At 56.6% G+C, this 60948-nt stretch overlaps 3 protein-coding genes and 1 long non-coding RNA gene across 5 annotated transcripts; 2 read left to right on the top strand and 2 right to left on the bottom strand.

Annotated features, from left to right (window-relative positions):
- Positions 1–11541: 11541 nt before the first annotated feature.
- STK16 (serine/threonine kinase 16) lies at positions 11542–17352 on the top strand. Of its 2 annotated transcripts, none has more exons than XM_074966973.1 (7): positions 11542–11649; positions 13869–14088; positions 14996–15129; positions 15412–15532; positions 15889–15984; positions 16093–16214; positions 16322–17352. In XM_074966973.1, the coding sequence occupies exons 1-7, from the start codon at positions 11564–11566 to the stop codon at positions 16458–16460; spliced, it is 918 nt and encodes a 305-aa protein (XP_074823074.1). In that variant the 5' UTR covers positions 11542–11563; the 3' UTR covers positions 16461–17352. The 2 variants fall into 2 exon arrangements, with proteins under 2 accessions (XP_074823074.1, XP_074823075.1); XM_074966974.1 differs by lacking the exon at positions 11542–11649 and adding an exon at positions 13608–13726 and having other exon boundaries at positions 16322–17348.
- A 1111-nt stretch (positions 17353–18463) lies between these two features.
- LOC141995692 (tubulin alpha-4A chain) lies at positions 18464–24369 on the bottom strand. Its single transcript, XM_074966972.1, has 4 exons — positions 24263–24369; positions 20703–20925; positions 19814–19962; positions 18464–19456 (listed from the first exon to the last, which is right to left on the bottom strand). The coding sequence occupies exons 1-4, from the start codon at positions 24263–24265 to the stop codon at positions 18482–18484; spliced, it is 1350 nt and encodes a 449-aa protein (XP_074823073.1). The 5' UTR covers positions 24266–24369; the 3' UTR covers positions 18464–18481.
- Positions 24370–30452: 6083 nt separating this feature from the next.
- LOC141995691 (tubulin alpha-1D chain-like) lies at positions 30453–49228 on the top strand. Its single transcript, XM_074966971.1, has 5 exons — positions 30453–30570; positions 43574–43653; positions 44648–44870; positions 45289–45437; positions 47997–49228. The coding sequence occupies exons 1-5, from the start codon at positions 30468–30470 to the stop codon at positions 48978–48980; spliced, it is 1539 nt and encodes a 512-aa protein (XP_074823072.1). The 5' UTR covers positions 30453–30467; the 3' UTR covers positions 48981–49228.
- LOC141995694 (uncharacterized) lies at positions 38555–43260 on the bottom strand. Its single transcript, XR_012641391.1, has 3 exons — positions 43182–43260; positions 39998–40123; positions 38555–38812 (listed from the first exon to the last, which is right to left on the bottom strand). It is a non-coding gene; the product is annotated as an uncharacterized LOC141995694 (long non-coding RNA).
- Positions 49229–60948: the final 11720 nt, after the last annotated feature.

Raw genomic sequence — 60948 nt, 5'->3', positions numbered from 1 at the left:
GTTAACCTTGAAGCCAGGGCCTCGATTTCTAAAAGCATAGATGGGACAATTCTGGATGCAAAATGCATGTGTCCTTCCATACCCAATTTACATGGGCAGTTATTGCAATTACGTGTGCAAATAGCCAAAGAAACAAGAGCATAGAACAAATCTATTTCACTAACACGTCCTATTAAAACAACTTCCTTCCTGACCATAATTATCATGTGATAAAATCCAATCACGTGCCATTTCTTATTGCTTGGATTTGTGCGTCTGTGCAGGGGTTTCATAAAACTGTCGGATGATGGTGCACGTGAACCGAGAAAATACAACTGTTGAGCTCAAAAGAGGAAAGTGCAGAAGTTAAAAAGGAATCGTGATGAACAGCTGTTAAACAAAATACCGATACTGACAGGCTATTTCAGTCAACCGCCAACAAATGCACCAGATATCAGTGATTTGGAAAATAAGTCAACGAGCGTCACAGATCCGCGCGAGGGAGAGACAGCAGCCACAACTGTCAGCCAGCCAGTTTCGGACGAGAGTGCAAGAGCTGTATGTGATGAAGGTAAAAACGCAGCTAACTTTGACCCACGCAGCACGGATGCAGCATGCTGGGGCCCAGGAAGTGAAATGGGGCGATCTTATTGGATCACAAAATCAAAACAAAAATTGTGATTTTTCAGTGTCTGAAAAACAAACAGCAGAAAAGGTGTTTATCGAAAACCCTCTTCACATGTACTTTTCAAAATGGGGAATCTGTTCCTCGGGAGTGACTTCTTTATTCTCCATCGACAGGGTCTGTTTTTTGTTTTGTGTGTTGATTGTTTGGAGATTCATCCTCTCATGCAAGGGCATTCAGTGGTTGTGGCTTTAATGACTGGAAACATGCTGCAGTCCCTGTTGTCCAGCCCGAGTCACAGAGATGCCATGCTTACCTGGATTTCTCGGACACAAGCCAAAGGGCAAATTGACTCAGAACTGAAAAAAGAGTTTGAAACTGACCTTGCTTATTGGAAAGAGGTCCTCAGACAGGTTGTTGCAGTTGTTACGTTTCTGGCAGAGCGTGGGCTTTCTTTCAGAGCAGACAGTGAAACTGATGGATCCCCCAGTAACGGAAATTACTTGGTGTGATGAAGTGGGAACGTTCTTAATGTTTTCTCTAAAAAGAACAGGAGGACTTGTGGCACCTTAGAGACCAACCAATTTATTTGAGCATGAGCTCACGAAAGCTTATGCTCAAATAAATTGGTTAGTCTCTAAGGTGCCACAAGTCCTCCTGTTCTTTTTGCGAATACAGACTAACACGGCTGCTACTCTGAAATGTTTTCTCTGAATACTGTGTGGGTGCCCCAGTTTCCCCTAGGCAGTTCTTAAGTATCTAGGTGGGGGGATCAGGGGGTGTGATTGTTGCAGAGCCCTAGAGGGCCAGTGTGATGGTGTCTGCACAGAGTGTCTGTGATGGCCCCTCCCCTGCAAGGTGATAACTGAAGGGGTTGGAGAACAAAGAGATCAGGTGGCCTCCTGGCCTGGGGAAAGGGACAAAGGCCAGAGGAGGGGCTAGAGGGGGTTTCAGTTCGGAGATGGCTGGGGAAAGGGAGGGAAGCCCAGACTGGGGTCTGGGCTCCCTGGCCCCCAAGATGGACCTGACTGAGGGGTCCTGTTCTCTGTACCTACAAGCTCTGTTTTGGGCTGTGTTCTGGTCATCTAATAAACCTTCTGTTTTACTGGCTGGCTGAGAGTCACGTCTGACTGTGGAGTTGGGGGGCAAGACCCTCTGGCCCCCCCAGGAGCCCCGCCTGGGCGGACTCGCTGCGGGAAGCACACAGTGGGGCAGGGGATGCTGAATGCTCCGAGGTCAGACCCAGGAAGGTGGAAGCTGTGGAAGCTTCTTGTCCTGGAGACAGTCTGCTCAGAGAGAGGAGGCTCCCCCAGAGTCCTGACTGGCTTCGTAGTTCCAGAGCATCACCCAGTGACTCCGTGACACTTGGGCACCTTGGAATTATTGAGTCACTTTGATCCTTTTCTAAATGAACATATAAAAAAATATGGGAACCCCGGTAAAGGAAGGCCTTCATACCTTTCTTCAACGATTTGTGAGGAATTTATAACTTTAATGGGACACAGCGTGCTTTCAGAAATAAACAGTCAGTTGCAGATTGCAAAGTACTTTTCAATTATTGTAGATTCCACTCCTGACATATCCCACGTAGATCAACTTATATTCATTGTCCGCTATGTGTCGCAAGAGAGGCGCAGATTCAGGAGCGTTTTCTTAAATTTCTCGCAATAATAAGTCATACTGGAGAATCACTTTGTCATTCAGTTTTCACAGTTTGGACAGTTCACAAGATGGACATTGACACAGCAAACTGCAGAGGTCAGTGTTATGACAATGCTAGTAACACTGTGTCGGGCTGGATCACAGAAACCCCCTGGGAGCTGCCACCTGATGTGCCAAGACTACTTCTGGTCCTGCTTTCCTGCCGTCAGCTTAGGACTTCAGTGCCCTGCCTGGGTTGAGCCAGACCTGCTAGCCTCCCGCAAACCCACAGCCAGGTCTGAACCACATCCCCTAACAGCTGTAGGCTTAATTGAAAGCAGTTTACAGGAGTGTTCCCGTCTTTAACACTCAGATGCCCAACTCCCAATCGGGTCCAAACCCCAAATAAATCCGTTTTACCCTGTATAAAGCTTATACAGGGTAAACTCATAAATTGTTTGCCCTCTATAACACTGATAGAGAGATATGCACGGCTGTTTGCCCCCCCAAGTATTAATACATACTCTGGGTTAATTAATAAGTAAAAAGTGATTTTATTAAATACAGAAAGTAGGATTCAAGTGGTTCCAAGTAGTAACAGACAGAACAAAGTGAATTACCAAGCAAAATAAAATAAAACTGAATACAGAGTAAACTCTGTATGACTGCTCAGAGGTCAAGTATGAAACTGCAGAAAAACCTGAGTGTCTCTGGATTAAGTTTAGAAGTGTGGGCAACAAGGGTGATGTCGTGGTGGGAGTCTGCTATAGACCACCGGACCAAGGGGATGAAGTGGACGAGGCTTTCTTCCGGCAACTCACGGAAGTTACTAGATCGCAGGCCCTGGTTCTCATGGGAGACTTCAATCACCCTGATATCTGCTGGGAGGGCAATACAGCTGTGCACAGACAATCCAAGAAGTTTTTGGAAAGGGTAGGGGATAATTTCCTGGTGCAAGTGCTGGAGGAACCAACTAGGGGCAGAGCTCTTCTTGACCTGCTGCTCACAAACCGGGAAGAATTCGTAGGGGAAGCAAAAGTGGATGGGAACCTGGGAGGCAGTGACCATGAGATGGTTGAGTTCAGGATCCTGACACAGGGAAGAAAGGAGAGCAGCAGAACAGAGAGCAGACTTTGACTCCCTCAGGGAACTGATGGGCAGGATCCCCTGGGAGAATAACATTAGGGGGAAAGGAGTCCAGGAGAGCTGGCTGTATTTTAAAGAATCTTTATTGAGGTTACAGGGACAAACCATCCCGATGTGTAGAAAGAATAGTAAATATGGCACGCGACCAGCTTGGCTTAACAGTGAAATCCTTGCTGATCTTGAACACAAAAAAGAAGCTTACAAGAAGTGGAAGATTGGACAAATGACCAGGGAAGAGTATAAAAATATTGCTGGGGCACGCAGGAGTGAAATCAGGAAGGCCAAATCACACCTGGAGTTGCAGCTAGCAAGAGATGTTAATAGTAACAAGAAGGGTTTCTTCAGGTATGTTAGCAACAAGAAGAAAGTCAAGGAGAGTGTGGGCCCCTTACTGAATGAGGGAGGCAACCTAGTGACAGAGGATGTGGAAAAAGCTAATGTACTCAATGCCTTTTTTGCCTCTGTCTTCACGAACAAGGTCAGCTCCCAGACTGCTGCACTGGGCAGCACAGCATGGGGAGGAGGTGACCAGCCCTCTGTGAAAGAAGAAGTGGTTCGGGACGATTTAGAAAAGCTGAACGAGCACAAGTCCATGGGGCCGGATGCGCTGCATCCGAGAGTGCTAAAGGAGTTGGCGGATGTGATTGCAGAGCCATTGCCATTATCTTTGAAAACTCATGGCGATCCGGGGAAGTCCCGGATGACTGGAAAAAGGCTAATGTAGTGCCCATCTTTAAAAAAGGGAAGAAGGAGGATCCTGGGAACTACAGGCCAGTCAGCCTCACCTCAGTCCCTGGAAAAATCATGGAGCAGGTCCTCAAGGAATCAATTCTGAAGCACTTAGAGGAGAGGAAAGTGATCAGGAACAGTCAGCATGGATTCACCAAGGACAAGTCATGCCTGACTAATCTAATTGCCTTCTATGACGAGATTACTGGCTCTGTGGATGAGGGGAAAGCGGTGGACATGTTGTTCCTTGACTTTAGCAAAGCTTTTGACACGGTCTCCCACAGTATTCTTGCCAGCAAGTTAAAGAAGTATGGGCTGGATGAATGCACTATAAGGTGGATAGAAAGTTGGCTAGATTGTCGGGCTCAACGGGTAGTGATCAATGGCTCCATGTCTAGTTGGCAGCCGGTATCAAGTGGAGTGCCCCAAGGGTCGGTCCTGGGGCTGGTTTTGTTCAATATCTTCATAAATGATCTGGAGGATGGTGTGGATTACACCCTCAGCAAGTTTGCAGATGACACTAAACTGGGAGGAGACGTAGATACGCTGGAGGGTAGGGATAGGATACAGAGGGCCCTAGACAAATTAGAGGATTGGGCCAAAAGAAATCTGGTGAGGTTCAACAAGGACACATGCAGAGTCCTGCACTTAGGACGGAAGAACCCCATACACTGCTACAGACTAGGGACCGAATGGCTCGGCAGCAGTTGTGCAGAAAAGGACCTAGGGGTTACAGTGGACGAGAAGCTGGATATGAGTCAACAGTGTGCCCTTGTTGCCAAGAAGGCCAATGGCTTTTTGGGATGTATACGTAGGGGCACTGCCAGCAGATCGAGGGACGTGATCGTTCCCCTCTACTCAACATTGGTGAGGCCTCATCTGGAGTACTGTGTCCAGTTTTGGGCCCCACACTACAAGAAGGATGTGGAAAAATTGGAGAGAGTCCAGCGGAGGGCAACAAAAATGATTAGGGGACTGGAGCACATGACTTATGAGGAGAGGCTGAGGGAACTGGGATTGTTTAGTCTGTGGAAGAGAAGAATGAGGGGGGATTTGATAGCTGCTTTCAACTACCTGAAAGGGGGTTCCAAAGAGGATGGATCTAGACTGTTCTTAGTAGTAGCTGATGACAGAACAAGGCGTAATGGTCTCAAGTTGCAGTGGGGGAGATTTAGGTTGGATATTAGGAAAAACTTTTTCACTAGGAGGGTGGTGAAACACTGGAATGCGTTACCTAGGGAGGTGGTGGAATCTCCTTCCTTAGATATTTTTAAGGTCAGGCTTGACAAAGCCCTGACTGGGATGATTTAGTTGGGGATTGGTCCTGCTTTGAGCAGGGGGTTGGACTAGATGACCTCCTGAGGTCCCTTCCAACCCTGATATTCTATGATTCTATGATAAACCTAACCAGTTCCAGTAAGTTTCCTTTTACAGACTGGTCTCCTTCTAGTCTGGGTCCAGCAATCACTCACACCCCCGTGGTTACTGTCCTTTGTTCCAGTTTCTTTCAGGTATCCTTGGGGGCGGAGAGGCTCTCTCCTTAGCCAGCTGAAGAGAAAATGGAAGGGTCTCCCACGGGCTTAAATAGACTCTCTCCTTTGGGTGGAGACCCCCTCCTCTCTCCTATGCGAAGTCCAGCTCCAAGAGGGAGTTCTGGAGTCACCTGGGCAAGTCACATGTCCATTCATAACTAACAGTTTTTACAGGCAGCAGCCATTGCCCACATGGCATCTTGAATGTCTCTAGGAAGACTTCTTATGTGGATTGGAGCCTTCCAAGATGCATTGTTCCTTAAGTGCTTCTTGACTGGGCACGTAACTTCGCAAATTCCTTTCTCCAGGAATTGACCAAATGATCTACTAAGGTTATTTAGAAATCAAGCCAATACACGGCCAATATTCGTAACTTCAACTACAAAAATGATACAGGCATACGAAGAGGAGGAATAGATTCAGTAGATCATAACCTTTACAGAGATATGTTACATGGCATATGTAGCATAGAACATATTCCAGTTATGTCATATATATACATTCATAAGCATATTTCCATAGAGCTTTAGGGGGTGCACTGTCACACACGTCAGGGGCATACAAAGGTCTGCAATCACGAATTCAGGAGATAAACCCTTAGTAGAGTGGGTACCTTGCGCAGCTCACACTCTCCATTTAGTTGCAGTTATGAGCGTAAACTGCTGCTTGGAGGCAAACATGTTTTTTTCCTCTGTTCGGTCACTTTTTAATTTCTGCTCCAAATCAACCACTCGCTGGCAAATTGTTACTGCAGGATTAGAGCCAAATTACAATAGTGAATTGAGATGCTGAAAGCTCTTTCAGATACAAGGTGGTCTGCACATGCCCAGGCTACAAGAGCACTACAGCTGAATTATGAAAATATTCAGGAATCTCTCTGAAAACTAGCCAACAATCCAAATCAGAACCCAAACAGTGTGCAACGATGCTTGATCACTGGTCATGAAAATGGACAAGCTGGAAATTGCTTTTCTTTGCAACCTCTGGAACACAGTTCTGGAGAGATTTCAAGCCACAAACACTTCAGGCTGCTGACCTTGACTTGCCTAATGCTGTAAAGTTGGTGGGCTCTTTAAAGGATTTTGTGGCTGATCTACAAGTTCAGTTTGACAGCTTTGAAACTACTGCTAAACAAATGACACTTTGAGTTTCTCAACAGCACAAATCGGAAAAGCACTGTGAACTGAAGCGTAAAAACCAACAGGACGAGTCTGGAGAGCCGGACTGTAAGTTGTCAGGTCGAGAGAAATTTTGCATGGAGGTTTTCAGCATTGTTATTGATAAACTTGTTGCAGAGTTGCATTGCAGGTATGAAGCATACAAAGAGGTATGCGGCTATTTTGGATTTATGAACAATCTTCATCTACTTTCTGCATCAGAACTACATGATTAAACTACAAAACAAATATAGTACCGACTTACAAGAGGATTTTGCAGATGAACTAGTTCAATCTAGGAACTTCACAAAAAACGAGGAAAACAAAACAGCAAACACACTACTTCACGTTTTAAGACAATGGTGTCTGCAGTCTGTGTTTCCCAATGTAGACATTGCCTTACAGATTTTTTTGACACTGCCAGTAACTAATGCTGGAAGGGAATGATTGTTTTCAAAACTGGCACTAATGAAAAACAAGCAGAGGTCAAGCATGGACCAGATGAGACTGAATAATTTGGCTCTAATGTCAGTAGAGTATGACTTGCTTCGTCAACTGGATTTCAGTGACAGCATCGAGGATTTCTCAGCCCTGAAGACCAGAAGGAAACTAATATAACAGCTGTTTAAGGTAAGAAGTAGGCTATTTTGAATTAACTTAACCACTATTCTACATGTTTTAAGACTGAAATGTAACTACAGAACGGCTTTATGTTAATTTAAAGGCAAGTTTGGTATAGTGTTAATAGCCTCGATGCCATAATTGTGATCATTTTGTTTTAAATTAGGAAAAAGACTTGTATACGGGGGGCCCCACAAAATCTAATAGCCTCAAGCCCACAGGAGAGTTAATCACGCCTGACTGACATTAGTGCGATAATCCTCCCACTTTATGTTCGAGGATCTTTCCGAAGAAAGTGCTGGGGCTGGCGTTCCAGGTTTTTCAGCTGTTTTCTGTAGGTCACCCAAGTCTCACAGCCATAGAGGAGAGTTGGAATTACCCCCGCTTTATAAACTAAAAGTCTAGTGTTCTGATGTGGTGATTGTTGAATACCCGGCGAGACAGTCTGCCAAAGGCAAGGCTGGCACAGCGAATTCTGTGCTGAATCTCGACGTCTGTGTCTGGCCCTCTGTGAGAGATGATGCCAGATAGGCAAAGTATTCTACCTTTTCCAGATCTGCTTTGTTGATATAGTTCTTCCTTGCTGGGTCTGATGATTGACTGGGGACTGGTTGGTGGAGAATTTTTGTTTTGCTGATGTTCAGAGTTATCCCTATGTTTTCGTAAGCTTCAGAGAGCAATTAAGGGCTGTTTGAAGATCCTCCTTTGAGCGTGCAACTCCAGCACAATCATCTGCATACTGAGTTCAGTTATTATTGCTGATATTACTTTAGTTCTGGCACGGAGGACGAAAAAGGTTGAAGAGGTGCCATCATCTGATATTGGATGCCAATGTCCTGTGGTAACCGGTCTTGGGTTAGTGTTTCGTAGCTGCTAAGAAAAGGGAGAAAAGGGTGGTGCTGGTACACAGCCTTGTTTCACACCAGATCGGACGGCTCAGGGCTCAGAGGCAGAGCCACTGCACAGGGTAGAGGCAGTCATCTGGTCATGGAGGAGTCTTACAATGGTGATACATTTGCTTGGGCAGCCAAACTTTTGACATGATTTTCCACAGAGCCTCATGGTTGACAGAGTGGAAGGCCTTCTCCTCTCCTGCACCCCTTCCACTTATATATATAACCCAACTATACATACAACATGATGGGGGCTAATTTAGCTACAGCTAATCAGGAGAAAGATCTTGGCGTCATCGTGGATAGTTCTCTGAAGATGTCCATGCAGTGTGCAGCGGCAGTCACAACAGCAAACGGGATGTTAGGAGTCATTAAAAAAGGGACAGAGAATAAGACGGAGAATATCTTATTGCCTTATATAAATCCATGGTATGCCCCATCTTGAATAGTGTGTACAGATGTGGTCCCCTCATCTCAGAAAAGCTAATGCTGGCATTAGAAAAGGTTCAGAAAAGGGCAACTAAAATGATAGGGGTTTGGAACGGTCCCATAGGAGGAGAGATTAAAGAGGCCAGGACTTTTCAGCTTGGAAAAGAGGAGACTAAGGGGGATGTGATAGAGGTCTATAAAATCATGAGTGGTGTGAGAAAGGGAATAAGGAAAAGTTATTTACTTGTTCCCATAATATAAGAACTAGGGGCCATCCAATGAAATTAATGGGCAGCAGGCTTAAAACAAATAAAAGGAAGTTCTTCTTCACTCAGCGCACAGTCAACCTGGGGAACTCCTTGCCTGAGGAGTTGTGAAGGCTAGGACTATAACAGGGTTTAAAAGAAAAGGAGGACTTGTGGCACCTTAGAGACTAACCAATTTATTTGAGCGTGAGCTTTCGTGAGCTACAGCTCACTTCATCGGATGCATATTGTGGAAACTGCAGAAGACATTATATACACAGAGACCATGAAACAAACCTCCTCCCACCCCACTCTCCTGCTGGTAATAGCTTATCTAAAGTGATCATCAAGTTGGGCCATTTCCAGCACAAATCCAGGTTTTCTCACCCTCGCCCCCCCCCCCAACTCACTCTCCTGCTGGTAATAGCTTAAAAGAGAACTGGATAAATTCGTGGAGGTTAAGTCCATCAATGGCTATTAGCCAGGATGGGCAGGGATGGTGTCCCTAGCCTCTGTTTGCCAGAAGCTGGGAATGGGTGACAGGGGATGGGATCACTGGGTGATTCCCTGTCGGTTCATTCCCTCTGGGGCACCTGGCCCTGGCCACTGTCAGCAGACAGGACACTGGGCTGGATGGACCTTTGTCTGACCCAGTATGGCCACTCTTATGTTCTTATGTCCTTCCCACAGCCCCGCCCCTTCTCCTCTCCTCCACCCCTCCCCACAGCCCCTCTGCCCTGCCCCTTCCCCTCTCCTCCACCCCTCCCCTCCCCCACTTCCCCACAGCCCCGCCCCTTCTCCTCTCCTCACCCCTCCCTCCCCACAACCCCTCTGCCCCGCCCCTTCCCCACCCCCCTCCTCCACCCCGCCCCCACAGCACCTCTGCCCTGCCCCTTCCCCTCTCCTCCACCCCTCCCCTCCCCCACTTCCCCACAGCCCCGCCCCTTCTCCTCTCCTCCACCCCTCCCCACAGCCCCTCTGCCCTGCCCCTTCCCCTCTCCTCCACCCCTCCCCTCCCCCACTTCTCCACAGCCCCGCCCCTTCTCCTCTCCTCACCCCTCCCTCCCCACAACCCCTCTGCCCCGCCCCTTCCCACCCCTCCCCCTCTCCTCCAGCCCTCCCCCACAGCCCCTCTGCCCTGCCCCTTCCCCTCTCCTCACCCCTCCCCTCCCACTTCCCCACAGCCCCGCCCCTTCTCCTCTCCTCCACCCCTTCCCCTCCCCACAGCCCCTCTGCCCGCCCCTTCCCCACCCCTCCCCCTCTCCTCCAGCCCTCCCCCACAGCCCCTCTGCCCGGCCCCTTCCCCTCTCCTCCACCCCTCCCCTCCCCACTTCCCCACAGCCCCGCCCTTTCTCCTCTCCTCCACCCCTCCCCTCCCCACAGCCCCTCTGCCCTGCCCCTTCCCCTCTCCTCCACCCCTCCCCCTCCCCCACTTCCCCACAGCCCCGCCCCTTCTCCTCTCCTCCACCCCTCCCCTCCCCACAGCCCCTCTGCCCTGCCCCTTCCCCACCCCTCCCCCTCTCCTCCAGCCCTCCCCCACAGCCCCTCTGCCCGGCCCCTTCCCCTCTCTCCACCCCTCCCCTCCCCCACTTCCCCACAGCCCCGCCCCTTCTCCTCTCCTCCACCCCTCCCCTCCCCCACAGCCCTCTGCCCGCCCCTTCCTCTCTCCTCCACCCCTCCCCTCCCCCACAGCCCCTCTGCCCCGCCCCTTCCTCTCTCCTCCACCCTCCCCTCCCCCACAGCCCCCTGCCCCCGCCCCCTTCCTCTCTCCTCCACCCCTCCCCTCCCCCACAGCCCCTCTGCCCTGCCCCTTCTCCTCGCCTCTCCCCTCCCCCACAGCCCTCAACCCCGCCCACTTCTCCTCTGCCCCGCCCCTTCTCCTCTCCTCCACCCCTCCCCTCCCCACAGCCCCTCTGCCCTGCCCCTTCCCCACCCCTCCCCCTCTCCTCCAGCCCTCCCCCACAGCCCCTCTGCCCGGCCCCTTCCCCTCTCCTCCACCCCTCCCCTCCCCCACTTCCCCACAGCCCCGCCCCTTCTCCTCTCCTCCACCCCTCCCCTCCCCCACAGCCCCTCTGCCCCGCCCCTTCCTCTCTCCTCCACCCCTCCCCTCCCCCACAGCCCCTCTGCCCCGCCCCTTCCTCTCTCCTCCACCCCTCCCCTCCCCCACAGCCCCTCTGCCCCGCCCCTTCCTCTCTCCTCCACCCCTCCCCTCCCCCACAGCCCCTCTGCCCTGCCCCTTCTCCTCGCCTCTCCCCTCCCCCACAGCCCTTCCACCCCTCCCCTCAACCCCGCCCACTTCTCCTCTGCCCCGCCCCTTCTCCTCTCCTCCACCCCTCCCCTCCCCCACAGCCCCTCTGCCCCGCCCCATCCCCCTCTCCTCCCGCACAGCCCCGCCCCTCCTCCCCCGCCCGCGTGGCGGGGCTGCCGGCGCAGGGTGATGACGTAGAGGCAGTTCCGGCCCAGGCGCCGGCCGGGAAGGGGCGGGGCTTGCGGGTCATGACGTCCCCGCCGGGGTCCGGGTCCCGCCCCCGCCCAGCCGCCGCCAGCGCCGGGCCCGGGACGGGCGATGGGCCACGCGCTGTGCGCCTGCGCGCGGGGCAGCCTCAGCATCGAGGGGCAGCGCTACCTGCTGCTGCAGCGCCTGGGGGAGGGGTGAGCGCGGGGGGGCCGGGCCGGGCCGGGCCGGGTGAGCGCCAGGGGGCCCGGGGGGTGAGCGCAGGGGGGCCGGGCCGGGCCGGGCCGGGCCGGGGGGGGGCGAGCGCGGGGGGGGCCGGGCCGGGCCGGGCCGGGTGAGCGCCAGGGGGCCCGGGGGGTGAGCGCAGGGGGGGCCGGGCCGGGCCGGGCCGGGGGGGGGCGAGCGCGGGGGGGGCCGGGCCGGGCCGGGCCGGGTGAGCGCCAGGGGGCCCGGGGGGTGAGCGCAGGGGGGGCCGGGCCGGGGGGGGGCGAGCGCGGGGGGGGCCGGGCTGGGGGGGGCGAGCGCGGGGGGGCCGGGCCGGGGGGGGCGAGGCGGGGGGGGTGAGCCGGGCCGAGGCGGGGGAGGGGGGAGCGCGCGGGGGGGGTGAGCGCGGGGGGGCGAGGCGGGGGGGGTGAGCCGGGCCGAGGCGGGGGAGGGGGGAGCGCGCGGGGGGGGGTGCGCCCGGGGGGGGCTCTAGCAGCGGCCGGTTCCTGAGACGCCTCCGCTTCCCCCCCCCCACTGGTGCTGCCTGGGGCGGGAGGGTCGGTGTCATTCCCCCTCCCCCACGGTACAGCCGGGGAAACTGAGGCAGGAAGGTGCCATGAGGGACGCGTCCGCAGGAACCCGTCACTGAGTTGGCCGCGCGTGTCGGCCCCGGGGGCGGCGCTCTCCGGGCCCCAGAGTGTCCCGGGGCGGGGTGCGTTTCTGGCGAGGGGGCTCTCCCGGCGGCGGGGGTTAAGCCCTCCCTGGGGCCTGGGCACACGTGCCCGTCTCCCAACCCAGGGCGGGGGCCAGGCCCCAGCCGCCCCTGTCCTGCGGGGCTCGCCCCGCTCCTGGTGCTGTGAGCCCGGGGGCCAGTCGCGGCCTGGGGAGCCGGGGCCAGCCCCGCGGGCGGGAGCGGCTGCGGGCTCGCCTGTGCGGGACCCCGGCCCCATCGCTGTGTTCTGGTGTGCGGGCAGCGCGGCCGGGTGCAATAGCTCTCCGCTCAGTCCAGGCCCCCTGACAGGGTGGGGCGCTGGGCCCCAGGGGAGGCTGCCCGTGGGTAGGCGGCGCAGAGCCGAGCGGGGCCCTGTGGAGCCTGGGCGCTGAGGCGGATGGGAGAGGAGCGGGGCTGGAGCAGTGGGTGATGGTGTGCCCGCTTGCCATGCTGCTGGGCGGGAGGGGCTCTGTCTCTAGGCCTGGTTATCTCTGGCATGTCGCCCTCTCCCTCAGCAGCCTGTCCTGCTCCCGGGAGAGGTGCAGGGACCCCTGGAGATAACATCAAAGCGGCCAGACTGGGTCAGACCAAAGGTCCATCTAGCCCGGTGTCCTGTCCTCTGACCGCGGCCAGGTGCCCCAGAGGGAATGAACCGAACAGGGAATCGCCCAGTGATCCATCCCCTGGCCCCCATTCCCAGCTTCTGGCAAACAGGGGCAAGGGACACTGTCCCTGCCCATCCTGGCTAATGGCCATTGAGGGACCTATCCTCCATGAACGTATCTAGTTCTTTTTTGAACCCAGTTATAGTCTGGTGAAGGGTGTTGGGCGTTGTATGACGAAATACTTCCTTTTGTTTGTTTGTTTGAAACCTGCTGCCTATTAATTACATTTGGTGACTCCTAGTTCTTGTGTTATGGGAAGGAGTAAATGACGCTTCCTTAGTCACTCTCTCCACATCAGTCGTGATTTTATAGGCCTTGATCAGATCCCCCCCTTAGTCGTCTCTTTCCAAGCTGAAAAGTCCCAGTTTTATTAATCTCTCCTCATACGGCAGCCGTTCCATCCCCCTCATCATTTTTATTTCCGTTTTCTGATCCTTTTCCAATTTATCTTTTCTGAGATGCAGTGACCACATCTGCATGCAGTATTCAAGGTGTGGGGGTACCAGGGATTTATAGAGAGGCAATAGGATATTTTCTCTCCTATTATCTCTTCCTTTCTTAATTATTCCCAGCATTCTGTTTGCTTTTTTGACGGCTGCTGCCCATTGAGTGGATGATTTCAGAGAACTCTCCACAGTGACTCCAAGATCTCTCTCCAGTGGTAACAGCTAATTTAGACCCATCATTTTGTAGGTAGAGTTGGGATTATGTTTTCCCCCATTACTTTGCATTTACCAACATTGAATTTCATCTGCCATTTTGATGATGTCTCTGCCCCCCTGCTCCGGGGTGTTGGGAGCTGCTCCTGCCCCACTCACGCTTCTCTGCCCCTCAGAGGCTTCAGCTACGTGGACTTGGTGGAGGGGCTGCAGGACGGCCGTTTCTATGCCCTGAAACGCATCCTGTGCCATGACAAGGAGGACTGCCGGGAAGCCCTGCACGAGGTGGAGATGCACGGCCTCTTCGAGCACCCCAACATCCTGCGGCTCGAGGCCCACTGCATGGTAGAGAAAGGGCCCAAGCATGAGGCCTGGCTGCTGTTGCCCTTTCTCAGGGTGAGGCCACCCTCCCTCCCAGGGGAGCCACGACACGGCCTGAGGTGCTCATCCCCCTGCCCCAGGGGCACCGTGCCTGGTGCCAGGCTCTGTTTGTAGCCAAGGGGTCAGATTGCTGCTGGCCTTAGAGCCCAGTGCAGCAATGCATCCTGGGAGGGGCAGTCTTTGTGGGCCAGCACTCTAGGCCAATGGCAAAGGGAGTAGGAGATGCAGCCTGGGGGAGGAGGAGGAGGGTGGTTACTGTCCCTCCAGGCAGCTGTTACTCCAGCCCTGCTCTGCACCTGGGTCAGAGCCACCGGTGTGAGGGACTGCACTGGGCCTCACACAGCCAGGGCTGTGAGCTGGGGCCTGGAACCGCCCAGCCAGCAGAGTCCTGGGCCCAGCAGCTGCAGAGGAAAGTTTAAAACTCCCAGGTGGCTGCAGTGGGGGTGCTGAGTTGGGGCAAATAGCCTTTAGAAAGGGGTCCACGCTGTCCAGACACCCCTCCAGCCCCTGCTGAATTTGGCAGAGCCCTGGGGCCCCCCTGGTCTCTTACGGCAGTGAGTTCCACAGATGACTGGTATCTGTGTGCGGCATCACTGTCCCTGCTGATGAGGTGGGGCCCATGGCTTAGAGCAGCTGCTTGCTGGGAAACTAGGCCTGGGCCAGGATGCTGTAGCTTGTCACTCTCCAAAGCTGTTTCTGCTCCCCCCCCCCCCCCCCACCTGCTGTCACTTATCTGAGAAATCTTGGGAGCTGTTAGCAGAGGGCTCTTACTAGGAGCTGGGGCAGGAAGCCCTTCATGGCTTAGCCCCCAGTGTGGGCCAGTGCTGGCAGGCTAGGCAGCTGGGGAAGGTGCTTTCTGTGCCCCCTCTGCCAGTGCCCTGGGGGGAGTGTCCCACTAACCAGCCACCTGTTTGCTCGCCAGAGAGGGACCCTGTGGAGCGAGGTGGAAGCTCTGCGAGACAAAGGCACCTTCCTGGCTGAGGAGCGGATTGTCCCCATTCTCCTTGGCATCTGCCGAGGGCTGCAGGCCATTCATGCCAAGGGCTATGCACACAGGTGAGCCAGCCACAGGCTAGTGCCCTTGGCCACCAGACCTGTCCCCCTCACAACTGCAGGAGCACTCGCAGTGGGCAACTGGGCACGAGATCCTCACATGCAGAGCTGGAGCACCAGCACTGGACTGGGGTGGGGGGCTTGGGTCAAAGTGGGGGCATCAGCACTGGACCAGTGGGTGTGGGTCAGAGTGGGGCATCAGCACTGGACTGGTAGGGGAAGGCTCTGTGCCCTCTCTAGGGCCTGGGAAGCTGCAGGGAACTTGCTGTCTCTTGGTCCCCACAGAGACCTGAAGCCCACCAATGTGCTGCTGGATGATGAGGAGCAGCCAGTGCTGATGGACCTGGGCTCCATGAACCGGGCCCGCATTGAGGTCAAGGGTTCCCGGGAAGCCGTGGCTGTGCAGGTACGAGGCTCCCTGCCCAAGGGGTGCAGGGTTCTGCAGCCCCTCCCTGGGGGAGGGCTGGGATCAGCTGGTGGGGTCTTAAAGGTCCTGGGAATGTTTCTCTCACCAGCTGGGGCTCTCCTGGGGCAGAGGCCCTGTCTAACCCTGTCCCACACCAGTCACAGGCCTCCTGTCGTGCTACCCCTGAACAGCCCCTGCCCCCCATTGCTGAGAGCTGGGCACAAGGCGAGCTCTGAGCAGAGACTGAGAACAGCCCCTCCCCAGCCTGGCTCAGTCCCTGTGGAAAATGGCTTGTCTTGTCCTGCCAGCCCCTGCAGTCCTGGTGCGGGGCTCACCCTGTGCTCTGCCCTTCCTAGGACTGGGCGGCTCAGCGCTGCACCATCTCCTACCGGGCACCTGAGCTCTTCACGGTGGAGAGTCACTGCGTTATCGACGAGCGAACAGACATCTGGGTAAGGAACCCCTTGGCGTCCCCCCGTCCCAGGGCAGCTTCTCCCCCCTCCCTCTCTGTGCTGGCTAGGGGGGGAACTCAGGGGAGTGACTGACCTGGCCTGGTTCAGTCCCTAGGCTGCGTGCTGTACTGCATGATGTTCGGCGAGGGCCCCTATGACCTCATCTTCCAGAAGGGCGACAGCGTGGCTCTGGCTGTGCAGAACCAGCTCCGTGTGCCCCCCAGCAGCAGGTGAGGAACAGGCACTGCTGCCCCCCTGGCAGGGGAGGGGAGGGTCTGCTCTGTGCTCACCCCCTGCACAGGGGCCCAGCCTCACAGACCTGCTGTGCCTCTTGCAGGTATTCCGCTGCCCTGGAGCGCCTGCTCTCCTCCATGATGGCAGTGAGCCCTCAGGAGCGGCCCCACGTCTCCCACATACTTGACCAGCTGGAGGGGCTGCAGTCAGCACCAAGTGGCCAGGACACCACACGGATCTGAGCTCTGCACAGCTCTGTGCCCACAGGGACTGGTGTGTGTGTGTACGGGGGCTGTACACGCACAAGGCCTGCAGACAGCTGCTGACCTGCCCCAGGGACAGACTCACGGAACGGCTTTTAAAATGGAATTTTAGGTTAAAAGCAAAACCAGCCCTGTGGGGCTACGTCCTGCCACCAGTGCCAGGCTGGCACTTCAGCACCACGCTGGGCACCTGCCCCGCTGCTAGGAACTCCACCAGCCTCGGGCCTGGGCAGGACAGGCCCTGAGCGCAAGGCTGCCCAGGGCCCAGCAGCCTGCCCCTTCCCTCCTGCCCACCCCAGAGCTCCACTTGGCTGGGGAGGGGAAGGTGGTACCAGTACTTCCCCTTCCCCAGGGCCCTGGGCTGCCTCCAGCAATCCAGCTGGGGTGGCCTTCGCAGCATTTCCTTGGCCATGGGGAGGGATGCTGCCTTCTGACCCTCAGTCAGGGGTGTTGCCTGAATCTGCTGCTGGGCTCTACCCAGCACCTCCCCAGGCCCAGCGTCCCCTCCAGGGGCAGCCTGTTCCCCTTCTCCTGCTGGAAGGGAGGTGGGGCCCAGTCTGTGCCCCCACCAGGGCTTGTCTGTTTAGTAAAGTGTGTGCACAGAATGTGGCCTGACTCCATGGGATTCCTGTGACCCCCCCATGCAGCCTGGGGGGAGGGAAGACCTGGGAACAATATGGGATTGGGGATAGGCTCAGCCTCTACAACTGTCTGGCCCTGACTCCAGCCTGACAGAGGTTTTCCTGCTGGGGTGAGGGTAAGGGGCTGTGGCTGTCTGGGCTGCCAATGGGGCAGGGATGAAGCAGCCTCTGGGATGTAAAAAATACCCACCCCCCCCGCCTGGGCACCAGGGGGCAAGCAGCCTCCTTTGAGAGGTGGGGGGAGGGAGGAGGAGAGTGTTGCTGTGGGGCTCAACCAGCAGAGGGTGGCACTGGAGTGTTACTAGGGAGCAGGGCGATGCTGGGCGGGGGCCACAGCATAAATCAATGATTAACCCCAACCCTGTCCTGAGAGCCCTGCTGTTCCCAGCGCAGGCTGCCCCCTTCCCCCATGGGCTGCAGGGAGAGCCAGCACCCACCCCATGGCTGGCACCACCCAGGGCCTTGGGAGCAGGGGCAGAGCCTAGCCCAGGCAGGTTCCCTCCCACCCCCAGGAGAGGGGAACAGGGCATGGCCTGTGTAGCCCAGCCAGATGCCAGCTCACCTTCCCAGCCAATAGCCAGGGGAGTTGGCACTGCCAGGGGCCCTCCCAAGCCAGGCCTGGGGGAGGGGCAGGCTCTACCCCTCCCTGCAGAGGCACAGACAGAGTTACATGCCCCTTTTCCCATGTAGCTAGTCCAGCCCTGGGCTCAGCCCTGGCCATGGCCTCAGGCAGGCTCCAAGGCCCAGCCCTGCTCAGGGAGTCCTGTCACCTGGAGGATGCTTCCCATCACTAAGCAACGGAACTGGCTATGCCATGCTGGCTGCTTTGTGCAGGGGTGGGGGGCAGCCTGGGAGGGCCCTTGCCCTCAGCAGGCCACTTACAGCTGGGCATATGGGGGGCAACCCCCAGGGCCTGGAGTTTGCTGGTGGAGTTGTGTCCACCCCTCCTCCAGGGAGAGGGCAGGATAGATCCCTGAGAGCCCAAGTCACACTGGGCACCTGGTCAGGCCTAGGACTTAGCAGCCACCACTTGCCCACAGCCCCAGCTAGGAGCCAGGTATCTGGTTTGGAGGCAACCTGCCCTGCTGATGGCCCATGCTACAGCGCTGCCCAGGATGTCTTGGGACCCCATTCCCAGCCCCAACACAGCCTGGCCCCAGGGCTGTAACTGGACCTGCTCAGCACCAGCTCACTGGGCCTAGGACTGACAGTGCAGCAGAGCTGGGACACTCACTACAGCCCTGCACCTGGCAAGAAACAGCTACAGCCTCGGCTTTGGGTTTGAGACCAAGGAGATGGTTTATTGTTTAAAGGATTTTGCAATTAACACTATAACATGAAAGTCCTTCAGCCAGTGCCTCAGTACTCCTCTCCCTCCTCTTCATCCTCATAGGAGTCAAGGCCCACCTCCTCGTAATCCTTCTCCAGGGCAGCCATGTCCTCCCGTGCCTCTGAGAACTCCCCCTCCTCCATGCCCTCTCCCACGTACCAGTGCACGAAGGCCCGCTTGGCGTACATCAGGTCAAACTTGTGGTCCAGCCGAGCCCAGGCCTCGGCAATGGCCGTGGTGTTGCTCAGCATGCACACGGCCCGCTGCACCTTGGCCAGGTCGCCGCCGGGAACCACCGTCGGGGGCTGGTAGTTGATGCCAACCTTGAAGCCAGTTGGGCACCAGTCCACGAACTGGATGCTGCGCTTGGTTTTGATGGCGGCAATGGCAGCGTTGACATCTTTGGGCACCACGTCCCCACGGTACAAGAGGCAGCAGGCCATGTATTTCCCGTGGCGGGGGTCACACTTCACCATCTGGTTGGCTGGCTCAAAGCAAGAGTTTGTGATCTCAGCCACAGAGAGCTGCTCATGGTAGGCCTTCTCTGCAGAGATGACGGGGGCGTAGGTGGCCAGCGGGAAGTGGATGCGGGGGTAGGGCACCAGGTTGGTCTGGAACTCTGTCAGATCCACATTGAGGGCACCATCGAATCGGAGGGAGGCGGTGATGGAGGACACGATCTGGCTAATAAGGCGGTTGAGGTTGGTGTAGGTGGGGCGCTCGATGTCCAGGTTCCTGCGGCAGATGTCGTAGATGGCCTCGTTGTCGACCATGAAGGCGCAGTCCGAGTGCTCCAGGGTGGTGTGGGTCGTCAGGATGGAGTTGTAGGGCTCCACCACCGCAGTGGAGACCTGAGGCGCTGGGTAGATGGCGAACTCCAGCTTGGACTTCTTGCCATAGTCAACGGAGAGACGCTCCATCAGCAGGGAAGTGAATCCGGAGCCGGTGCCGCCCCCGAAGCTGTGGAAGACCAGGAAGCCCTGGAGCCCTGTGCACTGGTCGGCCTGCAGGAAGAACAAACATCAGAGCTCATTAGACTTAAGTACCAGCCAATCCAGGCTGCAGCCCAGACATGGCCAAGAAGGACAGAGAGAACCAGCTGGCCGAGACCTCCACCAGTCCCCACGCCAGCCCCCCCAACCCGTGGGAAGAACAAGCCCCAGTGTCAGACAGGGAGCCCTCCAGGTCCCAGACCTCTTGCCAAGTACAGCCAGCTCCCAAGGCCTCCCCAGACAAGAGCATGTTTAGCCATGTTTTGTTGGGACTTACAGCGAGAAGCTGGAGCCCTCTTACCAGCTCCTTGGCTGGGCAGAGCGCAGCCCCCCCCCCCCCCCCAATATCCCATCTGACAGGCTGCATACCAGCTTCCGGATCCTGTCCAGAACTTGGTCGATGATCTCCTTGCCGATTGTGTAGTGCCCACGGGCATAGTTATTGGCAGCATCTTCCTTGCCAGTGATGAGCTGCTCTGGGTGGAAGAGCTGGCGGTAGATGCCAGTCCGAATCTCATCTGGAAGAGATGAAAGGAGGGGCGTGGGACAGGACTCTAGGCCAATGGTGGTTCCCCCCCACCTCCCTTAACAGAATCTGCCTGCACCCCACTCCCCTTACTGCACAGCCCAGGCTCCCGCCCCAGCCTGGCCTCACTGGGCTGGCCCAAGCAGCCTGGCATTGCTGCTCACCCCCTCTGAACATTCCTGTGTGCACCCCACGGACATCAGCAGAGGCCAGTGCACTGAGCTGGCCTGCTGGCGCAGGGGTGGAAGATGGCCGTCCTCCACCCAACAGGAGGGCCTGGGGCACAGGCTGCCAGACAGACGTCCCTGGAGAAGCCGCCAGGGTGTGGCAGAGGGTGCGGGACACAGCATTTCGCCCACACCAGGAAGTGGCACCAGCTGCCCTGAGGGAGTTCAGTCTAGCTCTGAGCAGTGCAGTGGTGTGGCGGGAGCAGACCTGCCGGTTGGGTAGGTTTCTCTGAGCACCAAGCCTGTGTCATGGATAATGAGCATCAGCGTATATGGTGCTTCTCATCCTCAAAGCCCCCCCTGCAGCGGGGAAGGCCAGTCCCAGGCCAGGCAGAAGGGCCTGGCACAGAGCTAGGGCAGGGCTGCCCCGTGGGCAGGAGTGACCAAGGCCGCACAAGCCAGCTGCCACGCTTGGCAGTCCAGGAGGCAGACACGGCTCTAGCTGGGGGCCTAAATCCTTCACCAGTGAGCGCCCCCCCCACCCCACGCAGGCACCGTCACTCACCGATCACGGTGGGTTCCAGGTCCACGAAGATAGCCCTGGGGACGTGCTTCCCAGCACCCGTCTCACAGAAGAAGGTGGTAAAGGAGTCGTCCCCTCCCCCGATGGTCTTCTCGCTGGGCATCTGCCCGTCCGGCTGGATGCCGTGCTCCAGGCAGTACAGCTCCCAGCAGGTGTTGCCCATCTGGACGCCGGCCTGGCCGACATGGACTGAGATACATTCACGCTGCAGAGAGAGAAGGGCCATTGAGGTGCCTCTCCAGGCCAGTGGACCCAGAGCCCCATGCCAGCGCTGGTGGCGAGGTGGGGCCCGCGGCTCCCCCAAACTCCTGGGGGATCGCAGCCGCCGGTCTCTGTTCAGCGAGAGCTGCCAGACAGCCCGGGACATTAGTGCCTGCGGGTCAGCACAGCGGGAGAAGGGACCTTGGTTTGGAGAACAGTCCCGCTACCAGCTCCCCAGCCTGGGGCAGCACCGAGCCCTGGCCCAGCGCAGAAGGAGCCTGGGATTCTCAAGCAGAGAGTCCATTCCACGGGGGAGAAGGGGCTGCTTGCTCCCGGCAGCCCCCGACCCTGGTGCCCAGCACCGTGGAGGCTGGGCAAGTCGTGCAGCACAGGGAAACACTGCAGGCTGCGACTGGCTGCCACGCTGCGTGTCCCCCCCCCCCCACTGCAGCACTGCCCAGACTGCAGGTGTGGGGGAGGAGCGCAGCAGTGCCCCCCCCACACACAGAGCAGGCCCTGCCCTAGATCCAGCAGCAGTCACTCTCCTAAGGATTGTGTCTGCCACACCCTGCTGATAGAACCCCGGGGCCCTGCTGGCCGCAGCGTTGTGGGAGTTCCCTGCCACAGGGACCATGCTGGGCACTTGCCACCTTCAGAGCCAAGGACAGGCATTGAGCAACACCAGGGCAGGAGCAGGGGAGGAATTGCAGCCCCCCCGGGGGTGGCGGGGCTCACCCAAGGCCACACAGTGCCTTGGTGGGAGGGCTGGGCTCAAACTCTTCAGTGGTGCCCATCCCCCTGGGACCCAGCCCACAGCCCCTCACTGTCCCAGGACTGCAGCAGCCCCTGCCAGCTTACTGCTGCCTGGAGCCCCCCAGGGCCAGGTCGGAGGCTTGGCTGTCCCTGGGACAAGCTCTGGCTCCCATCCACCATCTTGCTGCAGCGAGAGGGGAGGAGCCGGGACTGCAGCGTCAGGCAGGTGCTGAGCTGACAAGCACATACCTAATGCATGAGCTACAGGCCCACCCTCGCTGCTCCCAGCCAGCCTGGGCACGGCGGCGCCATTCCCAATCCCAAGGGAACCCAGCAGCAGGCAGGGCTGCAGGGCATCAGAGTGGGGGGAGGGCAGGGAGGCTGCCCAGTACCTGCCCGTGCTCTAATGGGGAATAAGGCCCTTCCGCCCAGGGCATAGAGCAGCGCCCCCCTGGAGCCGCTACAGGGCCTGTGGGAGGGCTGCGGGGAGGGGATGGCAGAGGGAGCTTTTCCACAAGGCAGCAGGCTCAGCTGTGCCCACAACAGCAAGGGGCTGTTCGCACAGAGCTGGCTGCATCGGGTGGGCGCTGGTGGCCGGGATGCAGAATCCCCCTTTCCTAAACACTCCCCTCCCCCCAGCAGCTCTGACCCCCAGGCCTGCAAGGCCAGAGAGAGGCCTCTGGTCACTCGGCCCTCCCACCCCCACAAGCAAAGGAGCCAGCTGGACCAGCCATGGGGCTCCCAGGGCGGGGGGCACAGGCAGGGTCCAGCCCTCAGGAGCTGCAGGGTCACAGCCACCTGCTCTGGGGGCCCCAGTGGGTCTGGGACAGGAGCCAGGGTTCCTGCAGCAGCCAGAGGGCCAAGCCCAGGAGGCCCCTCCGCCCGCATCAGCCCCAAACTCAAGCCGTTTATGGGGAAACCACAAGGAAGCAGCACCCAGCTCTGTGCAGCTGCCACCTCGGGGCCGGCCTGCACCCCCCGTCCCCGACAGCAGCCCGCGGAGGGCTCTGCGGCGCCCGCCCGGTCCCCCCCAGGGCTGGCAGCCCAAGCTGCGGCTGTGCGACGCAGCAGCCGTTCCGGTCCCTGTCACGGTGCTGGACGCAGGGGGCTGCGGGTCAGGACTGGGGGGCATCAGCAGAGCGGGGGACATTCTCCAGGCCCCGCCAGCGCTGAACCCGGGCCGCCGACGCACCATCTCCGGCTCCCGCCTGTGTGGACCGCCCCGGCCCCGCCCGGGGGAGTCGCCAGGCAGCAGACATTTGAACACGCACAGGCCAACCAGGGAGGGCTGTGAAGCCACCAGCCCCACCCGCCAGACGTTCCCTCCCGCCATCCGCGCTGGGGGAGCGACGGCAGGAAACCCCCTTCCCCGCCGCGGCGCCGGTGCCCCTGGCAGGGCCGAGACCCCGCGCCGGGCGCATGGCGCTGGGGTGGCCCCCGGGGGCCTGGGCTCCTCCGCCGAGGGGGGAAGGGGATCTGGCGGCGTCGCGCTACCGGCCCCTCCGAAGGGCTCCCGGGGGGGGCCCAGCCGTGCCCTTGCAGGCGCCTCCGGGGCGCAGCGCGGCCAGCCCCGCGGTGCCCAGCCCGAGTGGCGAGCGCCAGGAAACACTGCCGGGAAGGGGGGACGAGCGCTGCCTCCTCGCCAGGGGCCCGGCTCCACCTGCGCGCCCAGGCCGCGGCCGCGCCACGAGGTGGGGAAACCGGCTCCGCCACTGGACCGGCAGCGGCCGAGCGGGCGGCCTTGAGGGCCCTTCCGCCAGACACGGGCAGCGAGCGGGGCTGCCCCCGTAGAGCCGGGCAGCCTGGGGCCCCAGGCTCACCCACGCCCCCTGAAACACCGAATATCCCCCCCGCCCCCGAGACAGGGCTACGGCTCCTAGTCTGGCCAGGAGCCCAGCAGAGCTATTTCCAGGCGAGCCCCCCACCTATTAATAACCCCCCGGCCAGACGCAGCCGCTGCCCCCCACTGAGCAGGCAGAGCCCCCAGCACCCTCGTGTCCTTCCCGAGTCGGGCCGGGCGCCAACCCCCCCCCCCCCCCGGCTCACCAGCCCCCCCGCCCGCTGTCCAGCTGCCCCTGCCCGTCTGGAGCAAGCCCAGCCCGGGGGGGCCTGGCTGGGGATCCCCGCACACGGGGCTGCCCCCACTGCGCTGGCGCCTGCCTATGGCCAGGGCAAGGTCGCCCTCTCCCCGCCCATCCTGCTCCGAGGGCAGGAGGGCGCTGGCGGTGCCAGGGCTCTGCCCCCCACCCAGCGCCGCGGGCCCTTCAAGGGCCCCCAGCAAGGCCCGGACACGTCCCTTCGGGCGGCCCCGCGCCATGGAGAGCCCGGCCGGCCCGGCCCGGCCCAGCAGCCCCCTCGGCGGGAGAGGTCCGGCACCCTCGGGAGAGGGGCCCGCCGCAGAGCGCACGGGGCGCGGAGTCCCGCACAGGATCCGGGGCAGGAGGCGCGCGGCAGGGCCCGGCCCCGGACTCCTGGGTTCCGCGCGTGCGCGCGGCGGGGCCCCCGCGTCAGTGCAGAGCCCTGGGCTGCTCCGTTCCCGAGCCGGGCGCCGGGCCCGCGCCCCGGGACCCCCCGAGCCCCGCACTCACCATGACGCAGTAGTGGCCGGGATCTCACGTGAGTCTGCGCGACGAGGTCTCGGTGAGAAGCTTCGCCTGCTGCAGTCCTGGCGCACCGGCCTTATATACGGGGGGGTGGGGGCTGGGACACGCCCACGGGCGGGATGACGGGTCTGACCACGCCCCCACCTCCAGATTTGCACGGGGGGCGTGGTTTGTTTTTAGAGCGGGGGCGTCCTAACACACTGTACCATGAAAGGCCCGCCCTAAGATTACCCCCCCCCGCAATCCCATGGTGTCCCCCCCCCCCCCCCGGCAAAGGGGAATGTGCTTCAATGTAGCAAAACCATGTCTGTGAACATGCCTGCGGGAGGGGTCCAAATCCAAGGCACTGTCTGGGAAGCGGGTCTGGGGGAGCCCCTTCCACACTGGGCTCGAGCTCACTGCAGTCACTGCATCCTTGGTGAGCAGTGCAGCCAGGAGAGACCACAGGCCCCAGCATGCATGGCTGCGGCGTGCTCTCTGCAGAGCGCGGCCTGGCCTGCCGCAGGATACCGCGGCCCCCGGGGCCTGGCTCCCTGGGAGAGCTACCCCCACCTTCGGGCAGCCTGTTTCTGGTGTCATATGTCTTAGAAATATCTGGAATGGGGATCCTGGTCTCCCAGTCCCATGAAGTCTCTCGGGGAAGGCTGGACCCTCTCACCCCTCGCTGACAGTGGCGAATTAACGCACGGGCCCACGGGGCCTGTGTTGTACTTACCGTTCTGCCCAGGGTCTTTTCAGGGGGAATAAGGCAAACGCCACATTTGTTGGTAATCCATGTATCAATCAACACTGTATCATATGCATAAGATACATATTACACTCATGCACTCACACACACGCACACGCCGTCTTGTTGTTGTTACCAACTAGTTGCTCCCCTTAACTTCACTGGCCAGGTGAGTTAGATGGCGGGGGGGGGGGGGTGGAGCCGGGCTTCTGCCGATCCGGATCGATGCTCCGATCTTGACAAGACGAGACCTGGGTCCTCTGCAAGACCCCTCGCATTTACAGCGGCTTCCCTCTCATGCAAATTGTCCCAGATTCAAAATCTGGGTCTGCGTCCGTTGGTCCTTTGTGCCGCTTCCCTCTGGGTGTTCCCAGAAGAAGGTGCTGGCTTCTAACCCCCAAGCCCGTCAATATGTCGGCTCTTCTTTAGCGAGCCCACTTGGCAAGTTTTATTGTTCTTGGGTCTGGCTCCCATCCCCTCTCCAACTGTTGCAGCTGTCTGGAGGTGCCGGCCTTCCAGGCCTTGCTCATTCACACCTCGTTCATTCAACAGGGCAATTGATTACAAAGTGTGTGTGTGTGGGGGGGGGGGGGAATCTTATTCTATTCCTAGCAAAAAGACAATTTTCTTCTACCTTAATTATACTATCTTAGGGGCTTTAGCATTATATCAAGGTTCAATACAAAGTTTCTATATAAGGATCTGATGCAAAGTTTCCGTATCACAGGACTCGATACAAAGTTGTATGAAAATAGAGGTTACATGCGGATAGGCTTAATACACGGTTATATGAAGAGACATAACACCAAGTCATATGAAAGTTATGTGAAGATGCTTAGTGCAGAGATTTATCTACAGCTGTGCCCAGGGGCCCCGGACAATTTGGGGGCCTCAGGGTGTTGGGGGGTCCAAAATGTTCTTTGTGTCCAGGGCACCAATAAATCCTAAGCCGCTTCTGCTCACTGAAGGCGTGCAGTGCTCCACCTTCAACAAAGGGAGCTTTGCTGGGGATTTGAGTTAAATGGAGGTTAAGAAAGTCAAAGAGAACGCAGAGCATCGTGAAGCGTTTCACTTACCCCTCGCCCACCTAACCAGGATCACTGCTTCGGCAGCCATGACGCCAGAAACCTACCAGTTCTGCAGTCGCCCAGAGAGCCTTCCAGGAAAACCAGGTGAGACAAGACCTGAATTGCTAAAGGAAACAAGCAGAGAAAACACTTTAGAAGCAAAGAAGAATCTTCCAGGCCTCTGAAGGTCAGAGAGAAGGCGGTAATAAAAAGGGGCCCCATTCCACATCCGTTCCGTTGGCAGGTCCCTTTGCAGACAGGGCAGCCCCCCGAAATCACTCCCTGAGCCATGTTCGGTGCCTGGGGTGCACTTCTCACCGACTCTGCTAATTCCTTCCCACTCTTCATAAAAACGTACCATCTTCTGAAGCACTCGGAAACATCCCGCAGACCTGCGTTTCCATGCAATACGGGTTGTTCTCGGACTCAGTGAGCAGGGCTTGGGCAGCTGCTAGGAAGGTTTATTAGACCTCATTTCACAGAACATCAGCGTTGGAAGGGACCTCAGGAGGTCATCTAGTCCAACCCCCTGCTCAAAAAAGCAGGACCAATCCCCAATTTTTGCCCCAGATCCCTAAATGGCCCCCTCAAGGATTGAACTCACAACCCTGAATTTAGCAGGCCAGTGCTCAAACCACGGAGCTATCCTTTCCCTCCCCTGTGACCTGTATAACTCACCTGTCCCGAGCCCCAGCCAATCAAACCCACCCAGCACCCCACAAATCAACCCCAGCCTCTCTCAGCACCCTGACTTATGAATTCCCAGCGACAGGCTCTGTCGTCTCTCTGCAGACACTTACGCCGTGTTGTAACGGCAGAGGCATGAATTTGCTTTTTGATGAAGTCACTGGGACCCCATGGAAAGTGTCTTCACTGCTTCTCGTTGGGAAAAACTGAAGTGTGGAAAGTGAGTGATTTGAACCTCTCAGGTCATTCATGCCAACAGCAGCGTTGCCATGAACGCTCGGAGCAGGTCTAATGGACGCGGTGCTTGGAAAGCAGCAGTGGGCTGTCTGCAGGGGGGGTCCCAGGGCTGCGAATGCTGCTGGAGCTGATGGGGGGCTAGCCGCAATGAGATGTTTTCCCAGAAATGTTTAAATTCATCCTGACACGAAGAAGGATGAATTTAAACCCAGGGAAGGTTGCTGGACTGCAGATGTCACCAACGGATGAAAACATAACAATTGAGGTGATAAGCAGTTAAGTCAGCCAACACAACCTTCCCAGAGAATAGTTATCAGTGGTTCACAGTCAGGCTGTACGGGCATAACGAGTGGGGTCCCGCAGGGATCAGTTCTGGGTCCGGTTCTGTTCAATCTCTTCATCGGTGACGTAGATAATGGCACAGAGAGTACACTGATAAAGTTTGTGGATGATACCAAGCTGGGAGGGGTTGCAAGTGCTTTGGAGGACAGGATTGAAATTCAAAATGATCTGGACAAACTGGAAAAATGGTCTGAAATAAATAGGATGAAATTCAATAGGGACAAAGTGCTCCACGTAGGAAGGAACAATCGGTGGCACACACGCAATGGGCAATGATGGCCAAGGAAGGAGCATTGCGGAAAGGGATCTGGGGTCAGAGTCGACCACAAGCTAGATATGAGTCAACAGTGTAATGCTGTTGCAAAAAAAGTGAACATCACTCTGGGCTGTAGTAGCAGGAGTGTTGTAAGCCAGACACGAGCAGTAATTCTTCCGCTCTGCTCAGCACTGATTGGGCCTCAACTGGAGTATTGCGTCCAGTTCTGGGAGCCACGTTTCAGGAACGATGTGGACAAAGTGGAGAAAGTCCAAAGAAGAGCAACAAAAATGACGGAAGATTGAAAAAATTGGGTTTGTTTAGTCTGGAGAAGAGAAGACTGAGGGGGGGACATGAGAACAGTTTTCAAGTACATAAAAGCATATTAGAAGGAGGAGGGAGAAGAATTGTTCTCCTTAACCTCTGAGGACAGGACAAGCAGCAGTGGGCTTAAATTGCAGCCAGGGCGGTTTAGGTTGGACATTAGGAAAAACGTCCTAACTCTGCAGGTGGTGAAGCACTGGAATACATTGCTTAGGGAGGTTGTGGAATCTCCGTCACTTGGGATATTAAAGAGCAGGTTAGACACACCCCTGTCAGGGACGTCTAGGGGAACGCGAGCTGGGACGTGGGGAGAATCAGGAGCGGGGGAGCGGGGGTGGAAATGAGGGGAGGAGGGGTTTGGTTGGGGAGGGACCAGGCTGCGTATAAAGACAGGGAACTCGGTGGTGTCTTGCGCAGCCCAGGAGGCGCCAATGCCTTGGCTCCCAGACACTCGACTCTCCAGGCCCGGCTGTGCTGAGTACTTGAGCAGTAAATGAAAACCCACAAATCTGACCCCCAGGAGCCCCCAGCACTCAGCTGTGGAAAGAGCTGCTGCTGCAAAGCTCTCAGAAGCACAATGCAGGTCAAGCACTGACAGGTGGAGTCTGACAAGTGCCTGACAACTTTTGGGTGTTGTGAGTGCAGCCCGGGTCCCCATGGGTGTGAATTCTGCTGTGGAGGCATTTCAAAGAGTCAGTGCACAGAGATTTTTGAGTGAAATTGCCCCTGTGCAGAGAGCCAGCAGCAAATGGCCTAGTCTGTTGCTGGTGAAGTTACGACGAGCTCGGGCTCAGAAGCACCAACATCAAATACTTTGGCACATTTTGCAGACAGCAAGATGGCTGGGTAACACATAGACGCATAGGGTAAGAAGGGACCGCACGGGCCATCCCGTCTAACCCCCGATGAGATGCAGGACTTGTTGGGTCTCACCCATCCCAGACAGACGGCTCCAGCCTCCTCTCGAAAACCTCTAGGGCAGGAGCTTCCACAACCTTCGGAGGCGTCTGTGCCATTGTCTGACTGCCCTTACGGGGAGGACGTTTCTCCTGAGATTTAATCGAAACCTGCTCTTTCTGTCGTTTGAACCCGTCGCCTCTTGTCCTGCCCCCCGTGGCAAGAGAGAAAAACTTTTCGCCATCTTATCTGTGGCAGCCTTTCAAGTATTTGAAGACAGCTATCATGCCCCCCCGCAATCTCCTCTTTTCCAGACTGAACATACCCAGTTCCTTCAGCCTTTGCTCGTCCGACTTGCATTCCATCCCTGGGATCATCCCTGTCACTCGCCTCGGGATCCTTTCCAGTTTCTCTCCATCCTTTCTACACAGCGGGGACCAAAGCTAGGCCCAGGTCTCCAATTTATCGAGATCCCTCTGAATTTTATCTCTGTTCTCCAAAGTGTTGGCAACCCCCCCAGCTTTGTGTCATGTGCAAATCTGATGAGTCTGCTCTCTAGTCCTCCACCCGGGGCGTTGATAAAGACGTTAAACAACACTGGACCCAGAAACAGCTCCCTGTGGAGCCCCACTTGAGCCCTCCCTCTGCTCTGACATCAGTCCATTAATGGGGACGCTTTTTTTGCAGTTAATTACGTATTCACTTAATGGTGGTTCTGTTGAGCCTGTATTTTCCCAGCTACTTATCAGAATGCCGTGTGGGACTGTCTCAAAGCCTTGCTGAAGTCCATCACATTCCCCCATTCACCAAACCAGTTACCCATATTACCGACATTAATAGATTTTAAGGTGGGAAGGGACCAGTTCTCAGTCTGACCTCCTGTATAGCACAGGGCAGAAAATTCACCCAGAGACTCCTATAAGGAGCTCAAGAACTTGTGTTTGACTAAAGCATCTTGCAGGAAGGCACCAGCCTGACTCTGAAGCCACCAAGAGATGGAGGATCTGCCCCTGGTCTGACAGGAACGTTCTCTGTTGGACACATACTGAGCAGATGCAGTTTAACTGCTGGTTTAGATCAAATAAAAGCAGTAGTGAAATGCAGAGAGTTGCGGAGATCACAAAACATCTGGAGAAAGCGATGTCCACCTCTGCCTCCGGCCCCAAACCCTGCCAGGCTGGGCGAGGGCAGGGGGCAGACAGACCGGGCCCGAGAAACACGGCTCGCCCATCAGCCAGTCGGAAAGGATTAGCAGATAGATTGGGGCTAGTCCACAAACCTGGGGGAGCCAGAAGCCCTCCCCTACTCGGGGCAGGGTGCGACTGACACCATGGGACAACCAGGCAGATGCCCAGAGCAGTGAAAGAGGTGGCAACTGGCTAATGAAAGTGACCTCCAAGGAAAAGTAAACGATGCTCGTAGTAAGGCTCCTCTGAGCATGCCCTGTGTGACTGAGAGGTCCCCAGGAGCCAGAGCAGACCCAGCTGAGTGGAGGGCCCCTGCAGTGGACGGGCGTGCCGGGCCTGCTCCCTGGCATGTTCTCTGCACCCCACAGGTAGGTAGAGGCCCAGTGTGCCATGGGGCGAGCTAACGCTCTCCTCTCCCTTCTCCTGCAGCTTTCACAGCCTGTGGGGACACCAAGGCAGGCCGCAAATGAACAACTGGACACCGACGTGGAGTTCACCATGCACCAGCGACAGCAGAGCCTGCCTGGGGCTAGGAAAGCAACACGGGATTTGCTTTCCCCCAGCACTAGGTATGTTCCCAGGGCTGGGGCCACGCTGCATCCGGCTAGCCAGCAGAGAGCCCTGCACTGTGCGGGGTCGGGGAGCCGGCTCCAGCAGGGCAGCGCCGTTGTGCCCGTCGGGGCCGACTGCTCTGCAATATTGGAACAAACGTGCGGTCACCTGGGCCTGCAGCAGCGTTGCTTGTGGATCACCCCAGCAAGGGGCAGGGCAGACCTCAGGCCCTGCCCACCCGAGCCAAAGGAGAATCACTGTTAGTACAGGGCCAACGGCACTCAGCAGAGGGGACACAGACACGCCAGCCAGTTCATTACAGCGAGTTTACACCCTGGGCCTCTCTCCCCTGGGAGCCATGGCCTAGCTCCAGGGAGCCTGCAGAACATCCCAGGCATGAGCCAAAAGCAGAGTCCCCCAGGACCTCGGCCCCACTACAAACAATTGCTGGGGAAGAAGAATGCTGCAGACAGTGGCCCCCCAGCAGGAACCCCGGCTCTCCCCCGCCCCCGCACTCTGGATCTCCCCCCCGGCGCGTTTATTCAGTGCGTGCTTTTGCAAACAGTTTGTTGACCCGGGTGTGAGGAGAGAGGTGGAACCAGCCCAGTCGCACGGGTGCTCGGAGCCGTTGGGAGCAGGAGGAAGTGGCTGGGCAGCCAGCCAAGCCAGGCAGAGGGCTTCAAGAGGAAATGGTTCATTAGCGGAAGGCTGAAGGCAGCTAGCGGAGGCGCCGGCTCCCAGGGCTCTCACTTGTGCCCAGCTCAGCAGGGCCCCGGGGGTGCGACAGTGCAGCGCCCCTGGCACTCACAGGGTTAACGCCCTCCTGAGCACACCGGGTGCCCACACCCAGGCAGGTGGCGAGGGGTGCGGTCAGGAGCCTGGAGCTGCGGGATCGTGAGAGAGACAGGCAGAGAGCTTAGCCCTGCCCTGCCGCTGAGGGGCCAGGCCTTTGTGCTGGGCACAGAAGAGCGGTGCCCTGCGGGGAGGCTCAATTGCTGCCCTGGCGTGGGTGACACACAGCCACGCCCGGTGGCCTGCTGCCTTTGCAAGTGCGCGGGGAAGGGCTGCACGGTCCCCAGCCTGCCCCCTTCAGTGCAGCGAAGGCCACTCCTCCTCCTCCAGCATCGCCGGGGCTGTGGCGGGTCCTAGTTCTCTTTACGGCCAGTTTCTCAGCGTGACGCCCAGAGCAAATGCGCCAGTGACTGGGCTGGAATCTGCCCCGGCTGTGACCATCTCTCCGCCTCGGGGTGGCAGGTGACCCAGGCCTGCTAGGAGCGGCACAGCGGGCTCCCGGCTCTGCCCCTCTAGGGACTCCATGGAGCTGGCCCTTGGCCTCGGTGTTACTAGCTGCCAGTGACGGGAGCTGTAGGAGGACCAGGGCCGGAGAGACAAGCCGGGGGTGGCGGAGTTCCCTTCAGCTCCCTGATTCCACACACAGCCCACGGGAGATGGGTGCTGAACTCCTGCCCAGGGTGTTCTCCTGCCAGGGGCCAGAGCGTATCCTGGGGGAGAGGCAGGAAGCCAATTCCCAGCCTGAGCCTGCCTCAAGCCCTGGACTAGGTGGAAAAGTCCTGGTGGTTAGAGACCAGTGAATGGCTCCATCTGGTGAGCACAGGCAGGACTGTGGACCCGGCTTCTCCCTTCCAGGGCTTTGGGCGCTCGTGGCCGTGAGTGAGGCCTCCAACTCCAGGGCTTGTCGGGGCAGCGGGGGATGCGGTGAACAGGTCACTATGGAGCCCAGGTTGCTGAGTCCCCGCCTGCTGGGAACGGAGCCTCGGGACAGTGCGATTTCACAAAGCTCCCTTCACGGCAGTACGATTGTTACGTGCATTAGACAAACTATGTCCAAAAAGAAAAGGAGGACTTGTGGCACCTTAGAGACCAACCAATTTATTTGAGCATAAGCTTTCGTGAGCTACAGCTCACTTCATCATATGCATCCGATGAAGTGAGCTGTAGCTCACGAAAGCTCATGCTCAAATAAATTGGTTGGTCTCTAAGGTGCCACAAGTACTCCTTTTCTTTTTGCGAATACAGACTAACACGGCTGCTTCTCTGAAATATGTCCAAAAACTGCAGCATGAATTTGCCGTGTCCCCCTCCCAAAGCCAGGGGCCGGCAGGGCTGGCGTTGCAGGCTGCGACGAGGAGAGCTGGGGGTGGCTTGCACCCACTCAGCAGTGTCTGGCTACAGCGAGCTCTGTTGTGGGCCCAGAAACGCCCCCGGCGGTGCACAGATCTCTGCTGCTCATTAGGTCTGGGAGCGGGGCTGCTGCGCCAGCCACCTCAGCGCCAATCACCTGGTTCTGCTCTCAGCCATTCTCCGGCTCGGCACCTGCTGTGTAAGGTGACAGTTAGTGAGGGCTTGCTGCCTAGTGGCCAGGAAGTTCTGCTTCTAGCTTCTCAGCGTGACGCGTCGCGCCCGCGACACACGGGACTGCCTCAGGTGTCAGGTTTGTTCAGAAGAACGATGCAGCCAAACAGAGCAGGAGGGGAACGGTCCCTCTGCAGGAACAACTGTGTAACCCTTCTGCCCGTCAGAGTTGGCAGCAACAGGGGCCAGGTTCAATATCTAGGGGATCCATTCCAATAACACAATGCAAACCGGCTTGAGCCCCCACCCAGTGACCTGGGACAAATATACCACCCCCGCTGGCGCCTCCAAGAGGCAATACTTCCCCTCTCGCAAGCACAGAGTCTGAGTGTAGCAAAAAGCCTTTTAATAACAATGTGGCATTATGTTGGGGAAACACGACCAATAGGATTCATAACACAACCCATGAGCAAAAACCCACCCCAAGCAAATTGGGGCATGCCCCTTTCCCTTTGGTTCTTGAGTCCAGCAACCCCAAATCACCCAAAGTCCCAAAAGTCCAATGACCCAAAAGTCTCTGCCCTGGTCAGCCCCCCATGGATGCAGGGTCTCTGCAAGGCAGGGACAGTGACTGCCTCCTGCAGACGCCACTCGTGGGGAGAGTGCCAGCTGCAGACAGGTGTGAAGGGGGCTGATGGCAGCTCCACCCTTTTGTAGAAGGTCAAGGTTTTAATGGGCTGGTTGGCCTGGAATGGCAGTGCTGGCAGCCAGCCAGGAATGAGTGACAGGATTTCCCAGGGAAAACTGGGGGAGGGGTGAGGGGGGGAAGTGCTTTGGTTTCCCCTGGCGGGGTTGGGGTGGCATCTGGACGGCCTGGCAGACTGGCTCCCTCACGCGGATGGACAGACGAGCCCACTGCTGGAAGGTGTTAGCCCAAGCTAGCCCACACGGACTGGCACCTCGTTTACACCCCAGGCAAGACAAGGGCAGAGTGGCACTGCCGTAGGGGCTTGGGCAAAAAGGACAAGGGACGTAGAAGGCCAAGACTCTCGGGGAGCACTGGGCATGGGGGTGGCTTTGCTGAGAGACCTCAGCGTCCTGCCACCTTCCCGCGTGAGGCCAACGGACTCCCCTCCAGCCCCCTGAGCCAGACTCAGAGCGTGCTGCATCTCCAGGGCTGCACCAGACCCTTGGCACATAGCCAGGAGCAGATCACGGGGCCCAGGAACCAAGGGTCCTCCGAGCCTGTTTTCGTCCCTTTGGACTATCACAGCCCCAGTGACAGGACCAGGGAGGCCGAGTCCCCCTGCTCGGAGGCAAAGGGGTGAAAGACAAGACCCTCACTCAGAGCCACCCAGTGACCGTTATTCATTACCCTTTCAGGGCACAAGGACTGTCTGCTCCTGAAGACCTTAGCAGGGCATGGTCCCCATCCACGAAACCTGCCAGTCCCGCTGCCTCTCAAGTGAGAGGCAGCAGGACAATGCCCTGGGAGACTCAGCCCTTGTTCTTCTAGCTCAGTGAGGGACAGCGAAGCCTCATTTCAGCTCAGAGTTTAAAGTCCTTAACCAGTTTCCCCTATGACTTTAAGTATCTAGGTGGTGAGATAAGGGGGTGTGATTGTGGCAGAGCCCTAGGGGCCCAGTGTGATGGTGTCTGCACAGAGAATGGCCAACACCCTGTCTCCTGATGGCCTGGGCCCCTCCTCTGCAAGGTGCCAGCTGAAGGGGTTGGAAAACAAAGATCAGGTGGCCTCCTGGCCCGGGAAAGAGACAAAGGAGAGGAGCGGCTGGGAAGTTTCAGTTTGGAGCTGGCTGGGGAAATGGAGGGAGGCCCAGAGAGGGCTCTGGCCTCCCTACCCCCCCCCCAAGACAGACCTGGCTGAGGGGTCCTGTTCTCTGCACCTACAAGCTCTGTGTTAGACCATGTTCCTGTCATCTAATAAACCTTCTGTTTTACTGGCTGGCTGAGAGTCCTGTCTGCCTGCGGAGTTACAGGGCAGGACCCTCTGGCCCCCCCAGGACCCCACCTGGGCAGACTGGCTGTGGGAAGCGCACAGAGGGTCAGAGGAGGCTGAATGCTCTGAGGTCAGACCCAGGAAGGTGGAAGCCGTGTGAGTTTCTTGCCCTGGAGACAGTCTGCACCCAGAGAGGAGGCTCCCCCAGAGTAGTTCCATAGCATTGCCCGGTGACTTGAGAGAGGAGGGAGTTTGCCACTGAATCTTGGTGGGCTCTAAAATCACCTAGTTAATCAGACAAGATGGAGCTTGTCTGGGATGCACAAGATGGAGCAGCCAAGGTGAGACTATGAGAAGACTCCCCAGCTCTACCTGGATGCCCAAGGCTGAGGTAACCCTTTTGGAGAGCTGCTGGCGAGCTCTGCAGTCACCCTGTGGGGGTGAAGACACTCCAGAGCAAGGTGCTTCATCCGGGGAGGAGGTGGGTGAAGCTAACTGGGGTGAGGCTGGGTCTCTGACAGTTGCCCCTTAGGTCCTCTTGAACTTCTTCCTTCTGCTTGGTACCAAGCCTGGCACCAGATCAGGAGGAGCTGGATGAGATGACTCCCCAGGTCTAGGTGAAGATACTGAATGTGAATGGCATGGGGAGGATCTGGAAATGGGGGGGGCACTGAAAGGGCACTGCACCCCAATGACTTCCTTGCCATCTTTCCATGCCAGTGCTGGCAGCAGAATCTCACTAGTACCCCGAGTGGTAAGGTCTAGGAGGGGGTTGTGACAAGTCAAACCCCTTGGGAAGCCACCGGATGTGTTGAGATACCCCCGAGTCTACCTGTTCTGCCAGCCTGAGCCCCCATTAACCTGTCTTGCTGAGCTAGGCTCTGAAAACCTCCTTGAACTCACACCCAGGCAAGGCCACCCCCAGCTGCAGATCAGCTCTGGGAAGACTCAGCGTAAGAGACTTGCTCCAGTACTCAGATGTCCCCTCCCTTGGGGTGCAGACCCACAGATCTATTACGAAATTCGCCCGTTCCCTCTATGTGGAGAGAGGTGTGCACATGTCTCCCCCCCGCCCCAGTTAGAAATGACAAACTGGGTTTAATAATAAACAAAATAAGTTTTATTAACTCTAAAAGAGAGATTTTAAAGTGGTAAGAGGGTAACAGAACAAAGCAGGTAACGAACAAATGAAACCAAACATGCAAATTGAGCTAGTCTCACTAAAGACATTGGTGACAAACAGGATTTCTCCCCCTAGATACTGTTGCAGGCAGGTTGCAAAGCTCCTGTGGTTCACTGTTATATTCCTTTTCAGACTGGACCCATCTCAGTCTGGACCCCGCCCCCGGCCTTCCCTTTTGCAGTTTGTCTTCTTGGGCAGACAGGCCATGGAGAGGAGGGGTCCCGTTTGCCTTCCTCCCCACCCTTCAATAGGATTTACATAAGGCAGGAATCCTTTGTTTCCCAAACTTGACCCCGCCCCCCCCTTCCCTTCCAGTGAAAAGTTACAAGAAGTCCCAGGTAATGTTTAGGATCAGGTGACAAGACCACCTGACTCTGTAGGATCACAGCATCCATGAGTCAGGGGCAGGATGGAGCATCCGCAGGAAGGCCAAGCTTTTCACGATCCATTGTCCTCCCTGATGGGCCATCCGCCCTGTCGGCTTTTCCATTGTTGTATCTGAAGTGTTAGCAGTGGGCATCACCCAAAGTGGCATAGTTGAAATACAGATACATAGTCAATATTCCTAACTTCAGATACAGAAATGATACAGGCATACCCACTGGACAGTCCCATTCAGTAAATTACAACCTCTCCAATGATCTCACAGGAGCCATCTTGCATAAAGTACATCTCAGTTATGTCATATTCATATCATAAGCATATTTTCATAAGGAATATGGAACACGTCACAGGGGTGGCGAGACATAAGAGTCCAAAGAAGAATCATCATCTCCCAACCATGGAGGGGCCAAACCTGTCAGTGCTGGAGACTTGGTACCAAGAGTCTGGGGAATAATGGAGAAGCCATCACCAATGGCACCGGTGGCCGAGAGCTCTGGGAGGCTGGAGGATGACATGGTACCGGGTGCTGCACTGAGGAGGTTGGTGCCATGCAGTCTACAGGGACCACTGAAGGAATCTCCTGCACCACTGGGCACACCAGAACTCACAAGCTCAACAAGTCCCTGGCCATTGCCTATGCCTCTGGCATGGACAGTCCTGGAACAGTCTGACCAATGCACAAGAGATGAAGACTGTGCTCCAGACAATGAAAGTGCCACTTTGGGCCCTGGTGCTGTCTTACCTGATGAGCGAGTGCAGGAGCGCTTCGATTCTGCCTGCACTCTACTCGACCCTTCACCCCCTTGCGTGGTAGATTTAGGGGCAGTGATCTGCCTCTCCTGGCAGCATCCTTGGAAGCCTTGTGTTCCTTCTTGGGCACCAGCAAGGGTGAGCGGTGCCGGGACAGTATTGGAGGTGCACTTCTCACACAGTCCGAAGTGCTCAGTACCCCTGTGACTGAAGATGGTCTCACGAGCAGCCTCCAACAAAGAAAACTTTGGCCTGGCCTCTCTCTCGTGCTTGGTCCTCAGCTTGAAGTCCATACAAATCTGGCATTGATCCCTAATGTGAGATTCACCTAGACACATTAGAAAACTAGAGTGTGGGTCACTCACAGGCCTGGTTTAGAGCATGAAAGGCAGAGCTTGAAGCCCCGTGACCCAGGTGTTTCTTGGTACCAACAAACAGAACCCCAGAACTGGGGAGCCAAAAAACAAACTTCTACTAAACAAAAACACATCTATTACAAGTAACACCAAAAAAGGAGTCTATGAACAGGTAACTGTGCATCTGGATGCTGAGAAAACTTGCAGAAGCAAGATAAACAGATTCCAACAATCATTACAGGCAGTAAGGAGGAAGTGGGGGGGGGGGGTCAGGGATGGTGTAATGGGGTAATAGGGATGGTGACCCTGTGGGGCCCCACTTGTGAGCCCCCCCTTGGCCAAGTGCATGTGGCTGCACACTGTTGCTCAGTTTGTCCCTGCTCCGGAAGAGAGCAGCACCCCAGGATTCCCTCCCGGGAGACAATGTCTTTGCCCTCTTGGCCACAGCTCTCCAGCTGGGCCACTCCAGTTCAGTTCCCCCTCTGGGGTGCTTCACTGTCCAGGCCACTTCCTCCAGGGGGTTAGGGGGGAGCCAGGCCCACCTACTACTCCGGGTCCAAGCCCAGGGACCTGTAGATAGCAGCTGTCTGCTGTTATCTAAGTCATGCTGCTGCTCTAATTCCCTGGGCCACTTCCCCACGCCATCTTCACTCTTACCTCAGGGCCTTGTCCTGGTGGAGACCCCGCAGCCAGCTCTGGGCTCCTTCTCGCTCTCCTTGGCTTCTGGCAACACAGCCTTGTCTGAGGTCCTGTAGCTCCACCCACCAGCCAGCCACACCCCATCCTCACTCCTTCAGCTCCAGCAAGGAACTGGACTCCCACTGGCTCTGCAGCTCTTCTTATAGTCAGCTGCTGGGTCCTCATTGGCTGTGTGCCACACAGCCGCTCTAGGCAGCTTGGAGGACTCTCTCCACTGCCCTCTTTGGGGGCAGCGTGTGGCAGGGCCACGAGGCCTCCCGCAGGGGGGCTCAGGGGGTCTGGTGTACCCCGTCACAGATGGTTTCACCCTTTATACCTGCATGCAGTGGCACGTGGCAGCAGAGGGTGCTCAAGCCGCTGAGATACAAATTTCCAGCCACTGGGCTGGAGACGAGCACGAGTGGAATGCACATGTGCAGTCACGCAGCGAAGAACTAGTGGGGCCTCATGAGGTCAGTCCTGGGCCTGGCACTATTCCATATTTTCAGTCATGACGTGGATAACGGAATGGAGAGGATGCTTATGAAATGTGCAGATGACACCAAGCTGGGAGAGGTCACAAGCACTTTGGAGGCAGGATTAGAATCCAAAGCGACCTTGACAATTGGAGAACTGGTCTGAAATCACAAGACGCAATTCAATAGAGACGAGTGCAAAGTACCACACGTAGGGAGGAAAACTCAGATGCACAAGTACAAACTGGGGACTAACTGGCTCAGTGGTAGCACTGCTGAAAAGGACCTGGGGGTCACAGTGGATCACAAACGGAATGAGAGTCAACAGTGTGTTGCGAAAAAGGCTAATCTCATTCTGAGATGTGTGAACAGGAGCGTTGTACGTAAGACCCAGGAGGTCACTGTCCTGCTCTACTCGGCACTGGCGAGGCCTCAGCTGGACTCCTGTGTCCAGTTCTGGGCACCGCACTTTAGGAAGATGCGGACAAACTGAAGAGAGTCCAGAGATGAGCTACATAAATGATAAAAACTTTAGAAAACCTGACCTCTGAGCAAAGGCTGAAAACCCTGGGCATGGTTAGTCTTAAGGAAAGAAGACGGGGGGCGGTGGGGACACCTGATAACAGGCTTCAAATACATTGTGGGCTGTTATAAAGAGGACGGGGATCAGTTGTTCTCTGTGTCCGCTGGAGGTAGGACAAGCAGTAATGGGCTTAATCTGCAGCCAGGGAAATTGAGGTTAGATATCAGGAAAAACTTTCTAGCTCTCAGAGTAGTTACGGTCTGGAACAGGCGTCCAGGGGGCTATGGACTCCAGCTCCTGGCAGCCCCCAGCCTCAGCCAGCTCTGCTCCCTTCCTGGAGCAGCAGCTGCAGGGCTGTTTCCCTGAGCCCTTGGCCCCCTGCTCTAGGGGCTCACCACAGGAGCTAGCTCCACTCCAGCGTGGCTTTCCCTCCCCAGGGCTCAGCCCCTCTCAGTCTTTCCTTCCCAGCTGCCCCTGAGCAGCCCTTTATAGGTTCTGGTGCCACCCCGCCCTCTTTAACTGGCTGGGTTGGGCTCCCCTGCTCTAGTCCGGGGCGCTGGGCTCAGTCTAGCCACAGGGACTAGTTAGATGTCTATGATTCTGCACCAGCAGCTGAGCAGCCCAGAAGGAATCACGCACTTGTTCCCTTGAATCACATGCACCCATCCTGGCCACAAAAGTGAGACAAGAACAGGCCTGAGGGAGGAGCTTTAGGGACTTCCTGGACACATTTGTCCATCCATCCATGCTGTCAAGTTACTGGAGAATCGGCAATAACTAGACACTTGCTGTCCAGTGCCAGGCCTGGTGGGTACTCGACCTACCTCCTGTGAGCCTTGAACCAGCCATGGCCGGACAACCCTGCAGCTGTTTTGTCTCCAGGAAGGGTCCAGAAGCCAGGCCCAGTCCTTTAGAAGCTCCTCAGTGCCGGAGCTGAGAGTGGCTCACCCCTGTAGCGAGAGGGAGAGAAATGCAATAGTAAGCTCCCAGGGCTGAGCGAGATGTTTCTTCCTCTGTGTTTCCCTTTATTCCCGTTACAGGGACCCCTGCTCAGGCACCGTGGGACCTGCTGACTCCAGAGCTGCCCTCCAGCCTCGTGTGGCAAGGCGGGTGAGCCAACAGCTGCTGCTGGGGAGAGAGACCAGCGTTCCAGCTTGCCCAGGGCTCTCGTGAGCTCTGCAGATGAGCTCTGGGTGACTCGACAGCATGTCTCTCTCACCAGCAGAAGCTGGTCCAATAAAAGATATTCCCTCACCCGCCTTGTCTTTCTAATATCCTGGGACCCACACGACTACAGCCCCACTGCAGATTCCAGCCTGTCACAGTGCCACTTACCACCACAAGAGGGTGCTCCAGCCCCGTGCAAGGCGCCATGGCCCTTCTCCTCCAGAGGGGACACGGGACGAACTCTGGGCACCAGGGTGTCCCCAGGCTGGGGCAGCCCCTGCCAGCGCACCGCAGGGACGTGGCATCCGACCTGGCTGAACCTCTGTGGGGGGCACCCAGAATGCGCCTGAGTCAAGGGTACAGGAGGGTGTTGGCAGTGCCCAGCACAATGGAGCCTGCTCCTGATGGGCCCCTGGGAGCTCCCGCAGCACAGACACCCACGGCCATGCCTCCGGTGTGTGCCTTCCTGACCATGCTGCTGCATTTGTTCTCACCTGCGGAGCCCCTGCTCCTGGGCACGCCCGCTGGGCTGCAGCGACAGCGGGGGTCCTGAGCACTGGCCGTTCGTTCGGCACCGGGAGAGGTGCACAGACAGACAGGCCTTTGTTTGGGGTCTCTGCCTCCTGGGCCTCCAGCGCAGCCCAGGACATCCCACTGAGTGCTGCCGTTCTCCTTCCCAGGCACGGCTCCTGGCCGGTGGGGACTCCTCCGCCACCCTGCTGCTCCCCGCCCAGCAGGACTGCAGGCCTCAGTCGTACCCAGGGAGGCTGCTGATGCTGACTACTGGGCCACTGGGTCCTGGGGGGATGTCGCCGACCCTAGAGCACTGCCCAGCCTTTGGGCAGCACCCAGAGCCTGCCCCACCTGCCTGAACTCAGGCAGGAATAACTCCTTCCCCTTCACAGGCCGCGTCTCCATAGTCATGGCACGCTGAGGGAATTGCTGTGCAAACAAGGCCAAGCCCTGCCTGCCTGGCATGGCCAAGAAGGCCCCAGGCTTGTAGCAATCTGGGTATTTTTTTGTTACTCTCCTTCCCTGACTTGGTCACCTTGTGCAGCTCCTCGCGGGCAGAGCGCTTCGGTGCTCAGGGGAGCAGAGGCCTTTAGCTGGCCTGCTGCCCGGGGTGAACTGTGGTCTGGGTGACGGCGCAGTCTCCAGTCATTGCCTGTCGCTAGCTGTCTAGTGCGGCTGGGCGGAGCGCGATCAGCACAGACCGGGCTCTGGAAATGGGTTCTCCGTGGTGTGACGGGCGACTAAACTAGACAAGGAGCATTTCAGCACCTCCTTTGCAGGGCTGCCAAGTGACCCCCGCCCCATGCAATCACCAGTGCCCCGCTGTGAGGGCATCCCGGTGCGCACTGTGCTGATGGCACTGCCCAGCGGGGTGGGAGAGGGGAGTCCGAGTCCCTTGCCGCTGTTCTGTGGTTTGTTCCCATCCCCGTAGCGTGTAACAAGGACGCTGGGAACTTGACACAGCTGCTGAACACTTTTCAGAGCAGCAGCCGTGTTAGTCTGTATCCACAAAAAGAAAAGGAGGACTAGGGCACCTTAGAGACTAACACATTTATGAGAAGGGGGAACTCATCTGCTCCCCGCAGTCGGATCTAGCTCCAGTGCTGAGAACTGGGAGAGATGCTGGCCACATGACAAAGTCCTTTCCACCCGGTGGCTGTGCGGCGGCCACCATGTGAGATGAGTTTGGAGGGTGTCACGGTCTTGTTCCTAGCAGGCAGCTGCCCCCTTAGTGAGTCCCAGAGAGGCCGAGGCGTGAATGGGCCCCAGAGATAGGCCGACGGCGCTCCTAGGGCCAGGGCTCGGGAACAGCCAGAGCATGGGGTGTGCCGCACCAGCGCCTTGCTGAAGATGCTGCAATTCTCCAGAATCTCATCCAGCCTCTAGCTCAGGGGTGGGCAAACTACGGCCCGGGGACAGCATCTGGCTCTTCAGACATTTTAATCTGGCCCTCAAGTTCCCACCAGGGAGCAAGGTCCAGGGCTTGTGCCCCTCCATGGGTCCAGCAGGGGAGCAGGGTTTGGGGCTTACCCCGCTCCGTGCGTGCCATGGCTCTGCGCAGCTCCCGGAAGCAGCAGCATGTCCCACCTCCGGCTCCTACACATAGGGGCAGCCAGGGGGCTCTGCACGCTGCCCCCGCAGATCCCATTGGCCAGGAACCGTGGCCAATAAGAGCTGCAGGAGCGATGCCTACGGACAGGGCAGCGTGCAGAGCTGCTTGGCCACGTCGCCGCGTAGAAGCCGGAGGGGGGACATGCCACTGCTTCTGGGAGCTGCATGAGGTAAGCGCCGCCTGGAGCCTGCACCCCTGACCCCCTGCCGTGCCCCAACCCCCCTGCCCCAGCCCAGATCCCCCTCCCACCCTCTAACCCCTCCGTCCCAGCCCAGAGTACCCTCCTGCACCCCAACCCCTAAACAGAACCTATGGAGATAGAAAAGAGGGAGGTGACAGAAGTCTATAAAATACTGACTGGTTGAGAAAAGGGAGAGAAGGAGGGTCTGTTCTCCCATCTCATAGAACAAGAAGAAGGGGACAATGGATGCAATTGAAAGGTGGGAAATTCAAAACTGATGAAACAAAAATATTTTTCATATTGTCTAATTAGCCGGTGGAACTCACTGCCACAGGAAGCCACTGAGGCCAATAATTTAACAAAATGGAAAAAGGGACTGGACATTTCTCTGGATAACAGGCCCCTCCGAGGTTGTTAGAACAGACTGTGGCAGGGCTCTGGTCCCTCTGGATGCAGAGCTTCAGCCAACCTCGAACTATTAGAGACCAGGATGAGACCTAATGTGTGGGTGTGGGTGAGGGGCAGATTATCCCACCTCTGCTGCTGCTTAGTTCTTACACCTTCCTCTGCAGCATCTGGGGCCGGGCACTGTCCCAGAGAGGAGACGGAGCTCGAAGGGCCTGAGGCCTGATCCCTCTGGTGATGCTTGCGTTCCTGTGCCCCTGAGATCCATGCTCTGCAGAGACATGCAGCTCGGCGCTGCGCCGGGGCCAGCACGAGACGCCCGGGCAGTGGCAGGGAGGAGCCAGGCCCAGTTACTGATTTGTTTGGTGTAACCAAGGCCCTATGAGGCCCTTGCTGTGTGTTGCAAGGAGCTGTAACCCAGAGACAGCGCAGCAAAGGGCAGCGTGATGAGCAGTGCCCAGCACAGCCACCCCACCGCAGCTGTTACTAACAACAAACCCTCCCTCCCGGTTACTATAAAAGGTGCAGCTCGGAGCCCCCCCCGTTCCCAGCCTTCGTCCTCCGAGCCCTTTGCTGTCGGATCGAAGAACCTCTGCAGCATGGTGAGTCCCGCCTGGGACTGGGGCTGCCCGTCCCCCCAGGGCGAGTGGGGGGCAGTCCCAGGCTAGGGAGGAGCAGGGTCTCCAGAGCTCCCTGGTTCCTGTGGTGCCCTGGGAGGGTTTAGACGTAAGAGAGCTGTACGGGGGGATTGGTCCCTGCCCCTAAAGGTGATCCATGTGGGCAGAAGCACGCGGAGCAGCCCCAGAGCAGAGCAGACTCCAGAGCTCAGAGGCATCACAGGAGAGGGATGGTGCTTGGCGGGCGTTTGTCCAGCGGCTGTTGCTGGCTGGGAGGGGGAAGGGGATGCAGACGGCACAAATTCAGGAGTGGGCAAAGGAGACAGAACAAGCTGGGGCCGCGCAGTGGGAGGGGGGCAGGTGCAGGCTGGAAGGAGGCTGAGACGGAGGCGAGAGGGGCTGTGTGGCGGGTAGGCAGCCTGACTCTGGCTGGGGAAGGAGAGGGGCAGCCAGGGAAGGGAGGTGAGCTGGGAGAGAGGGGCCAGAGAGATGCAGGGAGGCCAGAGAGGAGGAGGGGAGAGGTGACGGGGGCTGGATCTGTGCAGATGATGGGAAGGGGCGATTGTAGGGGAACGCAGCGGGAGAGGCCAGATGTGGGGCGAGTGTGAGAAGCAAAGCCCTGTGCCGGGCCGAGAGGCAGGACGGCAGCGCCCGGCAGGGAAGCAGAGGGATGGAGAGGAAAGATAACCCCGGGCTGCAGCTAGCAACTTGGAGGAAGCAGCACCAGAACCGGGGAGAGGCCAGTGAACAAATCCGGTTTTCTGATGCACAAGCAGCTGGCCAATTTCTCCCTGCCCCACCCCCCCAACCCCCCCCGAGCCCAGTTTGAGGCGGGTGGGGATGGTGGGTGGCTCTCCCTGGTCTCGGGATCCCTCGCGCCCAGAGACTGTCTGCAGCAGGTCCTGTCCTTGCACGACATGCCCCACAGACAGCAGCTGGGCCCCTAGTCCCACGACGGTTCCTTGTTCTTCGCCCCCAGCGCGAGTGCATTTCCGTCCACGTCGGCCAGGCCGGTGTGCAGATCGGCAATGCCTGCTGGGAGCTGTACTGTCTGGAGCACGGCATCCAGCCGGACGGGCAGATGCCCAGCGACAAGACCATTGGGGGAGGGGACGACTCCTTCAACACCTTCTTCAGCGAGACGGGCGCCGGGAAGCACGTCCCCAGAGCCGTCTTTGTGGACCTGGAACCCACAGTGATTGGTGAGTGCTGAGCGCCGGGGGGAGGGATGGGGCTCGGGACCTAGTGATCCCTGTGCGAGCATGGCCTGCCTCGGCGTTTGCACTCACCGGTCACAATCCACTGAGCCACCCAGCCCCACTGGCCTGGTGTGAAAGGCTCTGCATCCCGGCTCTGACTCTTTGGGCCACCCTCTGGAATCAGATAGCACAGAGCAGGTTTATGAGCCCTCTGTGGGGCCGGCAGGGGCAACAAACATCTAGGGCGGGAACGTCAGGGTCCATGGGCTGGTCAGTGTCACTGGAACAGCTGCTGGGAACAAAGCTACGTGAGCCCTTCATCTCTCACTCGCTAACCCATGCAGCCCTGCTCAGGTGTGCACGGGCACCGAGGTTCCTCCAGGTGGGGCGGGCGCTAACCAGGCTGTGCTGTGAATTCCAGACGAGGTTCGGACCGGCACTTACCGCCAGCTCTTCCACCCAGAGCAGCTCATCACCGGCAAGGAAGATGCTGCCAATAACTATGCCCGCGGGCACTACACCATTGGCAAGGAGATCATCGACCTGGTGCTGGACAGGATCCGGAAGCTGGTAAAGACGCTAGGGCAGGCAGGGTTCTGGGAAGCTCTCGGATTCCAGGTGGAGATAATGCCGAGTGGTGGTTGGATGGTGAGGGAGCAAAATCAGCTTCTGCTGCCCACACATTCGCTGGGCACCGCCAGCTTCCTCCGTCAGCCTGGGGCAAGAGCAGTGGTGGCCACCATGCAGCTGGACTGCGGAGTCTGCAGGGCCCAGCGTGCAGGGATCCACTGAGAGGTGAATGGCCTCTCTGCTTGGATCTAGCTGGAAGGCTGCAAGGCTGAGACCTGCAACTGCCTGCCCAGGCCACACCTCAGTCTGGAATACGAGGATGGCTAGAATCCGCACCATTGTACGGCAGCCAGGCGCAGCCCTCAGGGTCACAGTGACCTGCTAATAGAAAAGGAGGACTTGTGGCACCTTAGAGACGAACCAATTTATTTGAGCATAAGCTTTCGTGAGCTACAGCTCACTTCATCGGATGCATACTGTGGAAAGTACAGAAGACGTTTTTATACACACAAACCATGAAAAAATGGGTGTTTACCACTACAAAAGGTTTTCTCACCCCCCACCCCACTCTCCTGCTGGTAATAGCTTATCTAAGGTGATCACTCTCCTTACAATGTGTATGATAATCAAGGTGGGCCATTTCCAGCACAAATCCAGGGTTTACGTCTGGGGGGGCGGGGTAGGAAAAAACAAGGGGAAATAGGTTACCTTGCATAATGACTTAGCCACTCCCAGTCTCTATTCAAGCCTAAGTTAATTGTATCCAATTTGCGAATGAATTCCAATTCAACAATCTCTCGCTGGAGTCTGGTTTTGAAGTTTTTCTGTTGTAATATCGCAACTTTCATGTCTGTAATCGCGTGACCAGAGAGATTGAAGTGTTCTCCGACTGGTTTATGAACATTGTAATTCTTGACATCTGATTTGTGTCCATTTATTCTTTTACGTAGAGACTGTCCAGTTTGACCAATGTACATGGCAGAGGGGCATTGCTGGCACATGATGGCATATATCACATTGGTGGATGTGCAGGTGAACGAGCCTCTGATAGTGTGGCTGATGTTATTAGGCCCTGTGATGGTGACCTCCGAAAGAGATATGTGGACACAGTTGGCAACGGGCTTTGTTGCAAGGATAGGTTCCTGGGTTAGTGGTTCTGTTGTGTGGTATGTGGTTGCTGGTGAGTATTTGCTTCAGGTTGGGGGGCTGTCTGTAGGCAAGGACTGGCCTGTCTCCCAAGATCTGTGAGAGTGTTGGGTCATCCTTCAGGATAGGTTGTAGATCCTTGATAACGTGTTGGAGGGGTTTTAGTTGGGGGCTGAAGGTGACGGCTAGTGGCGTTCTGTTATTTTCTTTGTTAGGCCTGTCCTGTAGTAGGTGACTTCTGGGAACTCTTCTGGCTCTGTCAATCTGTTTCTTCACTTCCGCAGGTGGGTATTGTAGTTGTAAGAATGCTTGATAGAGATCTTGTAGGTGTTTGTCTCTGTCTGAGGGCTTGGAGCAAATGCGGTTGTATCGCAGAGCTTGGCTGTAGACGATGGATCGTGTGGTGTGGTCAGGGTGAAAGCTGGAGGCATGTAGGTAGGAATAGCGGTCAGTAGGTTTCCAGTATAGGGTGGTGTTTATGTGACCTGCTAATGCAGCCTTCATCTGGGTTCTGTCCATGCCCTCAGAGTGCAGGGGAACTCGGTGCCCAAGTGTGTGCTGTGAATTCAAGCTGTCTCGGGCACTGGCTGGAGCTGTCTCACCCCTTCCCAGGGAGCTAGAACAGGTCCCTTCACTCCTGGGGCAGCAGACCCCAAACTGCTATCAGGGAAGAGGCAGAGAAGTGCAGCTCCAGGACAGGCTCTGGCCTGGGAGGCCCAGGATGGCAGAGCCTGGGACGGGGGACAATGAGAGGGGATGGGTTCTCCATCCAACAGGGAAAGGAGCTGGTGGACAGGCTCTGTGCCTCCAGCCTCTTCTTGCTTTCAGCGGTGCTGGCGCGACTGCACATCCAATGCCGAAGCCATGCTGCTGCCACCATAACTCACACCAGCATGCTCCTAGGTGAGCCGGGAGGTTAGTGGTATTGGCAGAGAGAAGCCCTGGGCTTCATGGTGAGAAGCCATGGTGAGAAGGAGACTTAAGCGAGGATTAGTAATGGGGCTCTGGGAGCAGAAGGTGAGTTGGGGGTGTGTGTAGGGGGCTTTTAGGAGTCAGGATAAAGACAGGCAAGGGGTGAAAGACAGAGAGCAGGTGACAGTGAGTCAGTACGGGGGTCCTGGAAGCCGACACATTTTCCATAAATCTCTTTCTGTTGGAACACATCCACCTTCCCCCACGGGCTCCTGAGCATTGAAAGTCCTCCAGAGCCCTCCTGTCATCGCACAGCACAGCTGTGAAATCCTGGGGCCCCACTGCACAAGGGATGGGACGACTAAGCCCCTGGCAGGGTGCTGAGCGATACAGGCTGCTCTGCTACACGGCCTGGGAGAGCCGAGCTGGGACACACATCTCACTCCCGGCTGCCTGCCCCTTTCCCAGGCTGAGCCCTCTCTCTTTCCTGGATCCCCGCAGGCCGACCAGTGCACGGGGCTCCAGGGCTTCCTCATCTTCCACAGCTTCGGGGGCGGCACCGGCTCCGGATTCACCTCCCTGCTGATGGAGCGTCTCTCCGTTGACTATGGCAAGAAGTCCAAGCTGGAGTTCTCCATCTACCCCGCACCTCAGATCTCCACCGCGGTGGTGGAGCCCTACAACTCCATCCTGACGACCCACACCACCCTGGAGCACTCAGACTGCGCCTTCATGGTCGACAACGAGGCCATCTACGACATCTGCCGCAGGAACCTGGACATCGAGCGCCCCACCTACACCAACCTCAACCGGCTAATAGGTCAGATCGTGTCCTCCATCACCGCCTCCCTCCGATTCGATGGTGCCCTCAATGTGGATCTGACAGAGTTCCAGACCAACCTGGTGCCCTACCCCCGCATCCACTTCCCGCTGGCCACCTACGCCCCCGTCATCTCTGCAGAGAAGGCCTACCATGAGCAGCTCTCTGTGGCTGAGATCACAAACTCTTGCTTTGAGCCAGCCAACCAGATGGTGAAGTGTGACCCCCGCCACGGGAAATACATGGCCTGCTGCCTCTTGTACCGTGGGGACGTGGTGCCCAAAGATGTCAACGCTGCCATTGCCGCCATCAAAACCAAGCGCAGCATCCAGTTCGTGGACTGGTGCCCAACTGGCTTCAAGGTTGGCATCAACTACCAGCCCCCGACGGTGGTTCCCGGCGGCGACCTGGCCAAGGTGCAGCGGGCCGTGTGCATGCTGAGCAACACCACGGCCATTGCCGAGGCCTGGGCTCGGCTGGACCACAAGTTTGACCTGATGTATGCCAAGCGGGCCTTCGTGCACTGGTACGTGGGAGAGGGCATGGAGGAGGGGGAGTTCTCAGAGGCACGGGAGGACATGGCTGCCCTGGAGAAGGATTACGAGGAGGTGGGGACAGACAGTGTGGATGGAGAAGGAGAGGAAGAGGAAGGTGATGAATACTAGAGGGTAAATGTCCTGTTTGGATGGCTGGGAATCAGCCTGATGTCTTCCTCACTGATGCACTTGGGGCGATTGTCCACCTTAAATAAAACAGTTCCTCCAGTCACGTTGTAGGGCTTTAGTTTGCTGCATCCATTTACCTGTTCCCAATCTGAGCTATGCCCCTTCATCCCATGCCTGGTGCAGCCACAGGAAGGAAGTGGACGCAACCCCCGTTGCCTGCCAGGCTGAACTCTACAATTTGCCAGCTGCCGAGCGCACTTCACTGGCTCGAGACAGAGCCGCTGTGCCATTGTCCCATCCCCCGGCACCGCTCTGGGCGAGGGGCTCCCAGTGACACGCACAGACCCTAACCCTAGACAATGCCAACTGGGTCATGAGTGACAGGGAGAATCAGATGGAGGGGAAGAGGGGAACCGGTGGGCTGTGTAGATCCCTGGGGTCGGGATGCTGGGGCCAGCGCATGGGGCCCACAGATCATGGGCCTAATCCAACACTATATATCGGCTGGGGACACGGAACCCTCCTCCATGTTGCTGCTAAGAAATAACCTTCCCTGGTCTCTTCATTGCTCTCCCAGGTCTTCTCGTCCATCTCTGCTGGTTAGCTTTTCCCTTTGCCTCCCATGTCACCTCCGATACCTTTCACACGGGACCTCGTACAACACAGATACTGGCGATGAAAGGACTGACTGTATCCATCCATTTCCATGTTCCAGTACCCTGGCACCCTGGAACCCGGTTCACTCCTTCAATATGGGGTGAAGAATACAGGGGGAGGGGAGAGGTCTTCCCCTGACCTTTGACCTTTGATTCATAGGCCATCCACTGTCACCCGTCTGGCAATAGTAATTCCTTCCATGAGGCAGTCAGGTTGGGTGGGAGAGTCTGTCTGAGCTCCCCTATCTTCTGGACAGCCGTTAGCGATGACATTGTCAGCCGGGAGGGAGGGAGAGCGCTGCAGGGGCCTATCCTGAGAGCTCGGACCCCCACAGGACCGATGGCTGCTTGCTAGCATCCTTTCCTGTTTCTCTTTTCCATTAACCTAAGTGCTCTTCACCCCTTCTCTGCTCTGTCCCCTGGGCTGACTCGCTCTGTGTCACTCCATCAAAGGGAGACTGTCCCAAAATGCCCCCTGGCTCCTAGCAACTGTGCTCTTGGGAGGAACGGCTGCTGGAATCTAAACAGCTTTGAAACCACTCATGGAGAGGTTACAAAAAGGAACAGCCCGTTCTAGGGGGGTAGCGGTGTCGGTCCCAGGATGTTAGAGAGACAAGGTGGGGGGGGAATAGCTTTTATTGGACCCACGGCTGTAGGTGAGAGAGAGCAGCTTTCACAGATCTCTTTGGCAGGCCTGAGGCAGAGCTCTGTCCCTCTCACCTACAGAAACGGGTCCAATAGAAGCGATTCCCTCCCCCGCTCATTCTAGGAGCCTCACACAAGGGACGTCAGCCTCCCCACGCCCTATCAGCGCCGTGTGTGCTGGGTGTCTGGCAGTGCCCATCCGAGCTCACCTGGGACTCCAGCAGGCAGCGCCAGCGCCCTCGGAAGAGCACCTTGTCCGTGCCAGGGGACTCTGGGAGCATCCTGGTGCATGTTGGCACTCACCAACCCAGCCCAGCAGTGGCTGACCTCGCGTCTCCACCCCAAGGAGACAGGTGCGCTAGAAACACAGGACAGAAGATCCAGGCTCAGAACAATAATTTCCAGCTCCACAAACCGACCACCATAGAACCTATTAGTTCATACAACAACCTGGGTTTGGGGGCTGTGAATTTCAGCAGGGCATTCGAGCATGTTTAGTGTCTCTGGGGGCTCAGGACTAGGTGTCCTGTGTGACCCGATGGAGCACATCTCTGTCAGGGGTTCTGCACAACTAGGGCAATGTCTGGATAATAAATAAAAACAGTAACACACGTCAGCAGCGAAAGGGTTAATAGCGAGGGTGACGCCCACAAGGAACTGAAAGGCATGGCCTGAAAGGAGGATCCTCTCTAGGGATGTAGAAAAATTGGAGACGGGACAGAAAAGAGCCCCAGAAATGACTGAGGGCCAGCGCTAACGGCTTGCCACGAGAGACTTACAGAGCTCCATCTGTTTAGCTTTTCGAGATGAAGCTCGAGATGTGACTTGCCTGGAGTGTGTCAGGACCTTCGGGGAGAACACAGTGGGTGCTAACGGGCTCTTTAGTCTAGTGGAGCCAGGCAGAACCAGAGCCAAGGGCTGGAAGCTGAAGCCAGACTAATTCTAATGAGAAACGAGGCACAAATTAACAGTGCGGGTGATTAGCCACGGGCACTGCCAACTGGCTGGCTTCCCATCCGGCCTGGTGCCTTCCTGGATGATGCTTTGGCCGGACAAGTCCCTGGCCTGCAGGCAGGGAATGGCCTGGGCTAGAGAGGGGGTCAGATTTTGTGATCTAAAGATCCCTCCTGGCCTTCACCTCTATGACCGTCCGAGTGGCACGTCAAGAGTTTGTAACCTCCCAGTGCACTGCCCTGACATCACAATCAGCCTGAGCTGTCCATTGGCTGCAGCAGCTGCCAGTCAGCAGGGGAGGAATGTGATGGGCTGCTGGTGAGCTCCTGCCCTGCACCCCCGTGTACCACCGAGACCACCTGCAGTGCAGATCTCTCCTGATGCAGTAAGGTAGGGCCTGGGCTTTACCAGAGGGGTGGAGAGCCCAGCAAGCACTGAAATACCTTGGAGAGGGACGAGCTGGGTGGAGACCTGAGGGACGGGGGATGGTAAAGGGGAGAGGTGGTGACTGGAGAGCGGCTGATGCAATTGGTGCAGAGCAGAGAGTGGAAAGGGGATGTAGGAAAAAGCACGAGGGTCAGACAAGGGCTGGTCTCCTGGGCATGGGCCTAATACCCACGGCCTAGGAGCGTGGCCCCATGCTCTGCCCTGGGAAGGGCCATAAACCTCAGCCAACGGTGAGCGCAACACCCTCCCGACCCCAGCAGGTCTCCCCTGCCAGCACCTGCTGAAGCTAACCATTTTAAAATCAGCCATTCCAGATAACTTGCACCCTAGAGTTTTAAAAGAGCTGGCCAAGGAGCTCTCCAAATCAATGGTATTCATTTTTTGTAAGTCTTGGAAAATTGGAGAAGTTCCAGAGGACTGAAAGAAAGCTAAAGTTGTGTAATTATTTTAAAAGGGTAAACAGGATGACCCAGGTCACTATAGGTCAGTGAGTCTGACATCACACCCAGGGAAAATTATTGAACAGCTGATATGAGACTATCACTATGACCATGTAAATTAATACCAGTCAATATAGTTTCCTAGAAAGCAGGTCTTGTTAGACAAACTTGAAATCATTCTTTGACAAGGTTACAAGTGGGTCTGAAAAAGGGATTGGTGTTGACCTACTATACATGGATTTGTGTGAGGCACTTGACTCATTACTGCACAATATTCTGATTCAAATACATGCACTGTATAAAATCAGTGCAACACATATTAAAAGGAGTAAAAACTGGCCAACTGATAGATCTCAAAATGTAACTGTTAATGGGGAATAACCAACAAGTGGGGGTGTTTCTAGTGGAGTCCCCGGGGACTGGTTTTTGGCCCAACACTATCTAATATTTTTATTAATAATTTGGAAGAAAACCAATCATTGCTCAGAGAGTTTCCAGATGACGTAAGGCTTGGGGTGAGGCGGTAAATAGTGACAAGGACCGAACCCCTTCACGGAGCAATCTGGATTGGTTGGACAGCTGGGCACAATCAACAGCATGGGTTAATATGGCCAATCACAACGTCACACATCTAGGGACAAAGAATGGAGGTCATATGTACATAATGGCGAATTACAGTCTGGAAGGAAGTGACACTGATTTGGAGATGATTGTAGATACCAACTGCCTGGGAGTCAGGGACACAGGTTGTTCTTGTCCATCCTCCTGGTTGAGGGCAAGGGCCAGGCAGGAGCCCAAGTGTGCTGGAGACGAACTCATGGCTGTGCAGATGGTGTCCATGGGAGGTGTCATAAATATAAAGGGAAGGGTAAACACCTTTAAATCCCTCCTGGCCAGAGGAAAAACCTTTCACCTGTAAAGGGTTAAGAAGCTAGGATAACCTCGCTGGCACCTGACCAAAATGACCAATAAGGAGACAAGATACTTTCAAAGCTGGGGGGAAGAAACAAAGGTTCTCTCTGTCTGTGTGATGCTTTTGCCGGGACCAGAGCAGGAATGCAGGTCAGAACTCCTGTAAAGAGTCAGTAAGTAATCTAGTTAGAGATGCGTTAGATTCTGTTTTGTTTATATGGCTGATAAAATAAGTTATGCTGGATGGAATGTAGATTCCTGTTTTTGTGTCTTTTTGTAACTTAAGGTTTTGCCTAGAGGGATTCTCTAGGTTTTGAATCTGATTACCCTGTAAGGTATTTACCATTCTGATTTTACAGAGGTGATTCTTTTACTTTTTCTTTAATTAAAATTCTCTTTTAAGAACCTGATTGCTTTTTCATTGTTCTTAAGATCCAAGAGTTTGGGTCTGTGTTCACCTATGCAAATTGGTGAGGATTTTTATCAAGCCTTCCCCAAGAAAGGGGTGTAGTGCTTGGGGGGATATTTTCGGGGGGAGACGTTTCCACGTGGGCATTTCCCCTGTTCTTTGTGTAACACTTTGGTGGTGGCAGCGTTTAACCTAAGCTGGTAAGAATAAGCTTAGGGGGTCTTTCATGCAGGTCCCCACATCTGTACCCTAGAGTTCAGAGTGGGGAAGAAACCTTGACAGGAGGGCTTTGGCTTCCGTGACCATGGGATGCTGTTCCAGGCAGCAGGTCAGTGGGAGGAGATGGAGGACACAGACTCAGAAACCTAGCGAGGAGGGCTCTAAGCTAGGTTCAAGGGGAAGGTGACAAAAGCCCACAGGTAAGCATAAAAAAGGCAGCCTTATCAGAGGGCTGCCGACAGAAGAATTCTTTGTCTCCTTAAATGAAGGATAAAGATGGAGTCGCTTTCTGTTCCTTATATTCCCAATGCCTCTGGTTTACATCCCAGGCCTGCTGGTGATTCAGTCTCCTTTGTCTCTTTGGGTGCAGGAGCCGTGTTAATAATTCTTTGTCTCTCGAGTTCAGGATCAGGATAACCCCGGCTATGTTAGCTCGATGGCTTTGTTTACTGCTAATATGTAAATTGAGGTAAACCCACATTCCTCTGTCTAGGACAGCCCTGTTTATCACCTTTACCTAGGGTGGCCTGTCTTGTCTTAAACTTGGTCAAGTAACATCAAACAGAGGGAATCCCTAACTTCACATGGAACATTAACTCTTGTCTTTTACACTGATACTAACAACCGGTGTGTTATTAGCTTTCATGTGATCGCTCACGAGGCATATTTTGTACAGATATTATTCCAGTAATGTGTTACGGTGTGAATCAGGGTGTACCGAGGGTCACCGATGGGGATTCCACAACCTCCCTTGGGAGCCTATTCCAGAATTTAATGACGCAGAGAGAAAGTTTTCCCTAGGCTATGTCTACACTATGGACCTGACTGCAGCACAGTGTACCAGACTGTAAAGTCTGCTGTGGAGCCGCTCTTTGCCAGCAGGAGAGAGCGCTCCTGTCAGCACAATTAAACCACCCCCAGCGAGCGTCGGTGGCTGTGTCGCTGGAAGAGCCTCTCCTGCCAACACAGCGTTGTCCACACAGCGCTTCTGTCGCTGACACTTATGTCTGTCAGGCGTGTTTTTTTCACACCCCTGACCAACAAAAGTGTTAGAAACAAAAGTGGTAGTGTAGCCAACGCTCCAATCTCTAACCTAAATCTCCATGGCTGCAGAGTGACCCCTTGGCCTACTGTCTGTAGACATGGAGAGCTATTGATCCCCGTCCTGTTTACAACAGTCCTTAGCATATTGGAAGCTTGTTCTCAGGGCCCCTCAGTTGCCTTTTCTCCAGACTAAACATGCCCTGGTTTTTAACCTTTCCTCAGAGGGCGGGTTTTCTAAACCTTTCATCAGGTTTGTTGCTCTCCTCTGGACTCTCTCCAATTTATCTGCATCTTTCCTAAAGTGTGGCGCCCAGAACGGGACACAGGACTCCAGCTGAGGCCTCGCCAGTGCTGGGCAGAGCGGGACAGTGACCTCCCATGTCTTCCATACGACGCTCCTGTTAAGACACTCAGAATGAGAATAGCCTTTTTCTCAACTGCATGACATTGTTGACTCATATTCAATATTCAACCCCCAGGTCCTTTTCAGCAGCACTGTCACCAAGACAGTTAGTCCCCAGTTTGCACTTGTGCATCTGAGTTTTCCTCCCTACGTGTGGTACTTTGCACTTGTCTCTATTGAATTTGTCTTGTTGATTTCAGAGCAGTTCTCCAATTGTCAAGGTCGCTTTGGATTCTAATCCTGCCTCCAAAGTGCTTGTGACTTCTCCCAGCTTGGTGTCATCTGCACATTTTATAAGCATCCTCTCCACTCCATTATCCACATCATGACTGAAAATATTGAATAGTGCCAGACCCAGGACTGACCCCTGCAGAACCCCACCAGATACACACTCCCAGTTTGACAATGAACCCTGGATAACTACTCTTAGGGTACGGCCTTTCAGCCAGTTGTGCACCCACCGGCTAGTAATTTCATCTAGACCACATTGCCCTAGTTTGTTTAGGAGAATGTCACGTGGGACTGTGCCAAAAGCCTTACTGACATCCAGATATATCCCGTCCACTGCTTCCCCCAGCCACTGGGCCAGTGACCCTGTCAAAGGAGGAAGTTCGGTTGCTTTGGCATGATTTTCTTGACAAATCCATGTTGGTTTTTACTTAGAACCCTATTATTCTCCAGGTTCTTTCAAACTGATTGTTCAATAATTTGTTCCAGCCTCAAAGCTTATGCTCAAATAAATTTGTTAGTCTCTAAGGTGCCACAAGTACTCCCTTTCTTTCTGCGGATACAGACTAACTCGGCTGCTACTCTGAAACCAGGTATCAAAGTTAGGCTGACTGGTCTATAATTCCCTGGGTCCTCTTTGCTCTCCTTTTTAAAGAAAGGGGCTATGTCTGCCCTTCTCCAGTCCTCTGGGACTGTACCTGTCCTCCCCAAGTGCCCGAAGATTGTTGCTAACAGCTCCAAGATTGCTTCAATTAGAGCCTTAAGTAGCCTGGGATGAATTTCATCAGGCCCTGCCAACCTGAATACATGTAACTCCTCTAAATAGACTTTAACCTGTTCGTCCCCTATTTCGGCTTGTTCCTTCCCCGCTGTTGTAAGTGGTAAGTGTGTTGAGTGTTTGGTCACCGTAACCTTTTAGTGAAGACTGAAGCAAAACAGGCCTTAGGCCCTCAGCCTTTTTTATGTGATTTTCTTTCCTTCCCCGCTAAGTAGAGGACCAACACCTTCCAAGATCTTTCTCTTGCTCCTAATGTATTTAAATAACCTCTTCTTATTGCCTTTTATGTCTCTTGCTAGGTGTAACTCATTTTGTGCCTTGGCCTTTCTGATTTTTCCCTACTAGCTTGTACTATTCCTTTGTACTCCTCCTTAGCAATTTGGCCATCTTTCCACTTTCTGTAGTATTCCTTTCTGAGTTTCAGGTCATTAAAGAGCTTCTGATGGAGCCATAGTGCTCTCTTATTATTCTTCCTATCTTTGTTTTGTGTCGGGGTGTGACGAAGTGGGAATGTTCTTAATGTTTTCTCTGAATACTGTGTGGGGGCCTCAGTTTCCCCAATGTAGTTCTTAAGTATCCAGGTGGTGAGATAAGGGGGTGTGATTGTGGCAGAGCCCTAGGGGCCCTGCGTGATGGTGTCTGCACAGAGAATGGCTGACACCCTGTCTCCTGGCCACTGATGGCTGGGCCCCCCTCTGCAAGGTGCCAACTGAAGGGGTTGGAGAACAAAGAGATCAGGTGGCCTCCTGGCCTGGGAAAGGGACAAAGGCCAGAGGAGGGGGGGGAGACTTTCAGCTGGGAGCTGGCTGGGGAAATGGATGGGGCTCTGGCCTCCCAAGAAGGACCTGACTGAGGGGTCCTGTTCTCTGTTTTAGACCACGTACCTGTCGTCTAATAAATCTTCTGTTTTACTGGCTGGCTGAGAGTCCTATCTGACTGTGGAGTTGGGGGCCAGGACCCACTGGCTTCCCCAGGGCTCCGCCTGTGCGGACTCGCTGTGGGAAGTGCATGATGGGGCAGGGGAAGCTGAATGCTCCAAAGTCAGACCCAGGAAGGTGGGAGCTGTGGAATCATAGAATCATAGAATATCAGGGTTGGAGGGGACCTCAGGAGGTCATCTAGTCCAACCCCCTGCTCAAAGCAGGACCAATCCCCAATCAAATCATCCCAGCCAAGGTTTTGTCAAGCCTGACCTTAAAAACTTCCAAGGAAGGAGATTCTACCACCTCCCTAGGTAACGCATTCCAGTGTTTCACCACCCTCCTAGTGAAAAAGTTTTTCCTAATATCCAACCTAAACCTCCCCCACTGCAACTTGAGACCATTACTCCTTGTCCTGTCCTCTTCTACCACTGAGAATAGTCTAGAACCATCCTCTCTGGAACCACCTCTCAGGAAGTTGAAAGCAGCTATCAAATCCCCCCTCATTCTTCTCTTCTGCAGACTAAACAATCCCAGTTCCCTCTGTGACGATGTGACGCAGCAGGGAGGGGGGAGTGTTGACCTGGGAATGTGCCCTGGGGACGGGAGACCTGAGAGCCTGTCACCTGAGCCAGGAGGGGGAGGGGGAGGTGACACCTCTGCCCAGGAATGTGGATGGAGGCTGCAGCAGGGAACCTGCTCGGTGGGTTTAGTTTCAGTTTGGGGCTGGGTGGAGGAACACAGGGAACCCCAGGGCTGGGGTCTAAGCTCCCTGCTCCCCCAGAAGGACTTCACTGAGGGGTCCTGGGTGTCCCCACAAGCTCTGTTTTGGACTGTGTTCCTGTTGTCCAATAAACCTTCTGTTTTACTGGCTGGCTGAGAGTCTCAGTGAATCCCAGGAAGAGGGGTGCAGGGCCTGGACTCCCCCACACTCCGTGACAACTGGTGGCAGCGGTGGGATCTACTGCACCCCGTGAACGGCGCTTCCTGCAGTAAGTGACTGGGGAACAGTAAAACGAAGGGGGATTGACGGGGACCAGGCGTGCTGAAGATTCAGAGAGAGACGGTTTCAGGGGGCGGTTAACCCCTGGGAGTGTGTGACCAGAGAGAAGGACTTTTGCAGTAACAGGGTCCCCCGGGGGATTGCAGCGAGCGGTCCCAGGGGCGGAGGAGTCTGCAGCTCGACCCTGGCAAAGAGGTGGTGACCTCAAGAAGGACTGGCACACTAGGGGCTTTTCCTGGAAACCGTGGACAGCTGCCCGGCCTGCGAGTGGCCAGCCGGGAGATGTACGCTAAACGCCTTAAGAGCGACCTGGTGGAGCTGTGCAGGCAGAGGGGGCTGCGCGTCGGGAGGTCCACCAAGGAACAGCTGATTGCCCAGCTGGAGGAGAGGGATCGCTTGGATGACCCGATCCCTGTCCCTGAGGGAAGCCGCCCGCCGGACGCAGCGTGGGCCCTGGGGCCTGACCAGGCTGGGAGGGGTCAGACTGCTGCCCAGGACACCCCGAGACCCTTCCTACCTATGCCTGGGGGAGGGGTTGTGGGAAGCCCAGCGAATACCGAGGGCCCCCTGACCCCAGCAGCCAGCAGGGGATCCTCCCAGCGGAGCTCCCCATCCCTGGAGCGGATGCGGCTGGAATGGGAGAGGGAGAGGAAAATGAGGGAGCTGGAGGATCATGAAAAACAACGTCAACATGAGGAGAAACAACGTCAACATGAGCAGGCGGAGAAGGAGAAACAACGTCAACATGAGCAGGAGGAGAAGGAGAAACAACGTCAACATGAGCAGGAGGAGAAGGAGAGGGAGCGTCAGGAGAAAGAGAGGGAGCGTCAGGAGAAGGAGAGGGAACGTCAACATGAGCAGCAGGAGAAGGAGAAACAAAGACAGCATGAACTGGAGCTGGCCAGGCTGAGGAGCAGTGGGGCCCCGGCTGCGGTGAGTGAGGGGGGACCCAAGACTGCAAGGAGCTTTGATAAGTGCTTCCTGGCCCAGCGGAAGGAGGGGGAGGACATAGATAGCTTCCTGACGGCCTTTGAGAATGCCTGCGAGCTGCACAGGGTTGACCCTGCAGACAGGCTCCAGTTCCTCACCCCCTTACTGGACCCCAAAGCCGTGGAGGTGTACAGCCGGATGACAGGGCCAGAGGCTGGGGACTATGAACTGTTCAAACAGGCCCTGCTCCGTGAGTTTGGGCTGACCCCCGAGATGTACCGGAGAAGGTTCCGGAGTCAGCGTAAAACGCCTGAGGTCACCTACCTACAACTGGTCAACAGGATGCAGGGATATGCCCGCAAGTGGACAGCGGGGGCCCAAACTAAAGAGGACCTGCTTGACCTGTTTGTACTGGAGCACCTGTATGAACAGTGCCCTTCCGACCTGAGGCTGTGGCTGGTGGACAAAAAGCTCGCGAACCCCCAGCATGCAGGGCAGCTGGCCGACGAGTTTGTGAACAGTCGGTCAGGGGGTAGCCGGGAGGAGTCCCAAAAGAACAGGCCCCCCCCGATGCAGAGAGAGAGTCACCATGGGGCCTCCCAGCGGGGAAATAGGGAGAACCCCCTCCAAAGGGGAACGCCTGGTGTCGGGCCCCTCCGACCCGTTCGAGGGGACCAACGTGACCTGAGCTGCTATCACTGTGGCCAGAGAGGCCACGTACGGGCCCAGTGCCCCGGGCTCAGGGACAAACTGAGCAGACCCAACCTACCCAGGGTTAACTGGGTAGGGACTCAGCTGGACGAGGGGCAGGCGACCCAGGAAAGGGGGGCTACCAGTTTGCCACCTGCTCAGGAGGGAAGAGTACCCCCAGCCAGCCCCGCCAGAGGGCTGGAGGCTCTGGACTCAGGGTGCTCGGTTTACAGGGTGGGTGCGGGGCTGTCCCTCCGGAGAGAGTGCCTTGTTCCCCTGGAGGTGGATGGGAGGAAGGTCAATGGATACTGGGATACGGGCGCGGAGGTGACGCTGGCCCGGCCCGAGGTGGTGGCCCCAGATCGGGTGGTGCCCAACACCTACCTGACCCTGACGGGGGTGGGCGGGACCCCATTTAAGGTGCCTGTGGCAAGGGTACACCTGAAATGGGGGACCAAGGAGGGCCCCAAGGATGTGGGGGTACACCACCATTTGCCCACTGAAGTTTTGATGGGGGGGGACCTAGAGGACTGGCCAAGCGACCCCCAGACCGCCCTGGTTGTGACCCGTAGCCAGAGCCGGCGAGGGGCACTGCGACCTGACCCTGGGGAGGGTACCACACTGGAGGCGCGAGACCCTACTCGGGTGGGGAGGGAGCGCCGAGGGGCACGGCTCAGAGAGGCTGCGGCCTCAGACCTGGCCACGGAGGGGGAACCGGGCCCCATCCCTTCCCCAGCCGCTGAGTTCCAGGCCGAGTTGAGGAAAGATCCCTCCTTGCAGAAGCTCAGGGACCTGGCCGACCTCAGTGAGGGACGGACCATGAGGAGAGGCTGCCAGGAGAGGTTCCTGTGGGAGAAGGGGTTCCTGTACCGAGAATGGGCTCCCCCAGGGGAAGGGGAGTCCTGTGGGATCAGGAGGCAGCTGGTGGTCCCCCAGAAGTACCGCCGCAAGCTCCTGTCCCTGGCCCATGACATCCCCCTCGCAGGGCACCAGGGAATCCGGCGCACCCGGCAGAGGTTGCTACAGAACTTTTACTGGCCCGGGGTCTTTACCACCGTCCGGCAGTATTGCCGATCCTGTGACCCCTGTCAGAGGGTGGGGAAGGCCCGGGACAAGGGGAAAGCGGCGTTGAGACCTTTGCCCATCATAGAGGAGCCTTTCCAGAAGGTGGCCATGGACATCGTGGGGCCTCTCAGCAAGACGACCCGGTCGGGGAAGAAATACATTCTGGTGGTGGTAGATTTCGCCACCCGCTACCCCGAGGCAGTGCCCTTAGCTTCCATTGAAGCA

This window comes from Natator depressus, chromosome 11, assembly GCF_965152275.1.
Source record: "Natator depressus isolate rNatDep1 chromosome 11, rNatDep2.hap1, whole genome shotgun sequence".
Taxonomy (NCBI): Eukaryota; Metazoa; Chordata; order Testudines; family Cheloniidae; genus Natator; species Natator depressus.
Note: the sequence above shows the minus strand (reverse complement) of the source record. Positions and strands in the feature narration are given on the sequence as shown.

Excerpts from the sequence above, each read along its gene's own strand:
- STK16 (XM_074966973.1), top strand. The coding sequence starts at position 11,564 with ATGGGCCACGCGCTGTGCGCCTGCGCGCGGGGCAGCCTCAGCATCGAG. Across the intron at positions 14,089-14,995 it reads TGCTGTTGCCCTTTCTCAGG|AGAGGGACCCTGTGGAGCGA; the intron begins GTGAGGCCACCC and ends TTTGCTCGCCAG. Across the intron at positions 15,985-16,092 it reads ACGAGCGAACAGACATCTGG|TCCCTAGGCTGCGTGCTGTA; the intron begins GTAAGGAACCCC and ends GGCCTGGTTCAG.
- LOC141995692 (XM_074966972.1), bottom strand. Across the intron at positions 19,963-20,702 it reads CCTGGAACCCACCGTGATCG|ATGAGATTCGGACTGGCATC; the intron begins GTGAGTGACGGT and ends CATCTCTTCCAG. Across the intron at positions 19,457-19,813 it reads TGGACAGGATCCGGAAGCTG|GCCGACCAGTGCACAGGGCT; the intron begins GTATGCAGCCTG and ends TTCTTCCTGCAG.
- LOC141995691 (XM_074966971.1), top strand. The coding sequence starts at position 30,468 with ATGAACAACTGGACACCGACGTGGAGTTCACCATGCACCAGCGACAGC. Across the intron at positions 30,571-43,573 it reads TTGCTTTCCCCCAGCACTAG|GTGCAGCTCGGAGCCCCCCC; the intron begins GTATGTTCCCAG and ends TTACTATAAAAG. Across the intron at positions 44,871-45,288 it reads CCTGGAACCCACAGTGATTG|ACGAGGTTCGGACCGGCACT; the intron begins GTGAGTGCTGAG and ends TGTGAATTCCAG.